This window comes from Peromyscus maniculatus, chromosome 14 (genome assembly GCF_049852395.1).
Source record: "Peromyscus maniculatus bairdii isolate BWxNUB_F1_BW_parent chromosome 14, HU_Pman_BW_mat_3.1, whole genome shotgun sequence".
NCBI lineage: Eukaryota > Metazoa > Chordata > Mammalia > Rodentia > Cricetidae > Peromyscus > Peromyscus maniculatus.
This window is the reverse complement of record NC_134865.1, coordinates 77001716-77067453: the sequence shown is the minus strand read 5'-3', so window position 1 is coordinate 77067453 and position 65738 is coordinate 77001716. Positions and strand designations below refer to the sequence as shown.

The window sequence follows — 65738 nt, the reverse complement described above, 5'->3', positions numbered from 1 at the left end:
TGGTGGCACACGCCTTTAATCCCAGCACTTGGGAGGCCAGCCTGGTCTACAGAGCGAGATCCAGGAAAGGCGCAAAGCTACATAGAGAAACCCTGTCTCGAAAAACCAAAAAAAAAAAAAAATTACTTCTCAGGGCTGGAGAGATGGTTCAGCAGTTAAGAGCACTAGATGTTTTTCCAGAGGCCCTGAGTTCAATTCCCAGCAATCACATGGTGGCTCACAATCATCGGTAATGAGATCTGATGTCCTCTTTTGGCCTGAAGGCAAACATAACACTGTATGTATAATAAATACATAAATCTTTAAAAAAAGAATTACTTCTCCTCTCCCCATTCTTTCCCTCCCAGCCTACCTCCTCTTCCTCCTCCCCTTCTTCCTCCTTCCCTCCCTCTTCCCCCACTCTTGCTCCCCCTCCTCCCCTTCCTTCTCATCTTCTCATCTTTTCTTCTTCCTTCTTAGTTCTGAGAGTCAAATCCAGGGCCTCCAGTGTGCCAGCAACTGTTGTACCTCTGAGCGACACCTCCATCCTTAGTGAACTGGAACTGAGTTTAATCAAGTCTAGATTATCAACTGGTGTTTTACAGTGAGTGTTTTCTGTGTCTTATGGAGGAAATCTTTTCCTACCCCCAGGTTGGATGGATGCTTCCTTGCATTTTCTTATCAATTTACCTTTAACATGGCGTTTGCATCAGTTCTGTACCGGGTGAGAGGGAGGGGACCAGGTTCACACAGACTCGACCATTTTCCTCAATGGCTTCCACATTGTTGAAAAGATTCTCATTTTGCCACCAAATTGCACTAGGACCTTCATGAAAATCCACTGTTCTATTAGGTGTGAGTTTATTTTTGGATGCTCTATTCTGTTTCATTGATCTCTTTTTCTTCCAACCAAGCCCCAAATACCTTGTTCTTTGTTGCTTTAAAGTGAGTCGTGAAATTAAGTGAAGTGGGTCCTGAGGCTTTGTTCTTTTTAAGCACTGCTTGGTTGTGCTAGAATTCCCACATACATTTCCAAATTGTCTTGTCAATTTCAACCCAAAACGACAGCTGAGGTTTGAAAGGGATTTTGCTGAATTCATGGATAAAATGTATAGAAAACTGAATCTTAACAGTAGCAAGTCTTTTCATCTGAAGATCTGGAGTGTCCTCTCTTGCCTGGATCTTTCAGAATCTTCCTTAGCAAAGGCTTGCCATTTTCATTCACTTATTCATATTTAAAAAAATTATCCTTAGTCAACTCATAATTTTAAATTGATATTTTCCTTCCAGCTTTGAGAGGGAAAGAATTTAAATTTTTATCATTAAGAAAGTGTTTAAGTTTACTTTCTCCTCGTAGCTATGACTTGGGGTGTTTAAACTGTCCCATTATGAGGCAATCCGATACGAGTTTTAGAAGCCCTAAGTGAACATCAGACTCCGGCAGCTTCTTTTCTGAACCTCTCATGTTCACCTCGCTCTTCTTCTGTGCTCTGAATGCGGTGGACTACAGCAGCCCCTTTCAATGGTTAAATTAACCTTGCATTTCTGAGCAAGACCTCATTTTGTCATAATATATTACATTGCAGATTGTGTTTGCTAATTTTAAAGTGACTTTTGTATCTATGCCCAGGATAGCCATTGGTGCCCTTGGGAAAAAAAATCATTATTTGATTTTTGTATCAGGGTAATGCTGTGTAATGAGTTAATAGTTATTCCCAACTACTTTGCTATCTGGAGGCCTTTACACCCTGTTGGTGTTGTTTCTACTGCACCCAGAGACCCAGAGTGTGCTGTGAGTTCTTCTAGTGACCGGGCAAGGACATTGAGATAGCTCAGCAGGTAACGATGCTCTCCAAGTCGGATGGCCTGACTTTGATTCCCAGAAACCACAAGGTGGAAGGGAAAAACGGACTCCCACAGGTCATCCTCTGACCTCCACACAGGTGCCATGGCACGTACGTGCATGCGTGCGTGCGTGCGTGCGTGCGTGCGTGTGTGTGTGTGTGTGTGTGTGTGTGTGTGTGTGTGTGTAGATAGGTAGATAGATAGACAGACAGACAGACAGACAGATAGACAGATAGATAGACAGACAGACAGACAGAGAGATAAATGTAGGGGCCCTGAACCCTGCCATGGAGCTCTGGAAGCACGTCTCTGTTTTCTCCTTCCACCTCACAGAGTTGCTTCTGATGTTCACCAGGAACAAGAGGGTGAGGCGCACAGCAGGGTCCATCTCTACAGAGGGTCCCCAGCACTTCCCACACTGCCATATGATTCAGGACACTCACACCTCTGCCTTCCCCACAACCATGTCTCTCTCTGTTTGTTTCCTTAGTCAGTAAAAGATAGAGCACAAACCCCAAGTCTCTACTGGAGAGCTCACTCCATTTGGGCTTCAACATGTTGCTACCTGCATTATCTTCACACTCCATCATCCGCCTCCATCATCCACCTCCATCATCTTCACACTAGGTGTTTTCAATCAGGTAACCTGGACACCATCCCTGGTTCCACTTCGACAGGAAAAAGATTTTGCAACAATATTGAATCTGAACTGAACCTAATATTATCCCTTAGTATGAACAGAGCTGATACATCTCTCTATCATCAATTTTTTAATCACTTAATTAATGGCAAATTAAAGCATACATTTCTTTGCTTCCAAATGATTTTATATTGAAATGTAATTCATATGACATTGAGGAAATGAAGGTTCAGAAACACTGAGGATTTGGTCCAAGGTCAATAGCCAATAAACTTTAGAGCCAGAACTTAAATTCAGATTTGTCTTCACATATTGTATTTCTGTTTCTTGGTCGTGTTTTTGGTATTCAGAAAAAGAGGGAATGTCCTGGGTAAGGAGGACTAGACAGGCTCTCTATATCCATTTACTGCTCAGACATCCACCAGCTTTTCTGTAGAAAAAGGTGACAATTGAGAGCTTGGGTGGCTGAGCCAATATCAATCACATCATAGGACACTTCAATACTGAGGCGACCTCAGAACTTCAGAGCCCAAAGTCCTACTGTGGAGTCTTTAGTGCTAAAAACACTGAAGCGAACTCTTCAGAACCAAAGACAAAACTCAAAGACAGAACGGGCCTGGCATGGTCAGATGAGGACCTTGGTAACCGAGATAATGAATTCCATCGATGGGAAGGGGAGGGGATGGCAATTCCCAGGGAAAGATGGTGGTGGTGTGATGGGAAGCCAAGAACTGTGAGTGTGAATCCCCTTGTAAACCGACTGTGGAGTTAGGTATGTTGATTCTCTGTAAATTCCAGGAGAAATCAACAAACCCATGATAGTTTATTCCTGAATACATCCCTATGGGCAGATACCTGCAGTCAACTGCTAGATTGGAAGTCATAGGGATGAGGTGATAACAGATAGCTCAGTAGATTTCACTCATGACTAGTCCATGTGAACAGTCCATGAGGAGGCAATCCCCCCTTCTCAATGACAGAAATGAAGGACAGATGGAGAACAATTTTTAGATCTTTCCAGAATTAGGACTGACTCAACCTTGTGCTTATTCTAACTTTGATTCCTATACTCCTGATCAGGTAGATGGTGGTTTTTATTAGTATTAGTATTATTAGTATTACTGATCTTCAGCATTTAAATTCTGTCATTGCCCCTCTGTTTCCTGAACTTGGCTAGGCAGGACATAGAGTAGTGCTGGCCATCAGGGGACCAGGACCAATGACAGAGTTGAATACTCAGGTGTGAGTCCAACTCTCAGAGTCCCTAGGAGGTACACTCACCTTTAGTAAAAGGCCTTCTCATTGAGACATCCCTTCTTGACTCTGTTCCATCCTTTCATGGAAGTAGAGGGAAGAAGCACGCCTTTCCACAGTCTTCAGAGAAAATTTACAGAGGCTGTGTGATTCTATTTCTTAGGACAAAACAGCCCATCTTCTGGGAAAGCACGCGTAGATTTGTGTCAAATGTTTATGAACACAAAATATGAGCAATCTGTTCCTTCCATCTGCTTTCCATGAGAGGCAAGAACCCTTATATAACAATGGGAGGATCTTCGCAACCACACGATGGTCTTTCTGAAGGACTGCCATGGCAGAGGCCCCGTGTATAGCAAGGCCAGGTCACAGGGTATGGGAGGAGGGCTTTCAGAATAGGAGTGGGTAATTTGGTCTCTCAGTTTTTCTCTTCTCTGGATGTGGCATTATCATCATCAGCCTGGACTTCCAAAGTAGCTGTTAGGGAAGTGCTTGGATGCTCAATGGATTGTTTCCATGGAGAACAATGAAAGAGGGAGGTGAGTAGGCTTTCTCATGCTTGAAGGCAGCTAATAAAAGGGGCCCTACGCTAGGCCAACGTGTTGGTTATGTCTAATGCCTCTGTCCTGGGTTTTAGAGGCAAATCTGGGGGTGGGTATATTGGATATATTGGAGAGAGAGCAAGAGAACACACACATTTTGAGATTGTCTGTGTTCCACAGCGGGTGGAAGGTGCTGGAACCAGAGTGTGGGTGCTGGTTGAGGCTGGGCTAGACTGACCCAATCAATGGGAAGAGAAGGTTGTGTTCCCCCTGGGTCCAATATCCCAGCCCCAAACTTCAGGTCAGGTGATGGCTATGAGCCTGTGTGTGTTATTATTATTTTCTACTAAACAGTCAGAGTGGACACAGGAGCTGGAGCTACGAGAAGAATGGTCCCCACTGTGTGTCAGTCACACAAAGGGCAGAAATGGTCCCCACTGTGTGTCAGCCATGCAAAGGGCAGAAATGATCCCCACTGTGTGTCAGTCACACAAAGGGCAGAAATGGTCCCCACTGTGTGTCAGTCACACAAAGGGCAGAAATGATCCCTACTGTGTGTCAGTCACACAAAGGGCAGAAGTGGTCCTCACTGTGTGTCAGTCACACAAAGGGCAGAAGTGGTCCTCACTGTGTGTCAGTCACACAAAGGGCAGAAGTGGTCCTCACTGTGTGTCAGTCACACAAAGGGCAGAAATGATCCCTACTGTGTGTCAGTCACACAAAGGGCAGAAGTGGTCCTCACTGTGTGTCAGTCACACAAAGGGCAGAAGTGGTCCTCACTGTGTGTCAGCCATGCAAAGGGCAGCCTTATTTCCAGGCTGTAGATTAGAGCCAGGTAGAAGAACGGACAGGATATTGTGCTGAAGTTATGAAAGGTGATATCTCCCTCCCCTCCTCTTCCATACATTCCTAACTAACACCCTCAAAAGTCACCGAGGCATGCCCAGTTCAAGCCAGACAGAATTCTGTTTAACAAAATCACATTCTTTCAGGCTATGGTGGCACACGCCTGTGATCCCAGTACTGGGGAGGTGGAGGCACAAAGATCGGGAACTGAAGGTCATTCTCAGCTACACGGCAAGTTCAAGACCAGCCTGTGCTACGTGAGACTCCGCCTCAAAGTCAAGAAGCTAAATGAAATAAATACAGCCACGGTCAGGTTTTATTAAATAAAATGAGTACACGGACACTCCCAAGGAAGTTGACGACACCAATAGTGTTTTTTCCCCATCGCACCTTTATTGCTCACTGTCCAGAATTACAGTTTTTCCAGAATCACACAGCCTGTAGGTAGCGCTCTCCCCTCGATGGCTCTCACATTTCTAACTAGCCTCTCCCTGCTGTCTTTATTTGTGTCCTATTCTGCCAGTGTCCAAGACGTTCTCAGGTTGTTTCCTGTTATGGGGGTGGGGTAGGGAGGTATGCAGAGCTGGCCCTCCGCAAAACAATAGGCTTTCTTTCCCTCGCTGGGATAAGGAAGTGGACAGGCTGGGGCTAGGACCTGACTCCACTGGGTGCCAGGTAATCTCGGGAAAGATTCCTGGTCTGAGCTGTCCTTGCTTCTTCACAGGTGAGAGGCTCTCTCTCTCTCTCACAGGCAACTAAGAGGGCCCCGGTGGCTTGTGTACAAAGTGTCCTTCCTTCTGGTGGGGAAATGGAGACACCTCTGGCCAGAGCCAGGTGCTCACGGGTATTTGATTTATAAGAGAAACTGGTCCCTTAGTGGAGCCCTAGAAATGACTCCTTCATGGTGTCATTTAAGGAAGGGGGCAGGCAGAGACCCCCTCGGTGTGTATCATCTGAATCCACTGGGGCAGGCTGTTTCTGTTTCTGCCAGGGGCGGAATGAACACTGACCCTCTCCTTAAGGCCGTCCACGGCAGCCAGGCTGGGGCCATGTTAGGAAGCCAGGGAGCAGGGCAAATTTGTATTTATTCAACCGCCCCCTCAGAGAGAAAACAGCTTCGTGTGGGTGGAAACCAGCTTTAAAATGTGCAAGGGGTCCTTTACAGAGATCGCTAAGTCCCCTGCCAATGCCCTTGAAGGGTCACTTGTCACAGAGGCGTCTTTACAGCAGGAACTGACTGTGCATGCGTGCTTACAGTGGGGAGGTTTCCCATCATTCACATCATCCCACTGACTTCCGAAGAGACCACCCACCCCCTAGGCATCTCACCAAAGAAGGGATGGCACACCGAACATTGAGCTTCACCCATTCCCATCCCTCACAGTCACAAAAAAATCAAAATCTGATAAAAGAATGGTTACAGGAGTGAATGAGCAACACTGCCAGTGAGCTGCTGACCGCTCCATCCCACGGGTGACCTGCAGGCAGGGCACCCACGCTCATCTTCCTCAGTGGTAGTCCTTTTAAAACACGTGGGAAGCTGATCTGTCACTCAGCCCTTGTTCATGCATAATTCTCACGAAAGACAGGGTGCATCTAAGGTCCGGCATGCCCACAATCATTTTAGATCTCTGACAGAACAACGAAAAGCCGCTCGACGATCTTGAAACATGCACCAGCCAAGACCATGGCTGGTATTACGGAAACATGTCCTCTAGACAGGAGATGGGGGAGAATGGGAGAGAAGTGGGGAGGGGTGGAGAGGAGGAGAGGAGAATGGGAGGGGAGAGAAGAGAGGGGAGAGAAGGGGAGGAGAAAATGGAGGGGCAGAGATGGGGAGAGAGAAGAGCATGATGAAGGCAAAAGAGTTGAGATGAGCTGAGACAACCGGAAAGCTACAGAAAAGGATGTCCTGTGGTTGATGGAGCAAAGCGATTAAAACCAAGAAAGGCTATGGATCCAGAAGCGCTTCTCCAAATATTTGGTTCATGCTAAAAAATAGAGCACATTTATTAAAAATATATATTTATATACCTTGATATGAACAGATACACACATCAAGCCAATGAAAAATGAAAAATAAGTTATCTCCCGTATCAAACAGCTGGAAACATCTGATGAATGGGATGCCTGTGAGTGGACCACCCCTAGAGCTGTCCCAGGAGGTGGCCAGCTGAGCTGCATCTGCTCGGCTCATCCTCCTTTCCAGTATGGGATGTGGTCAGCACTCCAGGATGAGGCATTTCCTCACGCATTTGCTCACCACTAGTGCCAAAGGCTGGTCTTTCCAGCATCCCGTCAGCTCCCCAGTCAGAGACGCTGAGTTCCTCGTGGCCTGAATGAGTTTTGTTGGATTCATTGTGCTTCAGAGTGTCTGCTCCTCACAGCAGGACGGGTTCATTTGGTGACCTACTAGAAAGTTCGAAGGTGCATTGATGAAGCAGTGTGTGGTCTCCAAACCCGCTGCCCCCCTGCCGTGTCCGGTCACCGATATGTGGACACACAGGACCCGTGTCTCGTGGCCATCCTGAGGCCGCCGAGGCTGTGCGGGGCCATTCACAGGGTGGTATATATGTATACAAAGATGATGACGATCAGGTTCAGGATGGTTCCAATGATGCCCAGCATGGCCAGCACGCTCTCTTCTTTGCTCTCTTTCTCTTGGCCTCCCCGGTCTTCATCATTTCCACTCGTGATTACCATCTTGGTTGCAAATGTCTTTATCTTCCTCGCCAGGCTAACCTGTAACGAAGAGAAACAGAACAACAAAACCACGGTCATCTCCCAGCATCCTTGCTGAGGCCAGGTGGAAGGGTGGGGTGACTACAGGCTTGAGGACTAGATCATGGGTTGGAGTGACATCCATCGCATCGGACACAATCTCTCTTGGTCACTGGGAGATGGTAGAACCTGGGGGCTGGGCAGATCATTCAGCCAGTCAAGCGCTTGCCTTGCAAGTACAAGGACCCGAATTAGATCCCCAGCGCCCACAAACAAAACATGCATACTTGAAGTCCCAGTTTTGGGGAGGTAGACCCAGGGGGATTCCTGGAGCTCACTGGCCAGCCAGTCCAGTCTAATTGGTTAGCTTCAGGAAAATAAGAGATACAGTTTCTAAGAAGGTGGACAACTGCCCTAAGGACGAGAGCCTGAGGTTGATCTCTGGCCTCCACATGTGCATATGCACACACATGTCCACCGACAAACACACACACACACACACACACACACACACACACACACACACACACGTCAGAACATAAGTTTTGAATTTCAAGGATGAGATATCAATAACATAAAGACATGCACCCTGAAGTCCAGCCCTCCCCTTTCCCATGAAGCAGAAAGAGACAGCTGTTGTAGTCACACTAAAACCAGCGGGGAGGTCGTATATGTTTACGTGCTGGGTCAAAGCCAGGAGATGAGTCCTCCTCTGTGTTCGGGAGGGCATGGGGCATCATGGTCACACATGTTCTAAAGCTCTGGCCGAGAAAGGGACAGGAGTAGGCAGGTCCGAGAGGAGGTGATTCTGTACCCAGAGAGGCTGTGAGCACTCCCTGCAAGGTGTGAAGGAGATGGCCCTGCAAGAGCCTCTCATGGTCTCTGGCGGGAATACATGTTGGCACAACTGTTCTGGAACGCCATTTGGCACTAGTTAGGAAAGCAAAGAGACACAGTCTGTAGCTGGGCACCTGCTCTCACAGCTGTGCATGGAGGGAGGGGAAGGAAGGGAGGGAGGGAGAGAGCGAGAGCGAGAGCGAGAGCGAGAGCGAGAGCGAGAGCGAGAGCGAGAGCGAGAGAGAGAGAGAGAGAGAGAGAGAGAGAGAGAGAGAGAGAGAGAGCTGCTTTGTGTACCTGGAGACTGAGAGGCCACTCACCCAGCTGCAGCAGCAGCTGTCCCAGCAAAGGGCTGGAGGCTGCCCAGGTGTGCGTCAGTGACCATGTGGTAACAGAACCACACAACTGGAATATTCCATGACAATGAGATGGCTGAGCTGCAGCTGTCTGTGACAGCGTGGACCAAGCCGAGACACTGGAGGGAAAGATCATGTCACAGCAGAATGTGCGCAGCCTGACTATCTGCGAAGGCTCCAGACAGTATACTCTGGCCAAAGTGCATTTTGAGTTCTGTAACCAAGAATGACGGGACAAGAAATTCAGGAGCATGTCTTCCTCAAGCCAAAGCAGTAAGGAATTCCCTGAGGGCACAGTGACCATCACTGGGCAATGGATTCTGGGGTGTTCGCTGCTGTCATTGTGAACGACAGGTGTATGTTTATGCTATTCTTTTGTATGCCTTGTGTATTTTTAATAGGCAAGACTAACATTCATGTGTTAGGGTACTTAGCACAGCCATGCAGAGGTCAACGGTTGAAATCTTCCTTGTCTATTTCTACCCCAATTATATTTAAAATATGCTGACACATGGGGCCTTTGTGGGGATGGGATCCGGGCACAGACCAGACTAGACTTCCTCCACGAGGCAACTGCATCTTTCCAGCCTAAAGCTTTCTGGTATTTAGGGGCTAACATTGGTGATAATACCTGTGTGTGCTGGTTGGATTTTGTCCACTTGTCACAAGCACAGATCTATCTGGGAAGAGAAAGCTCAATGGAGAAAAGATTGCAAATGGTCTGTAGGCAAGTCTATAGAACATTTTTCTCAATTAATGATTGATGTGGGAGGGCCCACCTCATCAGGGGTGGTGCCACTCCCGGGCAGTTGATACTGGGTTTATAAGCAAGCCGTGGAGAACAAGGCAGTGAGCAGTGTCCCTCCATGGCCTCTGCTTCAATCTCAGCCTCTGGGTTCCTACCCTGACTTTCCGTAATGGTGGGCTGCAGGCTGAAAGATGAAATAGACCTTTTACTCCTCAAGTTGCTTTTAGTTCATGTGTTTATCACACTAGAGATCTAACTAGGACAATATGTATAAATAGAAACACATATGTCGATGTGTGTATAGAGATACACATAAGACACACACACACGTGTACACACACACACACACACACACACACGTACCCCCCTCACCACTAGACACACACCACACGTGCCCACCCAAACATGCTTCCTCACACACCATTGGTTTTGTTTCTCTGGAGACTCCTAATGCACAAGTCAAATGATGTTTCAGGGCGTCCATCCCAAGAGGATCATCATTGGAAATCCGGGAGTTAGGAGTGAGGATCAGCCATGAATGTCTTCTCACCCCTTCTATGGTGCATGTGAACTCCTGGAAAACCTCACAGAGCCACTTGTTATACTGAGTAGAGCATCCTGTCCGTGTGAAGGACAGAGCCCATCAGTGACCACTGGAGAGACCGACGCTGAGGAGTGCGTAAGTGAATGAACAGATGTATTCTGAAGGAATGCATTCTGTTCCCTTCACAGCTGTGGGCTTTGGGTGGGTTCTGATGCCCCAGAGCAGTTAGGAAAAGCTGTTTGGTCTTCCTTCCTTCCATTTCCAATGCTGTATAAAGGGACACATTCTTAAGTGTATAGCTTGATGCACTCTTTAGTGCTAAGATAAAAAAGAAAAGCCAGCCTTCTGCACCCCTGGGGGCCTGCCTTGGTGACCCACTAAGTCACTGTTCCTCAATTCCTCCTTTTGACAACTCTCAAGTGACTCCTAACACCATAGACAGCTTTGCTTGGTTTTGAATTTTTTTACACACAGACTCACACAGCATTCTCTTTGAGGACTCTGGCTTCTTCCCCCCACATTGCTTTGTCAGGCTCATCTATGTGGCTGGGTGGTAGCCTAGCTCATCTAGGCTCTCTTAGGAATAGTGGTCTCTTGGATCCACACACCGGAGATGGGTGGGTCTAGTCTACTATTAACGGAACCTGAGAGGAGTTGTTGTTTGGGACTGTCATGGACAGCACCACTGTGAACGTTCTTGTTGTACTCATTGTCTGGTGCCACACGTGCACATTGCATAGGAGAATGGTCCACATTTAGCAAAGCTGAAGGACTCTTGCGGTGAGCATCCACACACCTGCTCCACCATGCCTGTGTGCTGGCATGCGCTTGCTTCAACACACATCCACCCACCCCGTCTACTCACCTTCTGTTTCAGAACATTTCAAGGTGAAGCAGATCTGACAACCCTCCCTTTAAACACTGCAGCATGCGTGTTTTAATTCTAGTTCCATAGCCACTCACATTGTTTTTCTAATGTAAAATTTACATGTATGTCATTTCTTCATAGCTACATATACTCAGCAGGAAAACAGACATGGGGTGTGCATGTGTGTGGCTTTGGTAGTGTTGTCAAGCAGATTTTCAATGCAGTGACATCTGTTTGCTTGTTGGCCAGTGAGGACTGACTCCCTTCCCCTTAATTTTTGGCCACTCTGTGGTCCAGACATTACATAAGCCTTAAGAAGATACAAGTTCTGTAGAAACCCACCCCTCATTCTGCTCTGTCTGGAAGGGTCTCCAAACACTGGTCCCTTCTGTGCTGGGGTCTGTTGATACTTATCTGCTTTCTTCTAGACGCTGAGGGTTCTGGGACAGGAGCAACTGAGCGTCTACTTCAGAGCACAGTGCCCAGATGATCCATGCTGAGTGAACGAGCAGGTCCTGTGAGGGACCGGGCATCTCCTGTGTCTACAGGGCAGGAGCTGGATGGCCACGGCTGCTCTCCGGAGATGAGATTAGTGCTCTCCTTCTGACCAGAGACCCATCATCGCAGTCACTCAAGCACAACAAAGTGCCTGTCATCCAGGCGGCTTGGTTTCAAGGCTTAATTTAGCCCCTTCCCTGAGTTAACCCCAGATGGTTCTGACTCAGGAGGAAGGGGAAGGCATAATCAGGTCGTCTGTGTTTACATTCCAAGGACTCTGCAGCTAACCAGAAAGGCCTTTCTGACCCATGGGAGAGAGCTGCAATCCTGAAGTTAGTCCCTGGTTGTTGCTAGGACACCAGCCCACCTTTCTCCATAGAAACCACCCCAGGAGGGTGGCTGGACTCTCAGGGGTGTAACTGAGGGCCCCACTGGAGGGAAGCTCTTAGGACATTGTTTCCTTATGTAAACTGGGTAGGGGACAGGGGACCGACAGTATTGACGGGAGGACATGAGGGGCTGGGAGCTTAGCCTGGAAACCAGGGCAGTGACAGAGTCAAAATAAGTGCTTCCTCCTTCAGGCAGCCTTTTTACTGGTTGTCTGGTCACCACGATGAGGTAAGCAATACACCATATCAAGAGTGAAATCAAAGGGGTAGATCATCAATTCCAGATGGAGCAGAGGTGAGTGGGGAATATGAAAAGTATGATCTCTAATAGTCAGGAGAAAGGGGTGTGTTTGTGACCCACAGGGTAGAGACAGCTACCTGAAGACAGAAAAGCTCTAACTATGAGCACAGCTATGAATGGATCCCCAGGAGTTATGCATGAGATCCTTGGTTATCAAATACTACCATAAAAACGAACCACAGAAGCTGCCAGCTAGGAAATAAAGACATACGGCTAGTGAGTGACATGGAGTGGCCTATGACATATGATTGCACATTAGTATCAAATCAGCAAGAAAGCGATAAACACACAATAGAAAAGTGGGTAAAATCCTAACTGGGAACTTCTCAAAAGAGAAGCCACAGAGACACTGAACATGGTTCTCAGACAAATGGAAATGAAAACACAATCAAGTACCCTTCAAGAACCATGAGACTGGTAAGAAAGAAAACTCCAAGTGACAAACACTAACAACGACATAAGGCTGCAGGGACACCAGATACTGGCTTCAGGACCCATTGGGCCACCACCTTGGAAAACTATATGGCACCTGGTAAAGCTGAGCACACTCCATCCCTGATGGACAGCCATCGACCTCCCAGGACAAGCCCTGAATACACCTGCATATGCACACACCAGGGCACGTGGACAAGATCTTACATTTGTGGGCAGTTAGTATTCATCTCAGTGGAATGCTTGAACACTGTGCAGATGACCATAGACCTTCGAGAGCTCTTTCACTGTGAGTAGAGGGAAGGCAGGAGATGTTGGGACCTCACAGGCACAATGTTGAGAGGAAAGGTGCACTGCAGGCTACAGAAAGAGGTTACCGTTAATACGGAAAATGCACCACCACACTGTTTGGAAGTCTAAACCTGATGAATCTGCAAAAGAAAACAGTGGAATGCCAAAGCCAGGGTAGTGGTTCCCACCAAGTGGATGGGATGGGCGGATGCTGATGGATGCTCTGAGGCTCTGTTAGTGCTTTCTAAGCTGGTGGCTAGCACATGGGTGCTTGTGCGTTATAACTTCCATTTCCTAAATGGCTCCTTTTGTCTATCCATTAACTAATAAACCCATTACTTATGGTCATAAGTGAATTAGCCAATGAATAAACTATACTAAAAGTGAATGTAATAAACGAGTAGAAACAACGTTGAGGGTGTGTTTGCAGGTGGATGTTCACGGATGGGCACGTGCAAGCATGGGGATGCGTAAGTGTGTGCGTATGCATATGGGCCAGAGGTCAACCTCAGGTGTTCATCTTCAGGAGCCATACTCCTTGTTTCTGGTCTCTCATTGAGAGCCAGGGCTTGCCTATTAGGCTAGGCTGACTGGCCAGGGAGCTCCAGGGATGCCCAACCTCCATCTCTCCCCACCACTGGGATAATGCGCACACCGCCATGCCTAGCGTTTTACATGGATACTGGGGGACTGATTCCAGCTCCTGTGGCTACGTGGCAAGCACTTACCCGCTGAGCCAGCTCCCCAGGCCATAACAGAAACAACTTTAAAAACAACAATCATGTTTTAAGGGCTGCCATGTTAACCTTCAAAAGGAGCCCTTGCTTGTCACCAGAAAGAGGGTCATGATTCTGCAAAGACAGAATACTGTCCACAGCCCAGCCTCCCTAAGGTGGAAAATTGATGGGCCCCTTACTTTTGAGCAGACTCAGCAAGCTGGTCCTCCGCTGGGCTGCTCCTGCTAAACACACTGGAGAGTTTTAATCGCTTGCCTAACTGGGATGCCCGTCTTGGGAAATAAAGCAGGAGTACACAGCGATACAGTGGTACTGAGGTTTGGGTGTGGAGGCTGTGGGAGAGCTGGGAGCACAGACAGGAGTGGGGGCTCTGTGTGCTTGCTGGAGCCAGAGCTGGTCAAGAGAGGAGCAACAAGGATGCTCGCTGCTGCTCACAGCATCGCCAGCATCCAGGCCCTCCTCTGTGTATCAGCATCTCAGGTTTCTTCTGGAAAATTACCCTCCATAGCGGATGCTGTCAGTCAGGGTACTGAAGGGATGGCCTGCATCTGGCTAAGCTTACCAAATGGATGGTCTCTTTCTACACTCAACCTTAGAAAGAGATACAAGGTGGGCCGCAGTAAACTCTGATTCATCCACCCCGATAGTCAAAGATGCATCTTAGCCATGGTGCCCAGAGGAGAACCCACTGGCTGCTGCCTCTTGGAATCAGCCCTCTGCAAAGCTTGGCTCGCCATCTCCTTGTGCCCCCCAAGAGCAACCTCTGTATTCCTGCCATGAAAATACTATTCTTGCTTAAGTGAATTGGAACCCATTATGATCAGTAATGATCTCAGGTAACCAGAGAACATTTACTCTTCCAGAACGGATATTCAAAGTTATTCTGTTTTTAATTCTTCATCTGAAACCTAAAATACCCTGAGAGGAGAGCCTGACCATTTAGCATTGCAAAACAGCATCATCAGCTACAGAGTTCATACTCAAGAACCACACAATGAAGCTATTTAAAAAATTGTGAAAAATCTGTTTTTAAGTAAGTTTACAGCTTTGTGTTGGGTTATCCCTAGCCTCATGTAGCTGCACACAGCCCTGCAAGCTGTAGGCTGAATGTGTTGGCTAGAACTCTATGGAGTGTCAGCAGTATTCTCCCCACCATTCTGGGATTTACCACCTCTCAACACAGCTGACTCCACCTCCTGACAGCTTTATTCAGGACCATTCTTCTTTGCCTTCAAATAAAATCTCTTCACTATATCTTGTACCCACTGGGGTCATTTAAAAAACTAGTCCCAAAGCCAAAGTAAATCCTCATCATCCCCAGCAACAATTCTGTTTTTGAAAAATTAACATTGATAAGCTCTGGCATCAGTTACAGCAGGGACCCTATCTTGTCTCCATGGCTGGCCAGCTGTAAGATCTGGTCAGGATGCTGCATTCCTCAGAGCCCCAGGTTCCTCTTTAACGTGAGGGGTGGTACGTAGCTTGTAGGATGAAAGATAAGGGATGAACCTGCATAGCTGAGTGACCGAGAGATGCTGTGATCAAAGGTGACATTGATGGAGACTCCTTATGGCTCCACAAGACCCCGTTCTCCAATAAAGCACCTTCCTGCTCCCTACTCATTCAGAGAACCCATCTCATTCCAGTTCCTCTCTTGAGAAGGCTCCAACTAAAACATGACATTACTCTGGGATAGGTTTCCCAGGCTACATAGGAGGATCCTTCCTCCTTTCTTCTGGAATGTTCTGACATGGTCAGCTTTCCCCTACAGCGTGAGCCTCCATGTACTCTCCAAACAGAGTAAGAACTGTTTGTAAGTAAGTACAACTAGAACCTGCGAGTGACTCCAGGAGAGAGACACGGTTGAGGGACAGCCAGTTTCAGGTGTCAACTGTGGTTTGTTCTAGTTATTTTCTGTGGCTGTGAGAAGACTCTCTAACCAAAGACAACGTCGGGAAGGAAGGGTTTGCTCGTTTCCAGGTCGTAGTCCATCATGGAGGGAAATCAGGGCAGGACCTCCGGCAGGAACTGAAGCAGAAACCATGGAAGAATGCTTCTTGTTGTACCTAGGATGCCACCCACAGTGGACTGCACCCTCCCATGTCATCTTCAGTCAAGGTAGTGTCTCATGAACTTGGCCACAGGCCAATCCGATCTCGACTGAGCCTCTTCCCAGGCCACTCTAGGTTTTGCCCAGCTGACAATAAACTTACCAACACATGGTTTGAATGTAAAATGCCCCCCTCGGGCTCCTATATTTGAACACTTGGTCTCTGGGTAGTGGTGCTGTTTGGGAAGGTTGTGGAGTATTTAGGAAGCAGAGACTTCCTGGGGGAAGTGGGATCAAACCAGACTGGCCTGGAGGTTTTACAGCCCAGTCCTACTTCCTGCTCACTCTCTGCTTCCTGACCGCTGATGCGCTGTAATCAGCCAGTCTGTTCCTGCTGCCACCACTGAGCTGGATCATAAGACCTGGACTATAAGCCAAAGCAAACCTTCCTGTGGTGATATTTTACTTGTGCTCTAACAAATAAAGCTTGCTTGGGGATCTGAGGACAAAACCAGCCACTATGTTAAACACAGAGGTCAGACAGTGGTAGCACACGCCTTTAATCCTAGCACTGGGGAGACAGAGATTCATCTGGATCTCTGTGAGTTCAAGGCCACACTGGGAACAGAGCCAGGCGTGGTGGCACATGCCTTTAATCCCAGCACTAGTTAACCATAGAGGTCTGGAGGTCTGTACAGACAGACGGGAAGTGATAGAGCTGAGCGGAAAGAGGAAGTAAGACGGCAGGGCACAGAAAAGTATATAAGGTGTGAGTATACAGGAAGTAGCTCTCTCTTGGGCTGAGGATTTCCCAGCGGTAAGAACTTGTGGCTGGCTTGTTCTATCCCTCTGGTCTTTCAGCTTTTACCCCAATATCTGGCTCCGGATTTTAATTTTTTTAATTAATAAGATCTTTTAAGATTCGTGTTACACTCTCCCTTCTTTAAGTTGCATTTGTTGGGTGTTGTATCACAGTACCAAGAAACATCATTAATACAGCTCCTACCCCAGCTCTAACATGCTCTGTCCCTATGCTGCGAAGTCCCTTCTCTCTGTACTTGTTTCTCAAAGAAGCTTCCTAAGAACTGGAGATCAACCCTGGCAGAGCCAATGACTGGCTGTCAGTGACCTGGGGACCAGAGAATGCTGGTGTGGCAGTTAAAAACAATGGTGGTAAAGACCATGAGGCACATGACATCCTGCACGTGAAGGGAAGACAAAGGATATAAAAATCCAGGTCCACTTATGATTACAAATAATAATTTTAAAAGCCTGGTGGGTGGTGCGGGGGGGGGGGGGGGAGGGGGGTATTATCTGTAACATGGTTGATCATTCTTTTACTTGTGTCTTGTTAAAAGTAATCAATGTGTAAGTAAATAAAACAGTGAAGACCCTGAGTATGTCTGCTTTATCACAATCTTAGAAGAAGCTCAGCTCCCAAGAGCAAGGCAGCCCCTGCTGGTGTGTGAGGAGAGACCTTAGCATCTGCTGCTGGAGAGGCAAGAGTGGGTCAGAGAGGGGCTGGAGCTGGCTGTGAAGACCACAAGAGACGAAGGTTCTGGGGCTGGGGAGAGCTGAGCTGCTCAAGTGTTTGTCTTGCAAGTATGAGGACCCAAAGTCAATCTCCAGGATCCACAGGGTTTTTTGTTGTTGTTGTTTGTTTATTTTGTTTTTGTTTTGTTTTTTGTTTTTGTTTTGTTTTTTGTTTTTTGTTTTTTTGTTTTTTTTTGATTACATTAGTATTTTTACTATTTTTCATACACTTGCTCTATATTTTATCTTATAACTTTTTACATACTACACAATGCAATGTCAGCTTGATCATCAATGGGAAATAACATGGAAGGTAATATGTGAAACTTTGTTTTTTGTTTTTTGAGACAGAGTTTCTCTGTGTAGCTTTGGAGCCTGTTCTAGGCTGGCCTTGAACTCACAGAGATCCGCCTGGCTCTGCCTTCTGAGTGCTGGGACTAAAGGCGTGCGTCACCGCCCGGCAGGATCCACAGTTTTTAAAAAGACCAGGGGAACAAGATGGCTCAGTGGTTATGTTTGCTGCCTAAACATGAGGACCTGGGTTCAGATTGCCAGCTGTGTGTACCCAGAACCCCAGCATGGACAGGAGGGGAAACAGAGTCAGGTGGGGACTACTGGCTGAGTCTAGCAGGAAAATAGTGATCTCCAGGTCTAGCAAGAAACCCTGTTCCAAAGGAATAAGGCAGCAAGCCATGGAGGACACCTGGTATCCTCTTCCTGCCTCTGCATGTACACACGGGTGTGTGCACCTTCACACACACATAGTCACATATGAAGGCAGGTGTGGCGGTATATGCTTATAATCCCAGCTCTGGGTCTCATTGGCTAGCCAGATGGCTCCAGGCCAAAAGAATCTACACACACACACACACACACACACACACACACACGCACGCACGCACGCACGCACACGCACGCGCAAATGCCCACAGACTAAAGTCTCAATACTCTTTGGACAAGCAGCACTATTTACCTTGAGTGGGAGTTGGCACCCGTGTCCCTTTCACCCCATCAGGTACATCGCAGAATTCAATCTTTGCTCCTCCGTGTGTGAAAGGTACCATGTGTTCCAGAAGGCTAGGGGAGGAGACCTTGCGTCCACACTCCCTGCATCCTTGCTCTGCAGCCAGTCACCTGGCTCAATTGTCATTCCGAGCACTTCCCTCCCAGAACATCTCACACGTTGGGACGAGGGTGGTTCATTCTGGCCCTATTTACAAGGACAAGCTGCTCTTTTTAAATCCAGACTATCCAGTTGATAAGTCTAGTGGATGGTGCTAGAGGGCTGGGCTGGGGCAGCATCAGCTTTTCCCTCAAGAAAAGACCTCAGTGGTCTCCAAATCACAGTAGCTCCTGGGGAACTCAGGCCGGTCCTCCTTGAGCATCCTCTGAGTGTGACAATGAGCCGAGTCCTACACTAAGTGGTGGTGTGGCACAAATGGCAGACAATGCTTGAGTCTGAAGGTCTAAATGCAAGTAGATCATGAAGGCCGTGTGAGTCCAGGGTGATATGGGAACCCAGAACGGGGCATCTGACTGCCTGGGATGGCAGACCAGGGATCACTCCTGGAAGACAGGCAGTCTAAGCCAAAGTGGAAAAGGAGAGTGAGATTAGCTTAGTGAGTGCTGGAGAGAACAACTAGGTGGGAGACTGACAGACATAAAGGAAAAGGGAATATAAACACACAGGACCGTTGCAAGGCTAGGCCTCACGTGAGCTAGGAGGGCCTGGGCTGGAAGGAGACGCAGCAATCGTAGCTAGGGCCCTATAAGCCTCAGAAAGCGATTTTGGAATTTATTCAGTAGATACAACATAGATGTTCATTTCGTATATTTTCTCGGCCACACACATTCACTATTTACACTCCCTTGCATGCACGAGATATTTCGTAATAAATTTTTAAAGCTCAATTAGCTTCTCAAATCAAACCACAGTAAGCAAACACTGCTAGCTTGCTCACTGGGTAAAACACAGCCCCTCGCCTCCGGCTCCGCCAGTGCCGCACACACAGCTCTCATTTCCTGCTTTCCTGGCTCTCAGGGCATGAGCTGGGAGCCCTGTGCAAGTGGGCGACTTCCTGTGCTCACATAAGGTCTTCATCAGGACCAGGGCAAGAGTTTCTCCAAGGGACAAACTCCTCTCCCTGGGTCCCTGCACAGCCCAGGTGGTCACAGAATGGCCTGGTGTTATAACACAGTTTCCTGAAGGAGAGTGGTAACCAGGTTGTCCAGCAATTGGAATCCTCCCCTCCCCCACCCCAGCAGCTTTTAAGAGCCACTTAAGATAGAAAACATTTGTAAGACATTTAGCTTGCTCAACAGAGCATCACAGTTATGACTATTAATTAGAGCACTGCCTCTCTAATTGCCGCTATGTGGCTGGATCTAGCCTTGTGCTTGGTACCTCTCATGATGTAGTCGGTTACTGCTTTCCAGTTACATAAGACTATAATAGTCACAGCTATTTAGCAAGCAAGAGTGTGGACCAGGCCCTATATGGTCTTCCATCCATCCATCCATCCATCCATCCATCCATCCATCCATCCATCCATCCACTCAGAAAGGGACTTCAGGATTAGAAATGGAAAGAGGGACAAGCTACAGACATGGTAAGATTTTTTTTTTTTTTTTGGTTTTTCGAGACAGGGTTTCTCTGCATAGCTTTGCGCCTTTCCTGGAGCTCACTTGGTAGCCCAGGCTGGCCTCGAACTCACAGAGATTCACCTGGCTCTGCCTCCCGAGTGCTGGGATTAAAGGCGTGCGCCACCACCGCCCGGCAGATTTTTTAAAACTTAATAACAGTAATATATACAACTATATGGCAAGAATCTTTAAACATTTATTTAGCATCTACTATATGCCAAGACCTGTTTTACTATCTTGGGGTGCACCAGGAGAAGCATACCGGTATTAATCCTATTTTAGGAACAAGGTCTTCAGACTTGAAAATGATTCCTGAACACCCACACCATGGCAAGCAATGGTTGTAAACACCAGGAATACAGCTGTGATTACAGCGAACAACCCGGCAGAAACTGAGTCAGGAACTGTATGGATGCTGCTCGCAGCATTGCCCGTCTCCTGCCTGTCAAACGCTTCAAATGCCACGTTCCAGGCCCGTGCCTCTCACTCCAGTTCATCTGCTTACACACTCCTCTTGACTTACGTAACTAACTGCTGATCACCCTCAGAGGCGCAGGCTCGGCAGCATTTCTGGGACCCTGTATTCAGGCTGCATCGGAACATCTCTCATCCTGGCCTGAAGTCTTCGTTTTACCCAGTCCTTCTGCACTAATCCATGAGTTTGTTTGAGATGGATGATCCATTTTTGCCACCTCCAACCCCTGGGTCTGGTATGAAGGCACCATGGTACTCCAGAAACAAAGAAGCTAATGGATGGTTGATGGATAGACTGAGGATGAGTGGATGAATAATGGGAGAATGAATGATGGATGGATAAATATGTAGGTAAACTATGGGTAAATGTATGCATGGATGATGGATGGATATAAAGATACGTGGATGAATGATAGGTATACCTATCATGTATGTGTGTTTGAATGTATGAATGCTATATGAATGGATGATGGATGGATGGATACATGGATGGATGCACAGACAGAAGTAAGTTATAGGGAAAGCACAGGAATCAGATGAGCTGGGTGAGAAAACAATGCAGCCCAGACTTCCAGCTGGATGCCACTATGTATGGATACCTAGTGAAGAAATAAATAAATAAGTGTGTGTGTGTGTGTGTGTGAAATCAGGGTCAATCAGGTAGTGTGAGTGCATCAGAATGTGTGTGTGTGTGTGTGTGTGTGTGTGTGTGTGTGTGTGTGTGTGTGTGTGTTAGGAGTGTGGCATAGGGGAGACAATAAGGAGTCCTTTGCCTCAAGGCTAAGTGAAAGACCGTCCCTTCCGGTTCAGTAACTTCTTGTGTCTGTCTTCTCTCGCCATCTAAAAACGGTGACACCTGTGAGTGTCAAACTCCAAGTGTGACACTAGCAGTTCACAGACAGGACTCAGTTTCCAGCCGTGCTTGCTCCCAAGGAAAGAGTATGATTGGTTGCCCCAGGATGTGTTTGTCCATGAGCACAAGGAGAAAATTGGGAGATGACCTGGTCAAGAGCCTTTGGTGGACTGACTTATTTTCTCTCTCACCTTAAAGTCCGATGACAAGAAAGGTCAGTTTACTGTGTGGTGAGTAAAAAAACAACCACAAGAAAACAAAAACAAAACAAAAACCTTGAACACCAGCATAAAGAGAAGAAGCAGCTCCCCATACCCACACTTAAGGATAAATTAATCAGCATTTCCCTTACTCAGTGAAAGAACATGGTTTTAGGTGTGGGAAAATCAATTATATCAGCCGAAACTTCCCTGAGGAGTGCAAGCCATCAGGTAGTCCTGAAGCAAGGGCATGGAAACTAAACAGGACACATGAGAGCCAGGCCTGAGGGACTGTCTTCCGTCAGAACTCTACCCTGCCTGCCTGCCACCTCCTCTGAGCCACAGGCCCTACTGACGAGTCAGCAGATTCCACTCCACCCAGAGAACAAGCAAGACCCAAGGGCAATGGCAGGGATTCGAACTCATGCTTGGCTCCAAGGAGCTGTGCCACAAAGCTCACACAAGCCTGGGTGGTGATGGCTGCCACAGGCGACAGAATTGCTTGGGATCACTTTCATTTTTACACACATCTCATCGGTGGTTAAAATGCTAAAGCCCCTCTGAGCAAGACTGTGACTCTCAGCTCTGACCAGAGATGCCCAGGAAGAACAAGACCAGCCCAGCAGCTGTGTGCACACCTGGTACCCAGATCTTGGTCGGGGTATGCCACTCTTCAGTGGAAAGAACCAGGGCTTCCCAACTCTCGGGTTGAGGAAGGGCAAATTCGAGGTGGGGTTTGGGCACCCTGTGCTGCTACAAAGTAAGGAAGTGCTCAAGAAAAGATGGGTGGGAGGGCTGGCAGAGGATGCCAGCACAAACCTGAGTGGCTAGAGCTGGGACAGTGTGACCGAGAAAACAACCACAGCATTCGAGGGCAACTCATAAAGTAAAACACACGCCCACGAGTCTTTACTGATACAAATGACCACAGAAAGGAATAACTGTGTGGGTGGGTCCGTTGTTTCTTTCAGTAGAGCCCCAGATAATACATGCAGAAGAAAACAGAGGTGAACAATTGCCACAGGCAACAGCCCTACACAGTAACTGTGGACCAGGTCCACTGAAGGATGCTAAAACTAGAGAGGAATGTTTGACAGAAAGATTCACCCAGATTCACATGCTCTCAAGTATCGCTTTCAGGGCAGCGGTAGAGGAAGGAAAGATGGCCAGTCTACTAGTCTGTTGGAAGCCCCTTAACCAAGCCATCAAGGTCAACATCACCATGGAGATACTGACATCGCGTACCCTGACATGAGGGGCCAAGAAGGACAAAGCATAGCCCCAGGGGAATCTGTCCTGAAAAGTTCAACCTTATCCAGGGCTGAGCTTAGAGACAGACATTGGACAAAACTGCTAAGTGCTCTTCTGAAATGCCAAGGTCGTGGAAGACGAGGAACTGTCACAGGTCAGGGGACACCGAGCAATGGTGCTCACCACCTGTGAGGACTAAGGTACTGCAGTCACAAAAGATGTAAATCTGAGGGGACCTCAGTAAGACAGCTGCATGTTTTCTGTAAGTCCAAAGTCTCCCCAAAAGAAGCAGTTCAAGAGATGATAGGGTCCATTTCCTGTGCAGTCTGTTGAGTCCGGACACCAGACACCAGACATCAGACATCAGATACACCGGACACACTAGACACCCAGAAGGAGCCTTCATTGCTCCAGCTTCAATGCCAAGAGCCCAGGAGAGCCATGCGAGAGATCACTAGGTCCTGTCAGCACAAGCCACAGAATCAAGAGAGATATGAACAAGTTTTTGGTTTCAAACCAAGCACTTGAGGATGAATGACCAGTTATTCAGCAGTAGACACAGGGAGGCAGGTTCAGAGAGGCCGTTTGCCATCCTACGTACGGGAAGAAGTGTTTTCTTCAAGCAGGAGCAAGGGATTCTGGGGACATCTGAGAAACAGGCAGGTCAGAGCCTGTTTTAGTCAGGGTTTCTATTGCTGCGAAGAGACACCATGACCGCGGCAACTCTTACAAAGAAAAACATTTAACTGTGGTGGCTTACAGTTTCAGAGGTTCAGTTCACTACCATCATCATGGCGGGGAGCATGGCGGCGTGCAGGCAGATATACTGCTGGAGCTGAGAGTCCGACATCTTGACTCAGAGGCAACAGGAAGTCGACTGACTGTCACACTGAGGAAAGCTTGAGCAAAAGAGACCTCAAAGCCCACCTCCACAGTGACACACTTCCTCCAAGAAGGCCACACCTCCTGATAGTGCCACTCCCTTGGGGGGCCATTTTCTTTCAAACCACCACAGAGCCCTCTAGAGAGCAGCAAAGAATATGAACATCGCCAGGCCAGGGTGGCGCAAGCCTTTGATCCCAGCACTCGGGAGGCAGAGCTAGGTAGATGTCTGTGAGTTTGAGGCCAGCCTGGTCTATAGAATGAGATCCAGGACAGGCACCAAAACTACATGGAGAAATTCTGTCTCGAAAAAACAAAAAACAAAACAAAAAAAGAGAATGTCAATTTTCTTATCTGTAAAGTGGGGAGAATAATTCTCTGGGCATTTGAATAAGTGATGTTAGCCGAACAGCAGACCAAGCTTGCTGAATTTGTAACTGTATCCAAAGCATGCCACTGTGTGTGTAGGGGTGCTGAGGCGTGGGCTTGCTTATTCCAGAACCTTGTGACTTGATGTCTTCATTGTCATAGATCCAGATGGTCACAGAGGTTCCCTGGGTTTGGTTTTACCTAACAAGGACAGTGCCACTGTGCTATTCTGACACTGTCACCACATGCTCCATGCTAACTAAGCCACCCTAGACTCACTGATCAGTCCTGTTTTTCTGAGCTTTCCTAGGGCATAGGGGACATTGTTTTAATCACTCCATACCTGCTGACTTTTATTTGTGCATGGGGAAATGCCAGTGAGTGCATGTGTGTGGCCAGAGGTCAACCTCCAATGTCATTGCTCAGGAGCTATCTGCCCTGTGTTTAGAGACAGCGTCTCTCCTTGGCCTGGAGCTCATTGATCATGCTATATACTGACCGGCCTGTGAGCCTGGAGGAGCTGTTGGCCTGTCTCTACCTCCCTAGTGCTGGGATTACAAGCGCATACCACCATGGCCAGATGTTGTCATATGGCTTCTGGGGTGCAAACTCAGATCTTAGCAAGCACCTTATCCACTGAGCTATCTCCCCAGCACCCCCTCACTGAGTGCTCACATTTGCGATAATGAAGAAGGGACAAGCACCACCGTTCTAGTTCATAAAGGAGGGGGGTAAGCTGTGCAGGAGGAGGATTGCTCTCAGCAGATCTCACAGATGGACCCACGGCTGGCAGGGCACAAAACGAGCCACACAGTCTGGACCAAGCCCATGGTCTAAGCGTGTCACTACAGAGCATCCATGCCCTAGTCTCCCTGCCGAGAAATGAGATCGTACTCCTTAGCTGATGATAACTGCTGCCCACATTAAATGAGGAACATTCTAGAAGCTGTTACACCTTTCTCCCTCTTTTCCCTGCCATGCTTTATGGCTCAAAGTCACAAATAAATGATATCTACTTAGAAAAAATATATGTTCTAACACCCTAAATCCCCTCAAAGGAAAAGGCAAAGCTTTTAAAGAAAATTTACTTGGGGACACTGTTCAGATCAGAAATCAAAGAAGTTGGAGCATGTGGAAGGTTTTGGAGACCCCAACTCTTGGCAATGTGGAGGGGTCACAGTCTCCATTCTTTGCCCCTAGATGCAAGCTGAGATGTCCCAACAGAGACTGGCAGGATGCGATTAGACTGTGCTGTTAGGAAGTGGGCTCCCCACACCACCTCATGACTGACAGGCACTTGAGGGCCCCTGTTTCCAAATGCCCTGGAGAGAACCAGGTCTGCACAGAACAGCTTCATTACTGAGATTTCCCGGTGTTCACTATGGCTGGGCAAATGGCTGGGCTGTGCTAGCAGTGGATAAACAGTGCATATTTCATGAATCTCCTCTGGTAGGGTGCTACCCATCCGAATTCCACTTACTTGGGAGCGTTTACATTTTAATGTGATTTTTTCCGACAAGACCAGACAGCTGGGTGGGTTTTTACCAGCTCTTGAGATACAAAAATCTCATCTCTGCATAGGAATCCTTGCAATCATTTTTGTGTGTGCGTCCAGGCTGGAAATGGCCCCTTCTGAACTTTCTGGCTGATAACTTCCTGAAGAAACAGCTATTGACAGGCAGAGAAAAGTCAGGCTGACAGTTCTGATCCAATGCTTGTCCAGAACTAACAGGGAGAAAAGGGATTTTCCAAGAAGCCACCATCGCTGAGAAATGTACACCGTGTCATCCCTGCCTACCCATCCCAAATTCTCCCACGCTCTCCCCGAGTCAACCCTCTGTCAATGGCACTGGCATCCTTGGTCTTTTGTGAATGCACCATCTCAGGCCCCCTGCACTTGCTGTTTCCCCCAGTGGCACACATTGTTTAGACCTTCAAACTGGCTTGTTCTACCCTGACACCCAGAGGCCACCTCCTGAGCACAGGTCTCCTATTCTTCTCACTCCCCACCAGAGTAATGGTCAGTGTTGTCAGTTCGGCAGAAGTTAGAATCACGTCTGAGGATCCCTGTGGGGGTTATCTTGACTATTTGATTTGAGGTGGGAAGACATGTCCACTGTGGGTGGCACCATTCCCTAGCTGGGATCCTGGCCTGTGTAAATGGGGGACGGGAGCCAAGCAGCAGCAGGCATTCATCACTCTCTGCTTCTTCATTCTGGATACAATGTGACCAGCTGCTTCAAAGGCCTGCCGCCTTGCGCCTTGCAATCCCCACCACGAAGGACTGTACCTTGAAGTGTGAGCCAAAATACATACTTTCTCCCTTGAGTTGCCTGTGTCAAGGTATTTTTATCACAGTAACGGGAAAAGAAACCGAGATCATTGGCATCCCTCCATCTTCCTCAAAGCACTGATCACTTGGGAGCAAGCAAGAAATGTTTTCATTTCTCATTCCTACCTTGAAGATAAGCGGCATCATGACAACGACCTTCATGGCAGCCCCTGTGCCAAGCCCTGTCCCAGACATACTGGAGAGGCTCTGTGAGTAGACTTTGCATGAATGAGGAACCGCCAATTCTCCAGAAAGCGAAGCGCTAGCTCCTGGGGGCAATTGTTCAGGACGACATGGCTGGATATCAGTATTCTTAATCCTGGGGTTGTCATAAATCCAGTACTAGTAGATTAACTCCTATGTTCTACACCTGCATAACTGACATTTTCTGTCCTTCTCTCTCCCTTAACATCTTTTTATGTTGTGTGTATGTGTATGCAGGTGTGGGTGCATGTATGTGCACATGCATGCAAAGCCCAGAGGACACCTTGGTACTGGTCCTCAGGCAATGCCTATCCTTTTTTGAGGCAAAGTCTCTTACTTGCCCAGACCTTATCAGGTAGGCTTGGCTAGTTGGCCAGCAAGCCCCAGGAATCTACCTGTCGCCACCTCCCCGGCACTGGGATTCCAAGCACATACCACCACACCCAATATTTTTTGAACATGCCTTCTGGGGGTTACTGTCAGGTCCTCAGGCTTGCAAGGGAAGCACTTTATTGACTGATCCATCTCCTCAGCCCTCCCTTGAGATCTGTGTCTCCATCTGGAGCCCAGCAGGTAAGAGACCTCAGGGAATTCCTGCTTATGGAGGACACATATACAGGCATAAAGTCCCCTGGCCTCTGATTCTCAGAAAAGGAGCAGACATTAAAGCCTTGCAATCTGATCCCCAATGGAGCCCTCCACCTTGTCCAACAGTTTAGCCCCATGGTTACCCAGAATTCTCTGGGAGCATCACAGAGCCTGTGGCTGCATGAGTGGAGGCCTCCCAAAGTAGCGTGTAAGCCATTGCTTCCGACAGCTCTAGTGGGCAGAGTTCTCACAGGGAGCCACACAGCAGAGCCTCCTTCTGTCTCCCTATTCCCCCTACCCCCACATGCTGTTTCCTACATCATCTCTTACCCATCACAAACACGAGGCTTGACACGTAAAGAAAATCAATAAATAATTACAGGAAATAAAAAGCAGAGAAAAATGTGCTTTCAAAATATAAGGAAAGAAAGGAAGGAAGGAAGGAAGGAAGGAAGGAAGGAAGGAAGGAAGGAAGGAAGGAAGAAAGAAAGAAAGAAAGAAAGAAAGAAAGAAAGAAAGAAAGAAAGAAAGAAAGAGAAAGCCAGCCTTCCTTAGCCATATCTTGCTACAACAATTAGCCACATTAGATTGGCCTGACCTTTGGATGAGGGTTCAGCTTAGTTGGTTTTACCCCATCTGAAGATGTGAACTGATTGTTAAGGCTGATAATAGGAAATCCCCCACAACTCGTCCTCCACACAAGTCCTTCTCTGGCTACCTACCTTGTGGGCAGTGCTGGGAGTTGCACTGGATTATGACTTATCTGCACCCAGACAGAAGCCAGCACAATCTGGCACAGCCCTGAGGTAGACAGATACTGTGTCCTCATCTGCCGAGAAGCCCACATATCCAGCCCAGCCCCAATGGCCTGTGTTCATTCTGCCTGAATTCCCTGGAGCAAATCCACTCTCTTCAGTCAGCTCATTGCCTTAGGAGAGCAGCCCTGCCATGCAGACTTCAGCCAGCCTCTGCTCATCTGTTTACGTTCGCTTGTCTCTAAGCTACGAGAGTAGCTTCGAGCACGAAGACAATGACTCCATTGCTCTTGCATCCCCCAGCTTCTTGTATTGAAAAGAGCGATTGTGTGCTTATAGAGAGATTCCACATACAGCTGCTGAAGACGTGGAGACATAAAGAAATAAATAAAAGTCCCTGGAAGCGGCTCCCTCTGAGGCACTCGCCCGGGCTTACAGACTGGAAGAGCCTCCTTTAGTTTCTTTCCTGGGTCCTGTCAGAAATTCTAGAGAAGAAAGTTCTTACATCTGAAGTGACGGTAACATGGGCTGAAGTGACTGCTTAATGTTTATGTAACATTTCCCTAATTCTGCACTGTGTGGTCCAGATTCTGTGCCCTCGTCCAATCCGTGTGCTGGCATCTTAACTCCCAAGATGATTGTACTAGAAATAAAGCTCTTTGGGGGAGGTGATGAAGTTCTGGGAGGTGGAGTCCCCAGGGATGAGACCAGTGTCCGTACAGAAGGGACTCCAGAGAGCGCCCTCCTTACTTCTATACCACAAGAACACCACGAAGACAGAAAATACAAACAACAACAACGAAACCATTTAAGTTAAAACCCCTCCTTAAGAACCTGGCCCTGAATACTTGAGTTATGAAGTCTTGCACAGGCATCTGGAACCTGACTCATAACGGAATCCAAACCCAATGGCCAGTCTCAAGAAAAAAAATCTGTGCTGTAAAATTTACTACTGAACGAGGTAGCAAGATGTCTACCTGCCGATCCAAATATGGATAACCCAGAAATGACTCATAGGACAAGACCAAGGAACTTAAGAACTTAAGTAAGAAGAATCTCCCACTCCTTCTTGGTGGTGTGGTCTCCTCTGTGGGAACTCACATACTACCTACCGTCTTAGCATATTTCATTAAGTTCTCTCTGCCTGTTTGTGTCTTAGTAAATTCTTTTACTGCCCACATCACATGTAGCCAAGGCATCATCTATGAACTGGTACCCACAAGGACTAAGACATCTATCAGTCTGCAGTCAGAACTCTCATTGAATATGTCCCAGTGTGGTAGAGATGTCTATCTAAATGATCCCTGGGTCCCAGGAGTCCTTTCAGTGGGTGCTCCCCAAAACTAGCCAGCAGGCACACTGGGTTCCCCATATGGTACCCAGAATAGCATCTTCCGATCTGAAAAGGAGAATCTTGAGTTTTTAGTGGTGCTTGTCAAGCACATGGTATGGAATTGAAGGCCTTGCCTTTGGCAGAAAATGTTGTTGGCTCTTCACAAAGAAACTAATATGATATGATGGGATCACCCAGTTTCTGAAGTCTGGGAGCACCTCAGAACTTGAGACAAGGGGGGTATAAATGCCACACTTACCCAGAAGCCTATTAGTAGGAAAGATCAACTTTCAGTCAGTAAAGAGGAAAGATCCTTGACCCTAAAACCTGCTTCAAATCTATCAACTGCTTTGAATGATAAGTGGTGTAGAGATCAGAAAGTCTGATCACTAGATGCCCATTACCACCCCTGTGATCCTAGCCAACGATGCAGACTTTCTGAGTTTGATGGCCAGAGTCCTTAGTAGACACAGGTGATTGGTTCCAGGATTCCCAAGGTTACAAAAATCCATAAACGTGAAAGTCTCATATAAAAATGCACAGTATTTTCTTATAACCCACACACCCTCCCATATACTTTAAATTGTCTCTAAATTATTGATAACTCTTAATATGATGTGAATGCCATGTAAGTCATTGTCATTCTGCGGCTTTCAGCAAATGATAGGGTGAAATGAAACTGCATATTTGGTGTAGGTTGTACCACTGTAGGCCTGCCTAACTGCCCAGTCTGCAGTGCAGAATCCATAGAGGCAGACCCTAAATATGAAGCAGACTTTTCTCAACCCGGGATGAGTAAGTCTGTGAGGAATCGAAGGAGTATGCAGAAGAAGACTGGAAAAAAAAATGCAGAAACTGACCTCTGAGGAGAGAGAAATCATTCCCAGCCTGCCACAAAGGCACAGGCATTCCAGTACTCTGTGCACCTGCAACCACCAAACAAAAGTGATTTCCAGGAAAAAGGGTGATCAGAGAACAAGACAAAGCTCCCAGAAAATAAAGAAGAATCAGCCCTGACAATGTATTTAAAAAAAAAAAAAGAGTGGAAAACAAGGCCAATAAACTGTACAAAAAAGTAAAGAATGGGAAAACACAGGAAAAGGTACACAGAGAACTACAAGTCCTTTCTGCAAGTTCTTAGAGATGGCAAATAGGTTCAAAAAATGAAAAATGGAAACCAGGATTGTTTTAGTTTTAAACCAAAATGTACTAGAATCCCTAAAGTAAAGGAGCCCATGGTGAGTCCAAAACAAATTCCCCGGTAATATATGTACACTAGGGATGAAGAAGAATTCTTAAAACCTTCTAGGAAAAGAAAACAGAGCACAGATTTTCAACAAGGAACTGAGAATCAGGATGTGTATCTGCTGAGAAGATTCAAAACTCTGGAGGAAATTGCCGTGGACCTGGAAATCCACCTTCAGTATGAGTGTAAAATGCTGGCATGTTCGGGGAGCCCATGGTCCAAGAACTGAGCCCTAAGAGGCTGGTGACATCACAGTAATGCTGGAGGCAGGAGTCAAAAGTTGAAGGTCATCCTTCATTACACAGTGAGTTTAAGGCCAGTCTAAGGTAAGTGAAAAGCTGACTGAAAACACAAAAACAAACAAACAAACAAAAAACGAAAAGAAAAGCAATTAGAAACCCCAGGAGACAATAATCCTGGCCAATAAAGTCACAAGCTACATTAGTTACTTTGTGTTGCTATGATTAAAACACCATGATGGAAAGTGATGTGTGAAAGAAAAAGTACTTCGGCTGACAGTCCCAGAGGGAGAGTCCAAAATGGCAGGGAGGCGTGGCGGTAGGCAGCTGGGGCAGGAAGCTGAGAGATCTCATTTTCAACTACACCCAGAAAGCAGAGAGAGCTAGAAGTGGGTGGATGCTAGACCCCCAGGTCCCGCCCCGCCCCCACCCTGATGATGCATTTTCTCCAGCAAGGCTCCATTTCCTAAGGGTTCCACGACCTCCCTAGACAGCACTACCAGCCAACAGGGACCAAGAGTTCAAACATGAGAGTGTGCAGCGGATAATCACATTCAAACCACATGATCCCGATGAAACATGGCGGGATGCTAAGACACTGATGGAGAACACAGAAGCACAGAGAATGTTCCAGGCCCTTCTGTTCCTCCTGGTTCAAGACTTCAGGTGTTTGTCTCTGGAGAACATATCCCAGCATGTGGCTTACCCCAGCACTTGACACTTATGTTGCAGTAAAAACAAACAAACAAACAAACAAACAAACAAACAATGCCAGTGACACCTGCCTCTTTCAAGTCCTTTGCCAAGCTACAGCAATAGCTATGCCGAGAACACAGGACAAGTCACTTAAGTGAAGGACCCTCATGCAAGGTGAGTGACGCTGGGGCTGAGACAGACGTCAGGAGACAGAACGGGACACCCACGGCCTCATCTCACAAAACAAGAAGACATGGGCACTGCACAAGGACAATGGCAGATTTTCAGATTAAAAGGTAACCGGCAGAAGGGGCCGGGGAGACGGCTCAGTGAGTAAGAGCACCGACAGCTCTTGCAGAGGACCCAGGTTCAGTTCCCAGCATCTCCATGGCAGTTCACTACCATCTGTAACTCTACTTCCAGGGGATCCGATGTTCTTTTCTGGCCTCTGCAAGCGCCAGGTATGCATGTGGTACGCAGACATACATACAGACAAACACACACATGAAATAATAAAATAAACCAAACTTAAAAGACAAAAGAACACACTCACCATCAAAAAAAGTAACTAGTGGAAGCGTCTGAGGTGTGTGGAGAGCCAGTATGGGGGCCAAGTCTTCCTGTTTTGAATTAGGGTGCCCGTGGCAGGGCAGACTGGGCTCCATCAACCATGTGGACAGGACTCTTAGCGTCTGCGGAAGGGGACCTGGCTGCAGTGAGTAAACGCGTTCATCTGAGAAACGTTTCAGGACAGTGTAAGCACTCAATATGTAACAGGAGTTTATTGTATGCCTGTCTGCACAATTTTATTTATCATGTGAATGTGTTAATTAAAAAGTAATTTTAATACAAAGTAAAAAAAAAAATATGCCAGGCAGAGCTATTTGAAGGAGCAAATGGAGTAGAGTGTGTGACTGAGGCCCCAGTGAGGGGGAGGATCTCTTGAGGCCAAGGGTTCAAAGCTCAGCCGGGCAACATAGTGAAACCGGGTCTCCAAACAGCAGCAACACAGTGGGAGCCAGCAATATGGCTTAGTGGGTAAAGGCGCTTGCCGCAACACCTGATGACCCGAGTTCAATCTTCAGGGCCCACAGATGGACGGAGGGAATTGATTCCTACAAGTTACACTCTCACCCCTGCAGGCTCCCCTCAATAAATAAATAAAATCTAATTAAAAAACAACAGCGAGCTTGTATTGAGTCATGAGCTGCATGTTACTGTTTCAGAGGCAGCTGAGCAGAATGAGGGCTGCAGTGGGGGCGGATGGATGGCGAGGCACAGGCAGGAGGAGGGAGGGTGGAGGAAGCCTCTGAGAGAGGCTCAGCGAGGCGGTGGGCGGGGGCGGGGGGGGTGGGTGGGGGAGATGTGGTCCCTTGTCCTGCCGAGTGCAAACTGTAGAGTGCCCTGCACGGTGGACCAGCACAGCAAAGTGTTTTGGCTGTTGTGTAAATAGAAAATAAGAGTAACCACCTTTGGGGGACCCCCGTGCACTTCTGCAAACTGCAGCAAACGGGATCCACACTTCTCCTGAAGGCAAACCCTGCAGGACCTTCCACCCCCAGGTGCTGAAGTGAGGTCGTGGATGAGTGAGTTCCAGAGAGCCTGCGCCAGCTCCTGCCCTGTGCCCAGCTCCTCCATGGAACCTTCATGAGGACAGGGGTTTTCATGCCCCCTCCTGAGAACAGGGGCTGAGAAAAAGGGAACTAACTGCCTTAGATGAGGTCTCCCGTGACACAGGGTAATGACTATCCACAGGCCTTATTTAGCTGGCTCAGGTCAATCTCTGTTACTGGGCTTTTGTCTCAGTTTCCCCAGAGAGCCTGACCAACAAGGCCCCCGACATGGTCCCTGGCTCAATCCAGTCTTCTCTGGCTGGTAAGCAGGTCTAGGTTGTTTTTCCTGTTGCCAGCTGCAGAGTTCTCAAGGTCCAAGAAGAAAGGCTGGTGTTGTGTGGGGAGTCCCGGCCTTCCCTGCTTTCTCAACGACTCCGTCGATTCTCTAACAAATATTTCAGTCAAGCACCAACCTGGGGCCAGGAACCGTGTTTAAAACTGAAGACTCAACGGGTACGTGATCAGGCACTGGGGTCTATCACAGCCCGGAGACCTGGCCCACAGGAGAGTGTTATAGGTCAGGGAGAAGGGTGACAGCTGAGCTAGGGGCTGGAGGAGGGCAAAGGAGGAGGCTGTTCTTGGGGAAGTAACTGCACATGCTGTGTCTCTGGGGAAGGAGGTACCCAACCCAAAGAAGTTCTGAGATCCATGGTGCTGGTGGTGAGGAGGTTTCCAGAAAGCCAAGCGAATGAGGTAAGAGGCACAGGAGGTTCAACACTGGGAAGGGCCTGAGACACTGGGAAAATTCCAACTCAGTAGGAAAGCTGGGCAGTTTAAGAATCCATGATGGCGGAGGGGCTACCCTAGGCAAGTTGGTGGTGTCATGGGTTAGGGAACCATCTTGTAAGGCACAGGCTGACTTATCTGTCCCACTGCCTGGATTTGGGTTAGCTCCATTCTACAACTCTTCATATTCTCTCTCTCCCCTCTCCCCATGCACACATGTATATTAAGTATGTGTGTATATCCCAACACCCCCACACACATAGAGACACAAGTGCATACACATCTACATACACACAGACACACATAGACACAAACATACACACATAGATGCACAGGCAGACAGACACAAATATACACACATACACAGACACACACACATATACACACATGCACACAAATACACACACATACACAGACACACAGAGACACACAAATACAGACACACAGACAGGCACACATAGACACACAAACACAGACACACATAGACACACACACAGAAACATAGACACAGAAACACATACAGAGACATACACACACAGAAACAGAAACACACAGAGAGACACAGAGATAGACAGATACATACAGATATACATACACACAGAGACACACAGACACATGAACACACACAGAAACACACAGACAGACAGATACACACACACACACACACACACACACACACACACACACACACACACACACGCTCACTTTGCCAGGACAAACTCTTGGATGCTAGAGTGAGGTCCTGGAATGTCTACTACCAAATCCATTCTGCATCCGAGTCTGTGTGCCTCCCTCCAGCCCTGGGCTCCAGCTCTCCCTATCCACCTGGGCCAAACCCAAGCAGGCCTGGCCGAGCACTATCCTCCCCAGGCTCAGCCACAGACCTGTTCTCACAGCAGAGACCATCCTCACCCCTGAGGCTCACAGCAGTTCCCCCTCCAGGAGCAGCTCAGAATCTCCTTCCCGGGATGCAGACGGGGTATGTACTTCCTGCGGCCCCCTCTGTTGTAGCGATGTCCCTGTTCTCCCCACACTAGCAGTTTAGACCGACTCCTCTGTTTGCACTCTCTCCGTGCCCTGGGCTCCAACCCAGCACCAGCAGAGAGACGTGCTTAGCAGATACAGGCAGCAGGGTGGCCGTTTGATTGGACAGAGCTGTCCCAATATGCATGAGCGGATAAACAGCAAGCAGAGGTCGGCTGTGATGGAGCCCCCCCCCCCTGTTGTTTCCCTTCTGTGACTATTCTACCCAATGCCCCCTCAGCCATCTAGGTTAGGGTGAGGCTGGCAGACTCACGATGCAAGAAGTGCCTCAGCATTCTCAGCATGCTCAGAGAAGCAGGTCAACTGGTGGGGTGGCTCGTTCTCTGCAGGTCGGCCCTGGGGATGTTCTGTTTTATGGAAAATCCTAACAATCTATAGACCCACCACTCAGTACCTGCAGAAGGTCATGGGCCTGGTTCCAAATCTCCTTTCTCGGTTGACTGTGAGCTGTTTATACCAAAAAAAACAAAAAAACAAAAAAACAAAAAACAAAACAAAAAAAAACCTTGATGAGTGTAGAGGCTGCCCGTGGTCCTGAGCACCCCAAGGTCTAGAGCCCTGGGCCTGAGGGATGAATCCCGTCCTTCCTGCCATTCCTCCTACAAACCTGGTTCCCGAGGGTTAAGGAAAGGGGGACCCCAAACATGCCGGGCTCTAGTGGGGCATGAATTTGTCGAATCCATTTAGGGTCCCCGAGCTGCAGCACATAGCATGTGCTCAATTCAAGCTCGTTAGCAGCAGGAGTGCCTCCTCCCCAAGGAGAGACATTTCCTGCAAAATGTCATTTTATTTTATTATTTTACTTTTTAACCAAAAAGAGACCAGGGCCAAGGATCTGAGTTCTTTTCTTTCAGCCCCTCTCAACATCCCACTAGAAGTTAACGGCACACCGGAAGTCAGGGGTCCCAGCCACTCTGGCTGCCAGGTGACCTGTCTGGACCCGCTGCTCAGCTTCCTCTCACAGAGATGCACTAGCAAGAGGCTTCACTCACTGCTGTGACAAAGCATTTGAAAGCAACCTAAGGAAGGCTGCGCTCACTTTAATTTGCATTTCGAGGGCAGAGCCCCTCCTGGTGGGGAAGGGCGGTCACATTGCATCCATATTCAGGGAACAGGGAGAGATGGATGCCGATGCTCAGCTCACTTTCTCCTTTTCATGCAGCCTGAGATGCCACCCATGGGGATGGTGCTGCCCACATTCAGGGTGGGCATTCCTACTTCAATCAACTCAGTCTAAGAATTCCCTCACAGACATGCCCAGAGGCTTGTTTTCCTGGCAACTCTGAATCCCACCAAAGAGAGAATCAAAATTAATGATTACACCTACCCAACTGAGGACAATAGCATCGGGTTGCTTTGACCCACAGTAGCCAAGGGTTTCAGCGTGCCTGGACTCCCTGGGGTCTCAATGTTCCTCTTTGCTAGGTTGGGCCTCAAACCAATGAAGAAACAGGCCCATCGAGGCAGGGCTAGTACCCACACAGTGCATTCATGTCCTAGAGCTGCAGGGGATGTTCAACTTTAGATACAGTGCCCTGGGAACTTTGAGATTAACTAATCCCTAGACTCTACTTCAGAACCACCAGGCCTTCTCTAGGCAAAGTAAGAGCCTAGATATCAGCACTTTTCAATGGCTGCCCATTAGGATGTTCCAGAATACCCCTGAGGTGAGAGTTCCAGCACCTGAGCAGGATACTTACACTACTGGGGCTCCTTCTTCCTTGCTAAATGAGACTTCTGGCTGCTGCAGGAGGCCCGCGCTTCTTCAGAAGCAGCCACACGGGGCCACCATGGAGTCCACTGTGCAGCAATACTTTTTCTTTTGTCGGAGCTGAGGACTGAACCCAGGGCCTTGCACTTGCTAGGCAAGCGCTCTACCACTGAGCTAAATCCCCAACCCCAGCAATACTTTTCTTAAAGAGCCAGGTCATCTGCGGTTTTAGCAAGGCTGCTCCAGGCTCTCGTCTCCTGAAGCCCTGAAGTGCCCCCTGCCACCTCTAGCCGTCACAGACCGCTACGCTGCCGTCCCAAAAGAATTAGTGCCCAGGTTCCTGTGCTGCCCCCGCCCCTTCCCCCACCCCATCTACACCCACTTCCTTGAATTTCCAGCAGTCCCTGGAAGAAGACAACCTTGCAAAACTCCAGAGGATCCCAGTTGCCCCTCTCAGCTGACTGGCTGGAAAACACAATGCCCACCCCCCCACACCCCTCCACCCTCACCCCCCCCCTTGCCTCAGGTGTTCACATACAATTGTGACAAAGTCTTTCATGGGTCCACCTCCTCCAAACCCATAAGCCTACAAGTGGTTCAAATGGGGCCACATTGCCACCCATGCCTATAGCAGACACTCGGGGACACCGTCTTCCACTGTGCTCCTCAGCCAAGTGCGTCCCAGGCTCTGAGGCAAGTGCCGGCATATCCAAGGACAAGGGCCACAATCCCAGAGTGAGGAATCTGCCCAAGGGCGTCTCACATGGCCCCCAGGAGGCAAGAGATGCTGGAGCCACGCAGAAAGTCCCCCTACACCACAAATGAGGAGAGGAAACAGACACACTTGTCACTCGGTGAAGAGAACCCAATCACCTGAACGGTCCAGGTTCCCAGTCTCGTGCCCAAACACAGCTGCCCCTCAGCCACACTGAGGTCGATGACACCCTGACCTGTCAGGGGCTGCCAGAAACCCCAAGGAAAATGACACACGCGGCTGGCTGGGGGCAGGGAGAGGTTAGCCTTGCAAACACACACTGTGCCCAAGCTGCCACCCACTCACTGTGCCAGGAGTTGGCAGTGGCCCCAAACAGATGCCAAAGTAGCACAAACTGTCTCCGTGGCTCCAAGCTGGCAGCAGCAGGAGCTGTGCCCATCCTGGCAGAGGGGTGGGGGGGTCACAGGGCCTTAGTGGGACATTCACCAAGCTGACCCTGGCAGGAGACAGTGAGGCCCCAGGGTGAGTCGTCACTGAACACTCACAGAATCTCCTAGCTGAGAGTGTGGTCCTGAGGCCCACCCCCAGCTATAATGTGAGCTTCAGGCCTCCACTGGATATGTCCAAATCCTAGCTCACAGTCCTGTTTGAAGATGTAATTAAGTTAAGATGGGATCATGCTGGATTAGGGTGGGCCCTGTACCTGACTCATGTCATTGTAAGAGAAAGAAATGCAGAGTTGGCTGGGGACACACAGGGAGAATGTAGAGTTGGCGGGGGACACACAGGGAGCTTGTGATGAGAGCAGAAATGGAGCAACTTCTACGAATCAAGGGTCAGCAAGGACTGCTGGCCGCCACCGCGAACTGGGAAGAAGCAAAGAACGGAGAGGGCTGCCCTCCCCTGGAACCAGCAAGGAAAGCAGCCCGCCAGCTTTGCCTTTGGCTTCCGACCTCCGATGAGGCGGTCGGTGCATTACTGTTCTTTGCAGCCTGGCTAGTGGGACTGTTCTAGGGTGGGCTGCGGAGGTAAACCTGGCTCCATGTGTAAAGGTGTGAGGGCCTGTGTTCAGGTCCTGCCTAGAGATGGATATGCTACTGCCCATCAGTAATCCGGGTGTTCCTGTGGTGAGATGGGAGGTGGAAATAGGAGAACCCCCCGCCCCGAAGCTGAGAGCCAGCTAGCTTGGTATATACAATGGTGAATCACAAGGGGTCCCTTTTCAAACAAGGCGGAGGGTGAGCATTGAAATCTGAGATTGTTTTCTGACCTTTATACACATGCCACGGTATGAGCCTGCCCAAACTCATAGATACGAACACACACGCAAGAGTTAAAAAAGAAAAACCCACCCGTAACTGGGAACAAGGGACCACCAGCGTCACAGGCAAGCACTCTCTCCATAGCATAGAAGCAGCTGTCCAAAAGAAGGGGACAGGTTTCTTATGATGCTGTTACAGGTAACTTAACAGGAGACAGCTCTGATCCAAATTGCTACCCTACTTCTTAGGAGGCAAGTGACCCAGAACCATCACCCCATGCGGTCTCTGCCGGTTTCCTCATTTGTCATCTGGGGCCATCGTGAACGGGTTGTACAAATAAGGTTCACGACAGGAATCTAGCTGAGAGAGGGCAGACTTTCTTCTAAAAACCAGGGGTTTTCTCCAAGAAGGACTCAGCACTCAAAGTCAAGATCGTTTCCACATCTCTGTAGCTCAGGTTTTGTTTCTATTATGTGTTTGTTTGTGACAATGTTTTGCTATCTAGCCCAGGCTGACCTCGAACACTCAGTGATGCTCATGATTCAGCCTCTGGAGGGCTTGGAGTATAGGCATGCACCACCATGCCAGGCTCAGGCTGCATCTTTTGACTCAGAGGTGGGTAATGGACAGAGCGTTCCAAACACAGGTCTCTCACATTGCCAGGGGATATCTTTCCAAGCCACAACCTGGATGGTGTTGGTTTTCTACAATTCAGCCCTGGCCAGCTCTGGACACGGGCCAGCTCTTCTTGTTGCTGTCAACGTCCGGACTTGAAGTTGAGTGACCTCCAGGACTCCTGATGCCTCCAGTCCCCAATGCAAGTCCACAAACACAGCTCACTCGTGTCTACAACCAAAGCCTTAACTGGGATGGGAAAAAAAAAAAAAAAAAACCCAAGTCGTGCCTTACGACTAATTAACTTTATTAACTAATTAAAAAGAATTACTCTGGCAAATCCTGATATCAAGATCTTCCTAGTCCTTAAATTATTTATCATATGATAATATTAAAATCATAGGCTGGCTTCTCAAGGACGCATACAGCAAGCATCCCAGCAACTGCCAGGAAGGAGTCCTGAGACAGAGAGCATGCCACCCCTGACTCCCCACCCTGTATGCCCTTCCTGAGGAACACATCACTCTTACAGCCCCAGGAGAGAGCTCTCCCCACCATGGGACCCAATGACTAGCTACAGCTTCACAGACCAGACATGCTCATCCAGGCAAGCCACTCAGCTTCTTATATAGGAACCAAAGTGCCAAGGGAGACTGAATGAGTCATGAGGACGCAGGGCTAAGGCTACCATTACAGGGTGACTGTTATTTGACTACCTGTTCAGAGGCGAGACAGAAAGTCAAAGCTGAGAGACTGAAGGGTACAGGAGAAAGCAGGGCCCAGTGCTGGGAGCAGAGGCCACCCTGGTCTTCCTCAGACAAGGGTCTAATCATCATCACATCCTCTCTTGGGCAAACAGACTGAACTTATTGCTTTGAATTCTTGAAATGCCAATTACGTATCAAAACTCCTCTGTTGCCTGCAGCCATTTCTCTGTGGAGTTTTCTTGTTTATCTTTCTGACTGAGTCTCCAAGGACAGGGACCAGGTAGCCCTTGTGACAGGCCCGGCACAGAGCAGCTGTTTGGTACAAAATGTAAAGGGGGGACCATGGGGATCAGAACCTGACTGGGGGTATCTGTCTCTGAAGACAGGGAGACCCAACAGAAGCAGCGCTCTCCATCGCCATTCAGGGAAACAAGAGAGGCCCTGTCAGAGCTCTGCTCCCAGCGACCAGCCAGACGCCAAGGGAGACAGCTCTTAGCTAAAGGCAGGCCTGTCCCCAGTGAAGCACCCGAAGAGAGGAGACTCCAGGTAGCAGGAATGGATGAGAGCTTGCTCAATGATGCAGAGAAGGACTTAGGCGATTCAGGCTGGGAGAGGAGCATGGCCAGCGGTAGGGACCAGGAGGGCAGAAGGAAGTGGGAGGAGGTAGGTGGGAGAGAGGGCAGTCGTGACTCCTCTCTCCATTCGATGTGGTAGGCACAGCGCCTAGTGCCCACACATGTACCACTTCTTATAAAATCAATAGAAAAAAATCTGACACTCCTAGGTAAATACACACACACACACACACACACACACACACACACACGAGTTTTAGGGTAGAAGAAAACATGTTAATTCAGCACATTAGAACATTCTTCTTTATATTAACTCATGTGTCACAAGACACATGCAATCTAAAATATGAATGCATAACATACACACATGAGAGGGGGCGGGGTACCCATGAAGGCAAAAGTCTTCAGGCCCTAGAAGAGTACAGACGTGACTATAGGCTGAGGAAAAAGATGAAGAGATGGGATGAGGAGGGTGGTCGGTACCTGGGCTGGACCAAGAGCTCTTTAACCTGAAGGGGCAGTATCCTGGCAACAGCGCTGATGTTTACAGAGCTCTGGTGACATGCTCTGCCATGTGTATCACCATAGCTCCCCATTTTAGCCAAAAATTCTGCTTCAATTCCTTCTAACTATTCTAGTCAAAAGATGGAGTCTACCTGCTCTTTTTTTCTCCAAACACTAGCGACTTGTTTCTAACCATTTGTCAGAGGTGATGCCACACGATTTCTATGACTGTCATAAAAGGTGCAGATCCTTGGCAGGCTTCTGTCCTCCACCCCCATCCCACCCCAACACACCAGCTACCTGTGGGAATATCCTGCCTGCCTCTATGCTAAGGAACACAGAGTGGCCACAGAGGGATGGAGGAGGGGGGCACCCCATCCACATGCTGCTTGCTTTCCAGCCCTCACCTTGGGCTGTGCACTTCTTCTAAGTCTGGGTACCAGGGATATATGTCTTCCAGACAGTTCCAACCCCAGCCTCAGTCTGAGTACAAGTTCTTATGAGGCCCTAGCAAGAACTACCTATGTCAATTAACAATCAAGACAGTTCTCCAAAGACATACCCATAGGTCAACCTGATCTCAGCAATTCCTTATGAAGACTCTCTTCTCAGGTGATTCTAGGTTGTGTAGGGTTGACAGTTAAACCAGCGCAGGTCTGTGTCCACGGCAAGCAGCTACATAGACAGTCTATGCCTCTCATCAATGGCTGTTATTGCAAAGCAGCTACACAGAAAGCCTATGCCTCTCATCAGTGATTGCTATCGCACCATTTGCAGAGGAGAAAACTGTGCTCGTAAGAGCTACAGAGAATTGTCTGAGAAACAGAGAGTGAGAGGATGCAACTGGACTTAAACCCAGATCTGCGCAAGGCTCCGGTTTTCTCCCTGCGAACAGCTTCAGGCAACAGGTGCAGAGCCCTGGAAGTGGTTGTGACAGCGTGAAGACGCTTGCTGGGGAACTGTCATTCCAAATGTGGGACTTCAGGTAGAGGAGCCATCAGTTGAGTGGAAGGGGATCTAGGAAGTGGCCAGGAGGTCCTCGCCCAGAAAAAGCAAGCCTAAGAAAGACATTCAAAATGTCCCTTTTGTTTTCCTTTTCATTTGTTTGTTTGTTTGTTTGTTTGTTTGTTTATTTTCTGAGACAGGGTCTCCTGTATCCCAGACTGCCTTTAAACTCACTCTGTAGCCATGGATGACCTTGAACTCCTAACCCTATTCCTGCCTACACCCTCCCGAGTGCTGAGACTGAAGTTACGTTCCATCACATCTTAGCTAAAATAATCTTAACCATAACCATCCTAAAAGCCTGCCTGGCAATCACATTTTTTTTTTTACAACTACCTTACTACCTTTAATTCTCTTGGGGTTTCTATCTCACAGGGACAGGGTTTTAGCAACTCTCCTCTCCTTTCTTTAAAATCAATAACATCGGCAAACCGGTGCCATTTAGAATCTGGTAGATTACTTCTGCAAAAAACTGCAGTAACCAACAGGCCCGCCACAGAGATTGGCCACGTTTAGGGATAATAACCTGAGAAGGCTCAAAACAGCCTCTTCATGTTCTGAAGCACTGGGCTGGATACTCGATGGGCAGAAACTATAGGTACAGCTATGCCCGGGAAGGCCCCGAGGCTTTGACTGTAGTCATCTGGCAGAACAGACACCCCCTGCTCCCCAACTCGGGAGGACGTGTCTGAGAAGGTACAAGGCAGTACAGAAAGTCAGGCCACTGAGAAAGCCCAGCTGGGATGCCCATGAAGCCTAGCACCTCTCCCTCAGTCATACTTGGTGAGCAGCAATCGTCAAAGGCGTGAATCAAATTTGTCCTCAGGTACTGGGGACCCAGAGAAGAGGGACCCGGAGAAGGAGGGTAGCCTCTGAGGGTGATGCCCAGAAATAATTCAGGTGGATCTCAGGGTTGGTGTAAGAGCTCTGATAGGCAGATGCAAGGCTGCCCCAGAGCCAGGTGGTGCAGCCTGAGACATACCATACCCTCAGAGCTCCAACACAGAGCACAAACCCATCTCTTCCCAGACATGGGGATTCTGGCAATCTGCTTTGATAACTGGTTACCGAGTTCTTCTCTTTGCTTGCCCTAAAAATCCACGCACGCTTCAGAAACCAGGAAGGGGTGAGATCCATGAGGAAGGGAAGGAAGGGGAGTTCCAGGACCCGTGGGCAGCATGGTCACGTGAGCTTAGCTGCCTATTTCCAGGTGGATGCAAGCCAGCTCTGAGCCCCAGCCACCCTCAATAACCACGGTGGCTGCAGAATGACTGAGTCCCCGCCTCTCTTCATAGTTCCTGTGTCACCTTGGGCTGTTTTCTCCCCATCTCTGGTCTTTGGTTTGTTGACCTGTAAGGGGGCCTGTGATTGACTATGGCTGTGTTCCTTTCTCCAGGTCCACAGCAGGGGCGGAAACCCTTCAGAGGGCACCTCTTTACATGCCTGTTACTCTTGGCATGGCAGGGTTGTCAGGCTATCTTGAAGAAGCCTCTCTGCCAGGGGCATAATCCCCAGAAAATGCCAAGCAATTTGTCCACTGGCTAGTAAGGAAGGCTTTTGGGGAGGGAGGGAGGGAAATAATAGAGGTAGGCCACCTGTGATCCTGAGATATGCTTCTTCTTGTCCTATCTTTCCAGTCAACTCTGCGAAAGTCACCCACCTTGCTGAGCATGTTTACTTCAAATCAACTGCTTACTTAGCGGTTTGGACACTGACCTTCTCTTTCCACTTATCATGGCCACTGCCAGGGCAGAGCTCCGGGATGCTGGTGCCCTGGATTCTCTCAGCTGTGGATGTCGGTCCGGGAGGCTGTTTTCAGGCCAGAAGCATCCTAAATGCATTTGCAAAGACACGGGGAGCCCCATGGCTCAGTGAATCAGGCTGGGACACTGCCCACTCCATTTCCTGTTGGCCAATGGCCACAAGAGCTGGGCAGCCAGGGCTGCAGCCAGCATCTACCTGGCTTTCCCTGCAAACCCCAGCAAGGTCAATGGAGCCAGGGTCTGGACAGCAGGACCTTCCTAGAAGATCAGCCAATGGGAATAAGCAGTGCAGAGGGAGGGGCAGTGCTGGTGACCCCAAGTTCATTGCTGGGCAATGGGTTTCCTTCAACCGTCCACACACCTTTGCTGTTCTATACTTATGTTACAGAGTATCCAGGATTGGCAACACCATACACTGTTTTAAATCCACACTCTTACTCAGATACCTCTTACAGCTCCCCATCATCTATAAGATAGGGAAGTACCCCTTCCACTGGTGTTCAAGACCCACTTCCATCAATGCAAGACTGACCCAGCCTTTCTCTCCCTTGGCCCAGCACTATCGCTTACTGTACACCGGCCCCTGCCACAACCCTTGGGCCTTACAGCTTCCACTCTTCCAGAAACGCCTCTTACAACTTCCCCCCCAACCAGAAATGCCTCTCCCACTTCCTCTCTGCTTGACAAACCTCAGCTCATCTCTTATCCTCCCCAGACAATCTAAACTCTCCCTCTCTCCCTCTCCAGACACACCAGCCATTCTAGCCACAGGTAATTACTTATTAGGCTTCTCTAAATGTCCCCTGAGTTTGTTGAAAGGAGGCGTCACCTCATTTACCTTCATCCTCCATAGCATCCTGCCTCTGGCCTCTCTGCACAAGCAAAGAAAACGCAACTCCTAAGTTGGTAGCCCGGACAAGACCAGCGCTGAGAAAATCCAGATAATGCGGCTCTGCTCATCCTGGTTGTGTCCACAAAGGACTCACATTTGACGTGCCACGGAGACACATGTTCCACCCCTGCTTTCTGTGGCTCCACACACAACAGCTGGGATATAGAACCAGCTCAGATACCCCTCGCCCAAGGAAAGGGTAAAGGAAACCAGAATTTTATTTAACCATAAAGAATGAAACTGCATCATTTGTGAGAAAATTGATGGCACTGGAGATCATCGTGCTAAGTGAAATAAGCCAGACTCAGAAAGACAAATATTACATGCTTTCTTTCCTATGTGAAATCTAGAACTAAATGCATCCAAATTTAAATGTCACATGCTTTCTTTCCTATGTGGAATCGAGATTTAAATGCACACACACACAACATCAAAGTATAAATGGGGCTAGCTTGAGGAGAGGTAGGGTGAAGTGGAAAGATGAAAAGCAAGAGAAGGAACTGAGGATAAAAAAATATGAACAGAATACACCATGTACATGTATAAAAATGTCATAATAAAACCCATCATTATATTCAATAGATAGATACTAATTAAGGGGCTGGGGTAATAGCTGAGTCAGCAAAGTATTTGCTCAGTTAGTACGAGGACCTGATTTGACTCTAGCACTCACATAAAAAGCCAGGCATAGGGACACAAACGTGCCATCCCAGCGTTGGGGAGGCAGAGACAGGTAGCTCCCTGGAGCTCACTGGCCAGCCAGACTAGTCTAATGAGCAAGCTCTGGTTCCCACATGAGAGAACTATGTCCCCAAACACAAAGTGGATAGCTTCTGAAGAATGTCACCTGAGGTTGTCCTCTGGCTTCCACTCTCACACGTACACACACACACACACACACACACACACACACACACACACACACACCACAAGACAATGAAGTTTCTTTTTCTTTTTAAGTCAAGGAAAAGCATGTGCATTAGGTGTGAGAGTGGAAAGGTAGAAGTGTCTGTGGCCTTTGGGGGGATGCCCTGCTGCTGAGTGGGCAGGCCAGCTTCCAGGCTCCAAACCCTAGTTTCATGTGATAGCCCCAACGTTCCACCCCAAAGACTCTGTTCTTCCCGATCACAAGCGCAGACCACCTTTGAGTTCAGTCTCTGAGATGGCCACCAAGTGGTAAGTCTGAGTGTAGCTTGCTCAACCAAGGCACCGAAAGGGCCCCTAAGATAAAAGAAGCCAGAGAGGGACTCTGCTGACCTGCATGAAAGCCAGAGAGACCGCTGACTTCAATCTTCAGATCTATCCAACGCCTGCGATGGTGCCTGGATGCAGCAGGTAACCTGTGAGTGTGGAAAGCCAGCAAAGATGGGACCACCGGGGTCTAAGGCAGCTGAAGAGACAGTCTAGTGAAAGAGAGACACAATCTATTTCTAGAAACTCCTTCTGAAAGACACTTCTAGAGCCACACTGGCAATCCAGCCCTTGTAGCGATGAGTCATCCTCTAACACCATGCCGGAAATTAGAGAGCCACTTTGAAGTCAGCTTCAGCTGGGATGGTGACCCCAGAAGCTGAGGCTCATCCCAGGGGTGCAAGAGAAAAGGTTCTACAGATTTTCACAAAGTAGAAGACGGCAGCTCCTGTCAGATGACCCTACTCGCCCAAGGTTCTCAGAGGGCACACCTGGGCAAATGGGTGGATTGAAGGCTGGCCAAAAAGCCAGTCTGGCCAGAGTGGAGTGGGAGAGCAGGTGAGATCCAGGCCCAGATAGTACAGGGACCTACAGGGACACAGCAGGCACTGGCACTCCCCGAGCCAGCTGAGGAGGGGAGGGGACACAAGTCCACTGGGTGTCCCACGGGTGTCTGTAGTGGGCAGAAAGGGAGCAGGGGGTGTGGCTGGGAGGGAACCAGTGCTAGGGTGGCAGAGGTGTGGAGGGACCCAAGCATGGGAGGTTGTCCCAGGAGGAACATTTGGAGCAGAAACGGCCATTGGCGACCACACCCGTGACAAGTGGCAGCCTGGAATTTCATTGAGATGACACTGACCCGGAAATTGTGTTCGAAACAACACAATTGGTCCCTCAGAGGTTCTGATTCAACAGATGTGCGACAAAGCCAAATAATCTGCATTTTAATAAGCCCTCCAGAGGCTGCACAGACCGGATACCTGATCCCGTTTGGAAAATGACACTGGGCAGTGACAGCCTCCCAGCCTAGATGGCTACAGAAGCCAATGGAGAACAAGAGTGGCGTGTTGGCTTTTCCCGCGGCACCTAGTGGAGACAAGAGAGAATCAGGGCTCACAGGCACACCACTAACTCGCACCCCAGTCTCACTCACCCTCATCCAGCCTGCCTCCAGGTCCCATGTGGCAGCTGAGCCCTCCAGGCTCTAACAAAGAGCAAGGGTGATGTCCCACAACACATTGAAGCTGTATGTGTCTGCCACGGTAGCCTCGGCGTGCATGCTAAGTTATTGCAAAAACGCTGACAGCTGACGTGTGTCTGAGAAGAGGAAGATGCTGTGGTCCAGTCAGCGGGCAGTAAGTACTGGAGTGGGGCATTCCACTGGTGGAGAAGATAGTGCCAGGCCTGCACAGATGGACACCGTAGCTCTAAGGAGGTGACGGGAGTGTCCTGGAGCGGGCCTGAGTGTGGAGGCTGCAGCTGCACCCACAGGGACTTTCTGGATGGAGGCAATGTTGATCTTGTCAGGAAGAGTGACGGAGGAGAAGCCTCCAGCTCTCCTTTTCAGAAAGTAGGTGGATTTTTCCACTTTCGCTTTTCAGACAGAAGGCCCGGGATGTCGGCTTTTCACTTCTACCTTCAGATTTTAGCACTGCAGAGCAGGGCGTACTGCTTTAGAAGTAGTCAATAAAGCAAGCAAAAGGGGAGACCCTACAGTCACAAGTCATTTGAAGCTCGCACGTGATGCTTTACTTAAAAATCTGAGAGCTGTCATTTTCCATCATTAGAAGACAATGATCATCATTGTCATCCACTTTCTGAATTAAGGAAGTCAGAGAACCCCAAGTGGGTGGAGACATGTCAAGGCCAATCTGAACTCCACTGGCTTCTCCGCAGCTGGACGGAGGAGCGTGTGCCATCGGTGAGATCCCCAGATTATATTAGCAGATCCAGGCTGAGAATCAGGGACTGCTGGGAAAACGCTCTGGGCATTCCCTACTTGCCTCTTAGCTTCCTGATGCTAAATGAGGCGCACACAGCAGGCTCACGGCAGATCAAATTATTAAGAAACAAACCCCACTAGGAAGCCATCGACCCCCTCAAACACTACCTCCTGACCTTGAGATTCGGGTTTCCATCATGTCACCACATCGAGCACTAACACACACCTCTCTATCAGGAGGGGCTTGAGTAGATGTAGGCTTTAACCCCAGAAAGCCACTGACATCTGTCATAAGCCATACAGCACGAACATCTAGAATGGCTTAGCTGAATGAATCCTGTGATGACGTTGAATCAAATCAACTTACCAGGGCCTGGGTAACTCCCAGCATTCACACACTCTGATGCCTCTGTATCCTACTTTTGAATAGCCACACATACTAGAAATCTCACTGAGGCTACCAGGCACCCATCCGTTCTCTCAAAGTTTGGACTCTCTAGGAGGTCTTACTGGGAACAAGCACTGGGAATCCTCACAAATAAAAACTCCATGCTGAGTGCCAGGAGGCTGCTGGTATTTTGCAGGTCACAGATGAATCACCATCAAGTTTTCTAGCCCATTATTGGCTCCCCCACCTACCCTCATGAATCACCTATGATGAAACTTAAGGCTTTGGGCACCAGAGCAGCTTGGCAGTCCAAAGGAGGTGGAAGGGGGCAGGGGTTCTATTTGTTAAGACTTCACTAGGAAGACATAGGCAAAGCTGACATCAGAACTGGACATTCAGCTGCTAGAGAAAATTACTAGGATGAGTTTTCATTCCTAGAATGTAAAGCCACGCAGCCGGCTACTGTGTACTCTAGTGATCTCTCTTTATTCTCCACAAATTGTGGGCTGCAGATGGGACCTGCAAGTCTTGGCTCCTGGGGAGGGCTGATCTGAAGAAGTTTTGTAAAGCCAACAGCAAAGATCATTAGGACCACACAGCCTGGCGGAGCCTCCAAGGCCATCCTAGACATCTGCCCCACCGGTCTCCTGAAAGCCTTTGGGACCTACACTCCCCAAGTCCTAAGCTTCCTCAACCCTGGGAGTGAACTTTGAAAGCCTCACATCTATCTGTGTCTGGGAGGATTAGCTCGCTGGCACCCTGGCGGGGAGGAAAAACCGACCTTTGAAAGTTTCTGTTATGTAATTTTTATTCTGTGTCCCTTGTCAGCAGGTATGGGCTCACAGTGCCTTCTAAAGGGACTGGGGTGTCATCCTGCCTATCACTTCCCACGGAACCCCAGGGGCATGTGGAACCTGGTGGAGTTATTTTAGCAGTCCCCAAAGAACAGCTAACAGCAACCTTTTTCAGGTCACACCTGGCTTAGTTCTGACTCTCTTTGGGGACACATATACTCAATATTATGCGGTTAAAAGAAATCTGATGTCCCCCCCTTTCTAAAAAAAAGACAATTCAGGAATTCAGGAGTCTATCAATAGCTGAATCACTCCATATGGTCTCCACGTCAACTCTTCCACATGCTTTTTTTAGTACAGTGGCATTATTTAAAAATTTGGGAGGAAGGACACACTTTGGTTAGCAGACACTCTGCAGCACCAGAGGACATAAGCTACAGCATGGGGTGGTTTAAAACCTCTCACTGTACGCTGAGCATCGCGCCAGGTCCTGCCATTTTGATACCTCGGTAAGTTTTGAAGACTCACCAGCACTCTGGGCTCAGCTTCCTCCTCTAGCACACAAGGTGGACAAGGGCCGCTCTGTAAGGGACAAGATGTTTACGGTCTGGTGGCTGCTCTCCCTCGCTCTATGTGAAAATGACTTCAACAGGAAGCCTTGACCCCCGAGGCATCATGCTACCTACCTACATGACACGGGAAGACTGTGCATGAAGAAGCTGGCAGAGACAGCCAGCCACTGTGCCTAGCCACTCTGAACCTTCCACTGAGTTCAGGGCTCTAATTAAGTACTTTCCATTTTCAAAACAAAGACAAGCAGTAATTACAATCTTCCCTCCTTACCTTCCAGGAATAGCCTGAGAACGAGGCAAAATCCCCAAGTCCCTTGACTTTGAAGCTCTGCAGCTAGGACGTCATGTTCTTCCTACCCCACTGACCCAAATTATATAACCCTTCTTGAGTGTCCTGCCCCATGGATCCCAGACAGGGTCACGGCTCATTCTAATGTTCTCAGATGTGTTCAAGGGAGGCCCCTGAGGGAAACCGGCATGTGTCTTTCAGGATGGGAGTTCCATCGTCATGTACTCAGGGCACTGAGACTTGACCTAAGGTAACAAACGCATCTTTTAAAGTGACCGGGTCTTCATTGTTTATATGGATGTCTAATTGAACTCGTTACATAACTTGAGTGCACACAGCATTCTGGATCTATTAATAACCAGCTGTAGCCAAACTCTAAGGATTCTTCGAGTTTAGAGTTGAAGGGCATCCTTTGTTACTAACCATACACGTTTATATACAAACATAAAGCCGCATCACAGAGTTGAGCCCAGACCCAGAGAGCGGGAATAAGCTATCCCAAGCTACAGAGCCATGTTAACACGAAGATGAATTCTAGTTTCCTGGCCTCTTCCTTTTCTTGTACACCCTGATGTGCTCTGTCCATACAACCATCTTCAGTGGCAATCACTGTGGAATGGAATACTTCAGAGACCTCCCAGTGCTGAGCACCTCCCCACCACCAAAGAAGCCAATGGCCTCGCTCCCACTTAGCTGGGGTAAGCCCACAGCGCAGCCGCCTTCACCTTGTCTCTTATGGATGCACCATACATATCCTTCTGCTCTCCCTCAGAAATCTAGGCACCTCAGATGGACTTTAACCAGAGGCCAGCCTCTGAGATCTTCTAGAAAGGAAGTGGGTTTAACTGAGAAAAACTGAGAAGGAAGAATCTATAATGCGCTGTCCATTTTCACAGTGCTGTGCATGTGTTTGTAGGGAAAAGCCCCAAAGATGTGAGAAAACTGATGACTTAAAAATTAAGTATCAGAATGGGGATCAATGGTGTATTGTGTAATCCAGTTTCGGGCGCTAGCAGTATGATATATGATCTGAAAATCGTTATTTCATAATTACGTTGTCATCTTCAGGAGTAACATAATAAAGATCATTCCTCTGCATTCATTTTTATTCAAAACTGTACCCGTTAATCATGAGGACCTAAAACACACAATTCTGGGAGATTAATAACACCACCAAGATGCATTATTTTCCCGTCACAGACCCCACAAGCATGCGAAAAAGAAAGGAAGCTTTTTTTCCTCTAGTTTTGTGAATTTCAAATAGCCATCAAACCCTGCTGGGAGCCGAGTTTCTGGGAAAGGGTGGCATGTGTCCATTTGATTTGGGATTCCGTACTGCTTTAAAAGGCTCATTAATCTACATCTTTAAAAGGCTGATGGCAAACCATTAACAGCCCACAGGTCAACTTGATGCATTCAGCTCTAATAACAGCCCCAAATGAAACAGAGTTAAGTGAGGGTCTGAACACCCTCGCTGACCACCTTTCTTGTCACAGTCTCTCTGAGTGCCCTCGGTGGACTCCACCTGTCACCAACACCACCAGCAGGGAGTAGAGGTGTGAGACCAAACCACTACTGACCGTTGTTACTCACATTGATGGTTCAGGCTGAGATTCGCTTACAACGTGTAGCTGATTCCTTTCAGAGGGCCACAAGGCTTGTTAGCCATGTTGCTTCCCAGCCTGCTGTGTGTCACGGTGATACATTGAATTTTATCAGTTCTTAGGGGCCAAAGTCATCTCTGCAACTGAAATGCCTAACCTATCCCACAACCCCAGTCTGGCATCTTGGGACATTTTATAGCTGCTATGTTTTTGCCCAATAAATAATCCACTAAAGCAGGGGCATAATCTCCTTTGGCTGGACATGCCTCTGACGGCTCTTTCAATACCGAGTCCTCTTCCTGGAAATCAACAACCTATTCAGTCCATCAGTCTGTGACTGATGGGCCTCCCACACCCTGGTTCAGTCTTGTGACCCACTAGTTCTCATACTCAGAGTCCTGGAGCTGAGAGGGAACTGAGACATCACCCAGCCCAGCCCTGATCCTTCTGTTGACAGACACTGAGGCCCCGGTGGCATAAGGGCTTCCCCTGCACAGCACCATCACTTTCCACATGGTGTAGACTTAAATACTCAACCTCTTAAACAAGTGCTCAGACAAGGACCAAATGATCCCCCATGGCCTCCTTGGTGAGGATTACCTACATGCACGGATGGGAAGAGTCACAGGCTGCCTATCAGGGAAGCTGGGCAAGCCTCATGTCTGTATCACAGTCCATGCCCTCTCCCTCCGGGCTAAGAAGTGTGAAGTTCTGCTGACACACAGAGCGATGGCAACTATGAGTCAGGACCCAGGTGGCCTCTGCCTTACAGCCATGTGGAATCAGCCCCCAGCTTCTGTGGGGTAGCTATCTCCAATATTTGCACACCCAGCCCAGGTGCTGCTGCTGGGTCTTGCCCAGGGGTAAGGCTGAGGATGCCATGTGAGGCTGAACTTGGTTGAGGCACACAGTGCAGATGGGGACACATGGGAGTAACTGAAACCCTTCTCCATCCTCCACGAGCCCTGGAAAACAGAGCCCGGAAAGAAAGCACAAGGAAAACGTATTGACGCCACCCCCCCAACACACACACACACACACACACACACACACACACACACACACACACACAACTGAACTAAGAGGAGGCTTCACAGTTAACATACACATCAGCATTGGCAGCATTAGATGGAGAAGTGAATGGAAAATCCAGCCTACTAGCAATTTATTCCATCTCAACCGTCATTGGAAGGAGTATTTTCACACACATGCAGTGGCTCTCGAGACGGAAGCAGCTAGTGGAGGAAATGAGGCAGGCGTGTCTGTGATAAAAGGGTCAATTTGATGAGGTGGTGAGCACCTGGATTTCCGCCTCGTGACCTTGATTAGCACATCCAATCACTCTGGGCCTCAGTTTCCTTATCTGAAATACTGAGAAGGGGAACCTTGGAGTGGTTTGAAGACACACCACTCAGCAATGCCTGGGCACCCACCAAACATCATGGTCCCCCAAGTGACTAAGTCCGAATCCAGGTTTCACACATAGATGGTTATCTAGACCAAACAGGTCTCTTGCTTGCCTGCATGTCAAGCCCGCTGCTGTCTCCCAGATAGCCCAGAAAAACACCAGGTCTTGAAGGTACCTTGGCAGTTCAGACTCAGGTAGGGTTTGGGGACAGATTCCAGGCACTGGGTGGTGGATGGAGAGGGGGCTTAGAGGCTGCCCCCGAGCCTTGTGAAGGGGCTTTGTTCCCGAGGCGAAGGGCCTGGCTTACCGAGAAGAGCATCCGGAGGCAGGTGGGGGGCGCGCAGGGCACGCAGCAGAGCCACAGCCTGGCCCGGGCCTGGGGCGCGGGAGCCAGAGGAAGGCGAGAAGAAGGAAGAGAGAGAGGTGGCCGCGGGTTCCTGCCTCATTCTCCCAGGCAGCAAGGACCCACTGGCCGCTGCCGGCTGAGGCTGGTCGCCCAGCACCGGAGCCCGATGGTACTGCTCATGTCTCCGTCAGCCGCTAGCGAGGTGTGAGCGTGGCTGGGTTGTCCGCAGGCGATACCGGGGGCTCTTCATGCCCCGCGCCTGGGCTGGGAGGGAAGATCTCTGAGGGCAGCAGCGCCCGGGAAAGGAGAGAAAGAAAGCGTGAGAGCGCACTGAGCTGCGCCCCGCGGGGCCAGGGGCGGGCAGCACCGCGCGCCCCACCCACCGCGCTCTGCGCCCCGCGCCGTGCACCCGCCGGCCAGCCGAGCCCCAGAAACTTTAGCACATGGCCGGTCGGCCGGCCGCGGTGGCCCGAACCGCCCCGCTGCTGGCGTAGTCCCGCCCCCGCCCCAGATCGCAGCTTACCAGCCGCCACCGCAACCGCAGCGGAGGGTCGCCCACCTGGCCGCGGGGAGAGTGGTGCGCACCAGTGGGGGAGAAGGAAGGGGCGGCGACGTCGGGGTCCCCGCAGGGGAGGGGCAGCTCAAAAGCACCCTTAAGGCATCCAGGGAGGGGACCGCGAGCCAGCTCAGGGGGGGCTGCAGGCCTGTATTGAGGAGGGTCCGTGCGTCCCCCGCCCCGCAGCGCAGATGCTGACGACGCGCGCGGGCTTCCCTGGCCCGGGTCTGCGGAGCCAGCCTTGTTACCTAGCGACTCGCTCCGGGAAGCCCACGCTGACGCGCTAGGAGCTGGGCTGCGGCAGAGGGGAGGGGAAGAGCAGGGAGGAGAACGAAGGGGGAGAGGAGGGGAGCTCCAGTGGGGGAGGGGGCAGGGGAAGGCTGGTGTGGCCGGCCAGAGCTCCTCCCTCTACCTCTACGTCGCTGCTGGGGAGTGGGCCGGGAAGACTGTGGCCTCAGCCTGGACCCGAGTATCATCAGGGACCGGCTCCTGGGAGAGGGTGGATGGAGGGAAAATGGTGATTCAGGTTTCCCAGTGCTGGGGTTACAGCAGCAGGTGGCGGCGACGTAGCCCGTGGAGGCCTGACGCCCACAGGGATGCAGGGATGAGCCAGTGAATGTGGCTGTGGGCCGGTGGGTGAGTGTGTGTCAGACGCCCCGACCCACGTGGAGTACTTGGGGACCTAGAGACTTGGATGAGAGAGGTGCTTCCCCTTCCCTGGCCTCCTTCCCTCCTTCCCGGACATTTTGCTCTTGCGCTGTCCTTATCATGGAAGCTCTGGTCGCTATCTCAAGGTTCTGAGCTCCTCCTACCTCTTGGAGAACCAGAGGATGGCTGCTAGGTTAGTGATGGCTCTGTCGCCGCTCCATGACTCCTGGCCAATGCACCTGGTGTCTAGTTGCAGGAAGTAAAAAACCTGCCTCCAGGTGCTTCCCTCTATAGATTGGCTGCCTCTCAGGCCAGAATAGGTTTCAAGCCCTGGTGCATCCAATTCTTTGCAGCTTATAGGACGCTTCAGAGTAACTTAAAATCCTCACTAAAATGGAGTCTTCGTCCCAAAAGGTCATAGCTAAGTACTGGTCCCTGGGGTACATGAATGTGAGCACGCATTTTCTGTAATGTGTACAGGACATCTCCTGGTTCTCCAGAACCTCTCCAAAATACACCCTCAAGGATCAAAAAGAGCCCTTGTCAAAGCAGGCAGGGACCACAGTCTCTGTGGATCATGAGGCAAAATGCCAAATTCAGTGGGTACCTCTGAAATAGAACCCAGACCCTTCGGTCAGCAGATTCTCAGATCCAATCACCACCACCACCACCACCACCACCACCAGGGTAGCAACTGGGTGCAAGGACTTCTCCATACATAAAAGGCTCGCACAGTCCCTTCCCTACCAGCCCCAGGACAGGAGCACCTGCCACCTCCAGGGAGGACCAGTCCCAGCCTCACCCTTCACTCTTTCCAAGGCTGCCGTTCTCTTCCTGGCTGGTGTGAATGAAGAAGTCGCAGCAGAAGGCAGATCTTACAGAGAATCAGACCTGTGTGGGATCGATCTCCCGCAGAGCAGAGCGACTCCCTCCATGAAGACTTTGAGAGTGTGAGAGGGAGGAGAAGCCGCTGAGGCTTTTCCTTGGGGGGGGGCGGGTATGTGTGTCTGCAAATGGGGCTTTTTCTCCATTCATTTATTCATCTATATTGTCGAACCCCCTATGGACCATTCCAATCAGAAAGCAGGCAGGGCCCCCAGACAGCACTTTTCTAGAGAAAACGGCCGTCATTCCTAAGCCCCGGGCAGCACTTATGTTCTGACATTTCCCAGCAAATTTGAAATCAACATCTTCGAGTTTGCCCCCAGTTTTTATGGGTGATGGCAGCTCAACAACCCACTTTCTTCAGCCTAACTTCTCACTTTGGGGGATAATTTGACATTTCATTTGGTCAGGGAGTTCAGTGCTTAAAATATACAAAACCTCAGAGTGTCTATTCCAGGCCCAGCAATTTGCAGGTCTCACTATTCCAGAAGCACAGTTGAGTGGCTACATGCAACAATATCACAATGCATATTTCAAAATACGTGGAAGAGAATGGGGACCAACGTTCCCTTTCCTCCCCTCCCTTCCCCTCCCCTTCCTTCCTCCCTTCCTCTCTCCCTCCTCCCCTCTTTCTTTCTGTCTTTTTTTCTTTCAACAGGTTCTTTCTATGTATCCCAGGCTAGCCTAAAATTTCCAACCCTCCTGTCTCAGCCTGCTGAGTGTGGATGTCAGGGGAGAGAATTTCAAATGTGTTTTACCACCAAAAAAAAAAAATGTTTGAAGTAGTGGGTATGTCTGATTAGATGGTGGTGTGATGCATGCAAGCATCAAACGTCACCCTGGGTACTATACGCGTGTGCAATGATCATGAGTAATAAAACAAATTTGCAAGATCAGGATCTCTACCTGTTGTTAATGACTTTCATTCTCCAGTGCTCATCGCTCCTGAAGCTTCCAGGTCCCTGTTGCACTGGCTTCTGTCACACACGTAGGTGGGTGGAGCAATACCTTGGTCTCACAGCCAATCTCAGGGCAGAGCTTGGTTCTGTGCTTTTCCCTGGGTGGTGTGGGAAGGCCCTTTCCTAATCATCTTCCTGAGTGTTCCTTGCTGGCCCCACAATGTCAGCTTCTGTGGGATAAATGCCACAGGGAGATGAGCAGAGCATATGATAGCCAGCAATGAAGGATGACTAGGAGGCCTCATCCACACAGACGCAGCCCCTTGACTCATAGAACATGGAACAGTGTGGGAAGTGATGAGATCTGACCAGACGGAGGAGAGGAAGCAGAAGGACACCAGCGTTCTGTAGGAAAGGAAGTACTGGGATCCACGGCTTTCCTTTGCAATGCTCACATTCAAACCAATTAACCTCTTGACTTCATTGCAGAGGGAAGAAGTACCTGGAATGGACACTGGGAACAGCCAAGGCAGTGGGCGAAAGGAAAGATGCTAAGAAAGAGGTGTCACCAGCTTCCAAGGACTGTCTTGCTGGACTTATGTGGCCCCTACGGGTCAATCCAGGCCACCAAAGACACGGTTGCATTTCTTCAGAACAAGGAAGAGCACTTTCATACTAGGCCAATGGTGAGGAAATTATACTTCATAAAGCTCAGCAATGACTTTCATTGACCATTATATGGGTTCACAGCTGCCTGTTTGCTTATGTGATAAAGTGGGATATGGAGACTTATTAATATCCAGCCCCAGCTCAGAGAAGCCCAATACTAGATGGCCCGTCTTGGTAGGTAGTGAGTTCTCTGTCACCTGTAATTTTCAATCAAAAACAGAAGCTCTAATAAACTGTGACTTATTGAGAAGGCCCCAAGAGGACCCACTTAGATACTGTGAGGGTCCAGCCTCATGTCAGGGTTCCTTGCTTTCTGGTCATCATGAGAGTTTAAACTATAGATGAGCAACCCCTCCACAGAGCACACTCAGGAGGATCTGTTGCTTCCCAAACCAGTATCTGATGCCTAATGATGAATGCACTGGCTCTCTCTTCCTGCTTTCTGGGTCACCATTATATTCAGGTGACTCATGTGATGTTTTCATGTGTTTACAAGGGGTTAGATTTGGTGTCAGGGAAGTCAGTTCATCATTGGGCTTCCGTTGGGATTTCCAGAGACATCATTCAGCAAACTGCCAGACTCTGCACTGGACAGAGCACTTGCCCTTGGAGGCCTGGCCCCCTGGGCCCCTAGACAGCTTGAGGAGATTTCAGAGATGATTTGGACAATGTCAAAAGCAAATGAGATCTAGGCACATGGATCCAAGGAAGCTGACTCCCAGTGCTATTAACTGGGAACTTGTTTCCTTTCCAAGTGGGATCCAATGATCTGGAGGAGAACCCAAACCCCACGGTCATTTTGCTCCCCCACTTTATGCTAGATTGAATATAAAACAGGTTAAGTCTCTCCATGCCAGACAGTCTGGAAAACACTGTGGTGTGACAGTGACAGAAGCAGAATGTCTCCTGCCATAATCTACGGCGAGTGCAGAGACTTCTCGACCTGCAAAGGAGAAGGTCCCTTAATGAGTAACGTTGGCAAAGACTGAATTGATTAGACTAGCTTGTACTGTCTCTGTGCACAGACCGGCTTTCCAGTCCCTAAGTGGCTCTATCCCACCCACGCTGCAGCGAATTCTAGGTACCAATTTTCCTACAGCCCTCGCTACTTTGAGAATTGATTCCTCCCCTGCATCAAAGTAAAATGGTAGGAAGAAGGAGTTCAGTCCGCTTTGCAGTTGGCATTATTCTTGCCATGGCTATTTCCAGGTGCTGGTAAGGTGTTTTGGTCCTTTGTATGCCCCCAGGGTGGAGCTTTCCTCCTGAGAGGCACTGAAGCCTATTCAGACTCATAGGCATTCATCCCCTGGTAGTTAATTATACTCAATACCTGCTTAAACCAAAGACACGGCTTGCTTTCTAGCAAGGAGAAATCTTAATGTTATCTAGAGCATCATTAGAATTGTGTACGCCACAAAGAATAACAGGGGCTTCCACCTGGTGAGACTCAAATCAAGCATCATGAATAGCATCTCTGATTGCCTTTGCAGAGATCCCCTAAGCCAGACATTTCAGCGTTCCCTGTTCCCATTCGTCTGTGACAGCGATTATCTCACCTTAAAGCAGAGATGCTACCTCTAGCTTCTCCTTCCCCTCTGGCTTCTTTTCAGGACACATTCCCTTTCTGCCTGCATCATGCTCACATCTCCCACAGCCAGAGCTTGCACAATGTTAAATTCTTAAGCAAGAGTTGCTTCTTATTCTTCTGCTTTTTATTTGTCTCTCATGATAATGTGTGGTGTGAGGGACAGAAGAACAATAGCCTTGTTGCCACTTAATTACAAACAAAACCCATTCCTGGGTATTTTATTTATGATTACCCAGAGTTGACCTGCTGGGTTTGGGCTCTTGAGGTTAGATGGGGAAATACTGTGAAATTAATTGCTGTGTACACACCACACTCATTATTCCACTTTACAGATTAATGCTACCATAGTAAATTCAAGTCTGCTGGGAGATTGTTCCATAAAATGGGCATTTCCATAAAATTGCTAGAAATGTGAAGGCTGTCACACTCCCCCGTCTTTCCTATCACACTCAACCGTCCATAATGTTAATTGCTCCCAAACCTGACGAATGTTCTCCGATGATGGGGGAGCCATGGTGATGATGAGACAAGCTGACATATGATCTGAAGCCACTTGGCAGACCTGCCTCCTCCACCATACGTGCCCAGCTGACCATGCCATCGGGGGCCACTGACAGGAGCTTCCAGCTGTCACCCCAGTCACACTTACACAAGAGATGTCTTGAATACCGGGAAAGCAAGGTTTCTTCCCCTTGCCTCGCCATTGATGATTGTGATAACAGCTTCATTTATTTTAACCAGTCACAGACCAGTTTGCCCCATTAGAGGCTCTGCATAAACAGTCCACTTTGATCCTTTAGCAATAACAGAAGGAGGGGATCTGGATTGCCTATACAGAAAACCCATGTTTCCTGAGACATGGGAAGAACGTTGGGCAGCAAGGGTGATTATATTGATAACCTGTTCTGGAAAACTCCCAAAGCTGTGTCCCTGAGGAAAGAGAGCCGAGGCCTGAGATCAAGCATCCTCATCCACTACCGTCATCACCACCACCACCACCACCACCACTGTCGTCTCCTGCATTAATCGAGTCACAGTTCTGTGGCAGCCCCTTGCACCTCAACCCACAGTTCACAAGCAAGTACATGTCATGACCTGTTTGAGAGACGGAAACACAGTGATCTCTAGAGCTCAAGACCGTCTTTCTTCTTCCACACCCTAACATATCAGAGGACCATGTCAGACACTGAGCAGCTGTCAGTTGCATGCTAACAGCAAATTACGCTCACATCTTACAAGTCAGGGGGTATCGTGACTAAAATCCAGCACCTTCCGCCACTCAACAAACGCAAATGAAAAAACTTTTGAGAAAAAGCTCTCCCTTTTTTTGAGAAAAAAAAAAAAAAACAATAACAATGAAAACAAAAACCAAACAACCCTGTGGCTGAAAGGCCACCCTCTGTCCTGTGTGACTTCTGACACCTTCAGAGCGCTCCCACTCAGAGCCCTGTGCTGTCTCACCTACTTCTGGACAAAGAAAAAGTCTTTTTTCCAGTTCTTCTCTATCTTTATTTCCATCAGTTTTAATTGTAAGGAACCTCATTAACCACATCATTGGAATGTACTGTGTTTTCAGAGATCATCAAAAGTACATGTCAGGGGCTGACACGATGGTTCAGTGGGTAAAGGTGCTTGCTGCCAAGTCTGACAACCTGGGTTTGATTCCCAGGAGAGAACTGACTCCTACAAGTTGTGCTACCACCTCAACATGTGTACTGTGGCACATGCATGCGTGTATGTGTGTGTGTGTGTGTGTGTGTGTGTGTGTGTGTGTGTAAGTGCACACATGCAAATAGAATAAATACATAGTTGTAAAAATTTTTCAATGAAAATACATGTCCAAAGTAGGACTGGGGGAAATGGCTCAGTGGGTGAAATGTTTGCCCCACAAACACGCAGATCCGAGTCCAGATTTCCTGCACACATAAAAAGCCAGCATGATAGGGCATGCTTGCAGTGCCAGCCACGTGAGAGGGGAGGGCAGAGGCAGGAGGATCCCAGGGGCTCAGGGGCCAGCCAGTCTAGCTGAATCAGTGAGCTGCAGGTCAGCGAGAGACCCTGCCTGGAAAGTAAGATGGAGAGCAAGAGAGGAAGACACTACTGTCAATTTCTGCACCCCTAACATGAACTCTCGCACACAAATACATACACACTAAACACACACACAGGAAGGAGGGAGGGAGGAGGGAGGGAGGGAGAGAGAGAGGAGCTTATCAGAATGGTATGTCTCCATCAGTTTCTTCTTCATGCCAGTCATTCAAAGTCCTTGTGGGGACCCCTTGCTGAGCGGGTGTCACAGAAACTTGTATGAAAGTGCACAGTCCTCGAGAACAGAAAAGGTAGATTGAAGGGAAACTCATGAAAATGAAATGTGTCACCGGCTCTCCACTTTCCTGTCATGGTGTCACTAATTCAGAGAAGGGGTGTGGGAGGGTGCGTTTGTGCAGGTGTGTGCATGCACGCTCATCCATGCTAGGTCACTAGTTCAGAAAGGGGACAATCGTGCAGGTGTGTGCATGCACGCTCCTCTGTGCTCAGTCACACGGCTGGAGAAACTAGAGAAGGCAAGGCGTATGAGTGAGAGTACAGAAGCAACAGGCAGTGATGGGGGATGGCTGAGTTAATACAGACAGAGCAAAAAGAGAAAGGAAACGGAGCACAAATACAGCGAAATCTGCCCTAAGAACGCCGACTCTGTTGAATCAGCCAAACTTCTCTGGAAATGCAGTAGAGAACATGTTCGCCCTCCCTGTTCTGTCTCGCAGCTGCGAAGTGACTAGTACCCACCGGCTATTGTGTGGAAAACTGAGTGGGATAGAGGCGTGAAAAAGAAAGCGCAGTGCTCTAAACAACTGCGTTGACTTGTGAATGCTGACTTGAGAACTAGCTTGCAGCTGCCCTTCTCTTCCCTGACAAAAGCTGACTTACTCTGTCTTACAAGGACCATGGGAATTTTTTGGTGAGAGAGATCAGACTGTGATGCATTAGAGTCAGAGCCTGTGGGGGTTACAGCATTTAGAGATGCTTTCCCCTGTCCTGGAGTGTAATATCTAGGAGAAGAGTACAGAGCCATGAACATTGCCCAATAGGTGGGAAAACACACACAATTTATTAAAAAAAATCTATTGCAGTTGTTTTTCCTTTATTTGGAGTGGGTGGTGACAACAGCTGTAGTGACCGTAGATTGAACACACCTGTCATAAACTTTGCAAAATACTGACATTCTACAACTTATTTAATTCCTTAACCAAGCCGAGAGGTGGGCCACATGTACACCACTTACAGAGAAGGACACGCAGTCAGAGGTAGTCGGGACACAGCCAAAGCCAATGTACCGGTTAGCTTTTGCTGGTAGCCACAACACACAGTGACTTACAACAACACATATTTTGTGTGCGCGTGTGGGATGCACATATGTGTGCATGCACAGAAAGGCCAAACACTGATGTCGGGTGTCTTCTTCAATCTCTCTCCACCTCATTTGTTGAGATAGGGTCTCTCACTGAACCTGGATGTCATTGATTAGGCTGCCTGACCTGTGAATCCCAGGGGTCCACGTTTCTCTACGTCCCCAGGCTAGGATAATAGGGGCTTTCATAAGGATATTGAGGATTAAATTCAGGTCCTCCTGCGTGCACAGCCATTTCTCCAGCTTGTCTCTCAACAACACACTTGATTATCTCACAGTCATTGTGTTAGAGACAGAGGTCCGTCTTTGTTGGGTTTTCTCTCAAGCACACCAGCCAGGCCTGGGATCCCATCAGAGGGCTTGCTGGGTGGGCTCCTATCCACCTCAGCTATTGCTCACGGCATCGTTGGCACAGTGGAGTTCCTTGAGGGAAGCTGGACAAGCTTCAGCATTTCCCAGCTGACTTTTGGCTAGAGGCCACTCTCAGTTCCTTGCCACGTGGGCCTCTCCATCAGTTTGCAAACTGTGCAAGTTGAGGAGGCAATTAAAGAGTCTGCTGGTAAGATGAAACCATGATCTTACATAATCTAATCACCAGCGTGGCATCCTCTCACCTTCGCTATGTTTTATTGATTAAGAGCAAACCACAGATCGTGCCTGTGACCAAGAAAAGGAGATTCTACAAAAATGTGAAGACTGAGAATCTGGGACCTTGGGGACATCTCAGAGTCTGCCCAGCATCTCATTTAGTTCTAGTAAATGACCCCACCGCCATCCTGCCTTCCGGCTGTCTCTTCTGTCACCTTAGCAGCTCCTTCTATTCTCAAAGACCCTCAGCTCCAGCCATGCCTTCCTCCAGAAAGCGCACCCAGCCATTCCAGCCTTCTTTCTCTGCTCTTTCCCGTGGACCCTCTAACCTTTACAGGAGCAGACACGGAAATCACGAAACATCACCGTGATTAACCTGCTTTGTGGACTCTCGAGACTCATTTTTTGGGGGGATACATCTCAAGCTATAAACCATGCAGCTTCAGGACTCTGTGTGGATTCTTTAGGGCTCCTCTACTGGGTGGAGAAGGAGGGTACAGTTATGAGCTCAAGGTCACCATACTCACTGGAACACCACCCTTATCAGTTTTATGATAGAGTTTAATCATCCACACTCGGCAGAAGATTAAAAGCTATGTCAGAGAAACAGCGCTACACACCTTCATTAGGTCCCTCCATATTGTCCAATATTATACTATTTCTTTGGGGAAATGCACTGAAAAATTTAAAGTTGACCTGATGGACCAAAGAGGAGCCTCAGATAGTGCTGACATGAGGAATAGGCAAGGCAGGGAAATATATTAAATGTGCTACCTTCCTCAGTGAAAGTACTTGTTTGTGTGCCTTCTAGACCTCACCCAGATGCATCCCCCATTCCATTCTCACTGCCTCAACTTTATTGCAGGTACTCAGGCTTCCTCATCTGAAAACATCAACAGGCTCACATCTGGCTCCTCAGGATCTGGCCTCTAGGCCACCAATCCATTATCCACTGTGTAGGACTAGTGATCTTCTGCTACGCAAGAGAGTTTTCATAGGGAGACACTGCACACACACACACACACACACACACACACACACACACACACACACACAGAGAGAGAGAGAGAGAGAGAGAGAGAGAGAGAGAGAGAGAGAGAGACTTTTAGTCATAGGCACATGAATCATCTTATAGATAGGATGCAGATGTGCACTGTGGATCTTTCTAATAATATTCCTCCAGCAAAAGCAGATGTTGAAGTGGGATGAGAAAAAAAAAACATGCCCCAGCATACCCCAAAAGGTCCTCTTCTGTCAGGTCCACCAATAGAGTATCTGCTTCTCCTAGGGTAGCTTCTGGTGTCCAAATCAGGATTATTGGATGCTAGCCACCATGCGGGTGTGAGGAGATGTGTGTTGGTCATAACTGCATAGTTTCTGACTACGTGTGTCTGACTCACAGTGGAGCCTGCAATTTGTCATCAGGAACCCTGACTAAACACAAGGTCTTTCATGTCCCTGTTCTAACAAATGTCTTCAGCCTCCTTCTCGACACTTCTCTCTGTGTTCTATAGTGTGAGCTCACCGTGTTACAAATATTTCAAATCCACCAAATATCTCAGTTTTCCACTAGCTCTCAAGGTTTTCCACAGCATGTCCCCTGTGGCTAGACACTCATAGCTTTCCCTTGTCCATCTAGATCACTCCTGTTTAGTTTTCATTCCTAAAAGTCCTTTTAAAGCTCCCTCTTTGAATCACACTTCCTGCAGTGCATGGCTGATTGCATTTTAATTGGCAATTAACTCATCTATAGGCCAGAAATTTTTCGCCTTTGTTGACCATTTGCTATGGGCAGCTCATGTTTGGCTTGTATATAAACTTGCTTGCTTTTATGCTAGGAAACATCCTAACTAATTCAATTAGGTACCCTGAGAGTTGCTATACTTCTGGCTATTCTCACTCCCTGCACCCATCCTCATTGGTTGGTAGGAGAGAGCGCCTGACATAAGCTGAGCCCATCAGAGTCTCTCATTAGATTTTTAAGTCTAATATGTGGGTCCAAGAACTTTGGGAACCATGTTCATCATGCCACTTACCTGCTCTTTGACAAGTTAGCACAAAATTAAAATTATTTAAAACAAATGCCCTCCCTGTTTCTTTGAGCCAGGAATATGATGCAGCTTTCCTGGAACCTCTGCCTCCAGGTATCATCAGAAAACTATAATCAAGAAGTCGACTGGTGTCCCCACCTCATCTCAAGGATCAAGTGGGGAGGTTTGTCCTGCCAAGTCCACATGAACAGGCTCTATGGTCTTTGTGTGCTGGCTGTTGTTGGCAACGAGATGCCTCCAGTTCTTTACCTGATTGCTGGCCAGAAGCTGCCCTTAGTTCCTCACCACATGGATGCCTTTAATGTGTCTACTGGTTTCATTCAAGCCAACAAAGGAAAACATGTCATAGTCTTTTAGAAAAGAATTACTATGGCTATACTGTATACTGAGCACAGTCCTCCAGTCCTGTTAGTCCTGTCCTGTTTGTTCCTCAGACAATTACACTTCTACTTTAGACACACACACACACACACACACACACACACACACACACACACACACACACCATATATTTATATAAAATCTAGAAACCACAAATATGAGAAAGCATCTAATATTTGTCTTTCTGAGATGTCTTAATTTACTTACTTTGATTGTATACAGTTGAATTCATTCCCTTGTAAATGGTTAATCTTCATAGCTTCCAAAAACTTGCACTGTGTGTATATGCTACACTTTATTTATCCATTTCCTCTGCTTTTGGGCCTCTTAGTATATGGAATATGAGAGTTGGCCTTTCATGATATTCTGTTGGATCAAATCAAGAGTGTTCAAATCCTTGGCATATGTTCAAAGAGTTGGAAGTTCAAAGAGTCATCAAATTATTAGATGTTGGAGCTTTTAAATGTTCTCATTTTATGTTCGGAAGAAGTTAAGAATGAAAAGGAAGCGAGTATTTTGGCCTTGGTCTCACAACTAGTGATATAAGGACAACACTACTACACGGTTTTAAATTCTAACTGTATTTGGCTGGCCCAGATGACTCCAGGCCCTGAGGTTGGAAGGGTGTATCAGAACCACAGACAAGAGCACAGTGGTTTTGGAGGGGTGGTTTTCCACCATGAACAGAGGCCCCACAATTCCCTCATCCCTGAGGGGTTAGGGGAAGTAGTTCAGCACCGCGGACAGCAGCCCGCCAAACACCCCTGGAATGTTGTTCAGCACCATGGACAAGGGCTCTCCGACACCTCCACCTCCATGGGCCTGGGAGGATGGGTCAGCATCACTGACAGAGACCCACCTCGCCTCCATCTCTGACACACTAGATGGATAGCTTAGAACCATGGAGCAGCTCAGTCGGCACCTC

At 48.6% G+C, this 65738-nt stretch overlaps 1 protein-coding gene across 5 annotated transcripts; it reads right to left on the bottom strand.

Annotated features, from left to right (window-relative positions):
• Positions 1–5404: 5404 nt before the first annotated feature.
• Positions 5405–54010, bottom strand: LOC107402508 (protein TUNAR). Of its 5 annotated transcripts, XM_076551329.1 has the most exons (3): positions 53663–54010; positions 53101–53419; positions 5405–7848 (listed from the first exon to the last, which is right to left on the bottom strand). In XM_076551329.1, the coding sequence occupies exons 2-3, from the start codon at positions 53110–53112 to the stop codon at positions 7663–7665; spliced, it is 198 nt and encodes a 65-aa protein (XP_076407444.1). In that variant the 5' UTR covers positions 53113–53419; positions 53663–54010; the 3' UTR covers positions 5405–7662. The 5 variants fall into 5 exon arrangements, with proteins under 5 accessions (XP_076407444.1, XP_076407443.1, XP_076407446.1 ...); XM_076551328.1 differs by lacking the exon at positions 53663–54010 and having other exon boundaries at positions 53101–53516; XM_076551331.1 differs by lacking the exons at positions 53101–53419; positions 53663–54010 and adding an exon at positions 43670–43781.
• Positions 54011–65738: the final 11728 nt, after the last annotated feature.